The sequence below is a fragment of the Numenius arquata genome, chromosome 6 (genome assembly GCF_964106895.1).
Source record: "Numenius arquata chromosome 6, bNumArq3.hap1.1, whole genome shotgun sequence".
Taxonomy (NCBI): Eukaryota; Metazoa; Chordata; class Aves; order Charadriiformes; family Scolopacidae; genus Numenius; species Numenius arquata.
The window spans coordinates 42750449-42805990 of record NC_133581.1 but is presented as its reverse complement, the minus strand read 5'-3'; the positions used below and the strand labels follow the sequence as shown (position 1 = coordinate 42805990).

The 55542-nt window shown below is 39.7% G+C and overlaps 1 protein-coding gene across 1 annotated transcript; it reads right to left on the bottom strand.

The window, feature by feature from the left end:
* Positions 1 to 1867: 1867 nt before the first annotated feature.
* MGA (MAX dimerization protein MGA) lies at positions 1868 to 53025 on the bottom strand. Its single transcript, XM_074150084.1, has 24 exons — positions 51884 to 53025; positions 45357 to 46287; positions 44922 to 45009; positions 44689 to 44784; positions 40065 to 40193; positions 38535 to 38633; positions 37060 to 37697; positions 36070 to 36427; positions 34853 to 35076; positions 33814 to 33954; positions 33314 to 33386; positions 31404 to 31924; positions 29629 to 29926; positions 27280 to 27915; positions 26383 to 26685; positions 23247 to 24952; positions 15201 to 15325; positions 13768 to 13819; positions 11893 to 12078; positions 11077 to 11188; positions 9317 to 9550; positions 8052 to 8228; positions 7460 to 7612; positions 1868 to 6466 (listed from the first exon to the last, which is right to left on the bottom strand). The coding sequence occupies exons 1-24, from the start codon at positions 52945 to 52947 to the stop codon at positions 5169 to 5171; spliced, it is 9642 nt and encodes a 3213-aa protein (XP_074006185.1). The 5' UTR covers positions 52948 to 53025; the 3' UTR covers positions 1868 to 5168.
* Between the last annotated feature and the right edge of the window lie 2517 nt (positions 53026 to 55542).

The following is a 55542-nucleotide window of genomic DNA, read 5'->3' as shown; positions in this document are numbered from 1 at the left end:
AGAACCAGGGAACCCTGATGAGGCAAGACGAAGCAGGTCAGTGAACGCTGTTAAAGCAGGGAGAGGTTTCTCCTTCACTTGTGCTTTATATCACAGGAACCCTGGTGCCAGCAAGGGGCTGTCAGAGAGCAGCCTCACTGGACCAAGGGAAGGGCAGGGGCATCACGTACCCACCGATGCAGGTCGGACCCTCCAGGCTGGTGAGGTGGATGCGCAAGTGGATCATTGACAGACATAACCTCGGGTCCTGGAGGCCTCGCTGGAGCAGGGATGTGCTTACTCTGATGAGCACGATGGAGGTTGTGCCGCTGCAGACTCGGCGCAAAGGGCTTTCCAGTTGAAATACTGCACAGTCTGTTTGTGCTGGCAGCCTGCGAGGCCCAGGTGGGTGGCTGATGAGAAGGACAGGCTACGGCTTTCCTCTTCGTCAGAAAAGACTCTCAGACAAGTGGAGACTCCAAATCTTTCTAGGGGTAGAATTGTGTTAAGAGGAGGGATGTCCAAAAGAGCTGTCACCTGTCATGAGCCTCCAACTCCCAAGAGACCCAAGACAGACAACAGAAGCGCTGGCTGAGGCAACACAAAATTCAAACGCACAGGAACAACCAAGCAGACAATGGTGTAACAACACCTTCTGGGTCTGCAGCAGCAGTTAAAAGGGCAAACAGATGATGCATAGCGCTCACCGACAGCGCCACAATTCCCCCACTACCATGATCCTACATGACAGCAATTAATTTAATTCCCTTCATTGCTAATTATGGACAAACTACTCCTCTGCAGATTTTTAGGTTGCATTTATGGACTCAAATCTGGCCTTAAATCAGTTATTGCGAAAGCTCCTTGTAACTTTTCACAGTCAACCAGTCACCTGAGCTTATCGGTACCGTCATCCGTGTTTCCAAGAACACCATGAATATGCTGGAAAACACAGGTCCCCAGCACAGATCATCACGGGACTGCTGGCAAGTTCTTTCCATTGCAATTCTGACTGGATGCACCTTACGCTTACGTTTCCATTCTATTCCAAGAAGTAACTTTATGCCGTAACATAAGGGGTCATAGGATGAGGCCTTGCTGAAGGGTTTCATCAGAAGTTTTCAAAAATACATTACCTGACTGTAACGCCCATTTTTATTCATTCTCTCCTGTGAGAGCTGATCTTCCTCTTTAAAAAAAGAAAAAATAAATCTGCAACATCTCTTCTCCAGTCCATCACTTACCCTCACGCATAACTGTTCTCTTAATTTCCTTTTCTCAGCTCTGCTCATTTGTCAAACTCGCTCATTTGTAGACATTTAGTACTTTTTAAAAACCAAAAAAAACCCCATTTAGTAAGTGTGTTATCTGCCATTTAATGGATATGGAAGCGACAGATAGGGACTCATTACAGGCATTTTATCTATTTCTTCTAAAAAAGCATCTCCTCTGACACTTGGAGCCAGATCTTCCAGCTTGCTCCCATGAAGACACTTGTGTTGTAGAACTTCTCTAAAGGAAACAGATACAAAGGATTAACCTAAGCCTGGGGTTGGGGGAAGGAGCCCGGAGAATGATTTTATGTGGACTTAAATCTTCAACTGTTGGGTTTTCCAGCACCTTTTCTGCATCGAGCAAGGCAAAATCCCTTTTTACAACCACTAACATTTCCTGCAAACTGCTCAAGACCGAAGAGAGAAACCTCCGCACAGTTGTCCGATTACTTGAACCAAAACCCAGATGTTTTCGTTGCCAAAACTTCTGCCTCAGCGCATTCGTGTGTGTCATTTGCTCAGGTCCAGTGCCACGTGTCAACAACAGCACGCCACCACGGCATTTCTGCTCCCTCTCCCTCCCCGTAATAAACTTCCAAAGCCAGTTTCTAGTCGACCTTGATTGGTTTATTTTAGTTTTACACTTTGTCCCTCACATACAGTTATTTAAGAGTCCTGTACTGTTAGATTTCTACAAAAATATCCATTTTTCAAAAGCAGAAAAGAGGGAAAGATATATTTTAATATATAAAAGGAAAAAAGCTAAATCTGACATTTCATTATATTCTTAAAAACATTCCAGTCTATTTACAGATGTGTAAAAAAACAAAGAAAATTTCCAGGTCTCTTGGTCTAGTGAGAACGTGCGCCTTGCAGGGGTTTCCTTTGTTCTCCTGATTCTAAAATCTTTTCATTATGCGTCAGATTCTTGCATTATTGCCTCAAAAGACAGCATATATAATTTTTAAAAGGTTTGTTCCAAACCAGTGGGAGCTTGAGGGAAGAGCGAAAAAAAGAGTCAGCATTTAAATTCACAGCAAAATATTAAGCTGCAGACATGAGACCGTAGAACGAGGAGAGCAAAAATGTAGAGCATTTCGAACATGCTTCGTTGCCTGGTAGAACCCATCATAGATCCTTCCTGGAACTGCACCAATGACCGCTTTTTGCAGACAGATTTGGGGGCTGTTATTAGTTAATTTAGTAATCACGTTCAGGAACCAAAAATTTTTTGCTGTCATCTTTACACGGTATATTTTTATTGCAATAAAATTCCTTCCTGCCCAGTGCCAAACAGTAAATACATCCAGGCATTTTCCATTACCTTGATAATGGACAAAACATCTCCAAAAGTACAGCCTTTATTTTAGATAATATTTGAATGGATTTCATGTTACAGCTTTCTCTGTCCCACAGAAGTGTGCAAAGCACACATACTTTTAAAAAGTATCGAGATATGATTAGCACACAGTTCTGTAATTAAAATTAGCCACTCGGAACCATGAGAGGATGGGGTGCAGAAAGAAAGGTCAGATTAGGAATCTGAAAGGAATCACAGCACCGCTCTGGTTGCTGTTCCACACACAGGAAGAATGAAATCTATTGGCAAGACAAACTGCCATAGGTAAAAAAAATAAGCAACTTCAGCCTATTAGAAATGCTCAGAACCAGATTCCCAGATACATAAATTTTAAACTGATGGAGTGCTACTAATTTAGTTACTCCAGATTTTCACTGGTTTAAAATAAGATTAAAATCATTTAATAATTAGCAATGTATGTCTAAATACTTATTCATACTGTAAATTCCCTTTTCTAAGGCATTCAGTGACAACTGTACGACCTTGCATGACTCTCATGCTGACCTTTATTCTCTTTTCCAAATCACTTACAGAGGACTTGTATCAAATATTAAAATAGTAAATATGCAAAAGGCAATAGTTACATCTAACTGCTTTAAAACCCACCATTTAGAATGGCCAGGTGAAGAACCTTTTTTACGTAGGCTCTGGAGTAACTTTACGCACACCGAGCTTGAAGGGCTTCTCTCCTCTGCAGCATAATATAAAATCATAAAAAAAAGACAAGGGACCACCCGAGGTACATGTATCCCCCGGTGGATCTAACCTGGACACAGACCCGGGAGACGCAGATACGGAACAGGGCTGTGGTTCGCTGTGCACAAACGCTGCTCCCTAACTGCGGAGAACATCGCTCTCAGCGCTTGCACAGCCTCAGCACTGGAAAGACAAAGCTCCTGCGTTTCTGCATCACCAAAGATGGGGAATTTCAGGGGGGGAATTTCAGCTGCTGTTGCCGTAACAGTAAGACGGGGGATTACATTCCTAAACATAAAGCAAAATGCATCACCAAGTTCTGTATCATTTCCATGGCAAGGTTTTTTCACCTTTTCGGAGCAGTTAAGAAGCCCCTCAAGCGCACCGTAACTCTCATTTACAAACTTGATAGGAAAAGATTGTGTATACACTCATTAACAAATCATCTCTCCTAGGCTGAAAATTTAATTTGTCAAGAAAACTATGAAAACAAAAGTTGTGTACAAAAATATAAATATCTTTACAGTCTGTAGACCCTTCACATCCAACAGCTGAAGAGTGAAGAGTATCTACAGGTTATTGAGTAAGCAGTGGCAGAGAAGAATAAAAAATACATCTTGTGATTCAATACTGCCCTATTTCCCTGGTAATGAGCATTTTTGTTGACTGTTTTTTTTTTTGTTTTGTTTTGTTTTTTTGTTTTTTTGCTATACACAGCTTGTGCAAATGCAGTGAGAAACCTCTGAGTACCTTTCCTGAATTTATAAGGAAATGGAAGGTTTGGAAAGATATACACATATTTTCATATATACATTCACATATACACCTCGCTCGTTTATGCTAGGCTACAACAGTCCTGAAAGCATTCTGTGTTTTTATGAAGCGACACTTCTATTAACTTTCCTACCCACCAAATACATCTTGAAGAATGACAGGAGGAAAGAAAATAAGACCTGGGAAAACACTCAAGCTACTTCAGCAATGTATTTAAAGACACAGAAATTGGATGCCCAAATTTCTTTCTACTCTCTATTTTTTCCTTCCAGATGCCCTAAGCATCAAAGGAGGGCATTTGTATAGGGGCAGGAAGTGAAAGTGAGGAGTATTTTTAGTAGTTTTATTAAAGTTAACATACTGTCCTACTTCTAATTACACTGGGAAATAGAATTTTCTTCCCCATGTAGTGAGAGTTATAGATGTTTATTAAAATCTTGTGTGTATAAGCTCCTAAAAAATGAGTCTCTGCCAGAGAACTATCTAGCACCAAAGGACAAAAACTTTTCACTTCAGGCCTCTGCAGTGTCTCACGTTTCCCTTCCACTGCTCTAGGGAACCAGTTTGACAGTAACTGCCATCTAATTTCTGCACATTCATCATATCCTGCAAACATTAAAAACAGCAAATGTGAACGATTCCATTTCTGCATAGATAATTTGCCCGGTACAAAAACAAGTAATGAGATTTTTCCCCAACAAGACAGCTGCCTTCCTACTGGGGGGCTGGGGGAGGTGGGGAATTCTCTCTCAATAGCCAAGGTTTCTCAGTCCTTTGACGAACTATTTCTGTGAAGGACCCGATTTTGAAAGGATACCATGTGCCCAGCAATGGTTATAGATCATCTTCCTTGGTTTTTTGAAGGGGAAGGAGAACACCCAGAATACAACAGTGAGGTAAAAATACGTCAACGTGCTTAAAGTTTCATAGCACTTATTTCTTAATTTAGGGCCTGCCCTCAGATGAAGCGAGTGCTGATGCCATACAGAGAACGAGTGTTGCAGACAAGGGAGGCTGCCCAACTCCGACACTGGTTCACGCTGCTCCACATCTCCATTCCAGTCTCTGTTAAAAAATATATGCATTTATTTGCCTGCTGAATTTGAAGGCAAGGTCCCAGTAGTATTCAGTTTCGTAACCACAGGTGCCAACGTGGGCATCACTTTGTTATCCTGTCCTTCTTGAGCAGTTGCAGGTAATGAAGTTTTTACCCCACTGGGTGCCAGTTTTGCAACTATAGGTGCCAGTAAGGGCATCACTTTATTACTCTGCGCTTCCGAGTCCACTGGCAGACTTGCCACTTTTAAGCCAAGTGGTGCCAGCTTGGGCATGGGCCTCCACAAAGTGTCAGCATTACTAGCTTCTGGATTAGTTTTCATCTGCAAAACTGGTGGAGTCACATTAGTGGTCTCTGCCAAGGTTGTTACGGTTTTGCCATTCCCACCACTGGTTACGGACAGACTGGGAAGGGGATCCTTCATTTCAGCACCTATCACTATCTTTAAAACATCTGCTTCGGATGAAGGCTCCCCAGAATTCTTGTCCCCGTCAGTAAGGTCATCATCTTCCAGGTGCAGCAGGAGAGGGCTTATAGAACCACCCTCTGGAACTTCAGAAAGGTCTTTAAAACTGCCTCCCAAATGGCCAAACTGGAAGGAAGACCCATCGGCAGCAGTGAGATCACTGGCTGTTCCCCGACGGGCTTCTGCATGTTCATGAGAGAAATCCGAGTTCAGAGTGCCGGGCAGCTCCGACATAGCTGACGCATCATCGTTCAGCTGCTGATTGAGGAAGGCAATCTCATTGAGCAGTGAAGTGAGGGTTTCATCAGTGTCATCGCTCTCCTCAATGCTGCTCAGTAACTCACTTGCATCCAGTTCTGCTTCCTCCATCGCAGAAGCTACTTTCCTCAATTCCATTTCTATCCTGGAATCTTTGATCTGCAGCTTGCGGAATGACAATTCCTTTGATTTTAATCTCTCCCCTCCAGGATCACCATCTTTCCTCCTGGCTTGGCTTCCTACAAACTCACCAATGCAAAGCTTTTTGCTAAAGGACTCTGGAGGTTCCTTTGCACTCGATACATTCCGGAGCTGTGGAAATCCATCTTTATTTTCAAAGAAAACTTTTGTGGGACCTGTGGTATTTCTTCCATCTCCACCACTGTCTCCAGGACACGATTTGGCTTTTTCTTCTGAAAGGACACTATCACTCTTCCTACTTTCAATGGGTGCTACAACCAAGGATTTCTCAGAAGCCTGAGCACCTGCAGCTGCTGTTGTATTAGAACTTTTGTTTCTGTTTACGTTTAGACTCATGCTTCCCTCAGCAGCCAGTGATGTTACATTAACAATCTTTGGCATCATGAATGAATCTTCACTTTCTGTAAAACCAAACAAAGCAGCATCCGTCAGGATCCATCTAACTGCAAGGTAATTCCCAATTAAATATAATTTGCTCACTTTCAGGTATTCCTCAAGTAAGCTGCACTCAAAATTTAAACCGCTTACAGAGTTTTGGTCAAGTGAAGCCTAAAAGCACTAATAGCTTAACTTTCAACTTGCAGAAACAGAGCAAGCTCCACACCTACTCTCCCAGAACCGCTTGCCCGGTCCCTCCCTTCAGCAGGCTGCCACAAACACAAGCAACTGTAATGCTTACAATTCTGACGGTGACGCACAAGGGAAAAACAGTAACAATCTTCTCTCTTAGTGTTTTTTCACACTTTATTTTTATATTTTGCCATACTGGTTTTGTGCACAATACTACAGAGGCATTTCAGGGACTATGTTATTACTTATTTTTTGCCTCCAAGCAGTTTCCTATTAATAGCGCTCAGATTTTTCCGAGCCCTTTTTCATGATGACCAACTGACTACAATGAAGCAGAAAGCGCGTGGCTCGCTTTAAACACGACAGACAGCAGTACACTACTGGCAGGAACCACCCCGCACCTAAGCTCAATGTATGTACTCAGTCTCGCAAAGCATCTCTCCAAGTGGCACCGGAGCTGGCAGGGCGTGGGAGGGGGCTGGATGTCACAGGCAAAGATTTCCAACAGCCCCCACCACCACTTTGCACTGCAGCTTCCCCAGCAGGATGCATTACACCACAGACACGTGCCAGTCCCCGCTGATCCTGATTTTGCTGAGGGCAGGGAGGCTCGGCGAGGTGAAGGCAAGTTAAAAAGCTCTTTATCTATAATCCCCCAGAGGTCCCTCTAAACTGTTCAAAACATCTAACAGTGATTTTCTTTGAATACTCAGACAATAATACCCATCATTACTTCCTAGTGAGAAAACAATATACCTTTATTTTTTCAAGGATAACGTTCCCTGCATGCAAGCAAAAAGATCCATAAAAACCAAAGATCCTACCTGAACGGGGCTCTGTAGCTGATACTACTGTTGAGGGCACTGGGTTTCCAGCAACAGTTGACAGTGTAATGGGAATGGTGGAGTTAGTAAGGATTCCTTTTACTTGGACAGGAACTGTTGACCCTGGCAGCTGAATCATCACAGAAGCAATACCTTATCCAAGAAAAGGAGAAGGGGGGGGATGAGAAGGAAACAAGAGCCTTTCAGATACTCAGTCAAGCCTGGAAAAGTAAGAGCCTTGCGTTTCTAGGCAAGACTTTACACTGTAATACCGTATCTAGTGGTAAAAAAATAGAAATATCAATTGGTTAGATGATTAAGAAATCTTCCCTTTATTTCCCTGATTTGGGAGTTGCAAAAATTTAACAGATTTTACTTACCTGTTGATAAACTGATAGTCTGAGTTAATTAGATCAAATCTCTCTTATCAGAGTCAGGTTCTACCTCAGTCAGTTAAGTTGTAAAAAAAAAAAAAAACCACCCTCGAAAAATTAAAGCAAAAATTAAATAACATGTTACTTTGTAAACAGCTGTGCACATCTGTGAACAGCATTACCCTGCCTTTCATTAACCTGTTCTCCCACGACGGTACCTGGCTGTGCTGTCACAGCAGTACTGACAGCCCGAGGCTTTAATTCAGCTTGCAGTAGCGTGGAAGGAACGGCTGCCACCTGCCCTGGCACCAGTGGGCTCTTCAGTGTCAGCACCTGCCCCTGTGGAGTCATCACCAGGCTCGCAGCAGTTAGCGTAAGAGGGGATGAGGTGTCCTCTGTAAAAAAGAAGTACATAAATCAATAATTTATTCTGGCATAGCACCCTTGATGGCAAACAATATCCTGAGAGATCCAGCGGTAAGGAGAGTTGTGGAAGGAACCTCAGCTAGAAGGTTTATGAGCACTAGATCAGAAAGCCATTAGAAAAGCTGTGCAAGCTGCAGGAACCTCACCTACATGGCTAGAGCCAGTCTGCGCTATCTCTTCGTGCAGCACAACATAATCCTAACTCTCTGGAGGGGCATCCCCATCAAGTATCAGAGCAGTCTTGCTGAAATTACAAAGGGGAGTTGTTCAGTCCAAAGAAAGAAAGGAAGTAAGGTTTTTTTCCACCACATCCAAATTCTGATGTTAAACTTCCCCAGCACTGGACAAATACGAGGCTTGAGAAACCAGAATGATTGGTTGTTTATAAAAGCCCAAGACCACTTCAAGTAAGGTCTATTTATTATTACCAAAACAAGAGACATCACCAGACCCTTACAGAGCACTACAGTGGTACTACCATGAAAGTCTGGGACTTCTGCCATTCTTTTGTTCCTTCCTATGTGTATGATGGAGAAGTCCCCATTAATGCCAAATACTTCTCCGAAAGTTCTCGGCTCCAAAAAAAATTCTCAAGCATCTGACAATTCTGTCATTTAGTTCAAGAGCAAGTCTTCCACCTCCTGGAGAGCTAGCTTGTTTGGGGAGTGATGTTTTGAAAACAATCTATTCTAGCAACTCAGTATTCTGGGGGTTGAACTTCAGCTTTTGAAGCAGCAGAAAAAGAATTACCTTTGACTCTCAGAAATTACTGCAGCATTGCAGTGAAACCCCATGAGACCAAAGGGCAACTTAATAGGAATTTACTTCCCATCATTCCGAAACTCGAAAGTCACGTTCATTTGAAGACCTCAGCAGGGCTGGTCTCATCCTTACTGAAAACAAATGGTTTCCACACCTCTTAGGTGGACACATTCCTGGTCCTATGCTTCAAGAAAGAAGTTCCCCACAGAAGCAGGCTGGCATTTTGCCCTCCCACGGGGTGCTGCTTCAACGTCTGTCTCCCCTTTATGGGAAACGCGCATCGCTTTTAGCTCACCTGTGGCGCGGCTCCCTTTTCTGGCAAGTATCAATGGCTTGCCTCTTCTGTTTGTCATAGTAATCTGGGGCAGCTCTCTGGAGGGAGCAGAAGATCCTTCTTGCTGTGTGCTGGCAGTTGAAGTTACAACAGATTCCTCTGGCTCAGGTTGTTTCTTCTTTTTTTGTGCTTCTACTGCTTTTTGTTTGGCATATATATATTCCAGCTTCTTCAAGACAACCTCTTCTGTCTTCCCTACAGAAAAATTATCAGAGAGTCAACCTGTCTTCAAACTCTCTTTCCAGAACTAAAGGGCTGAAGACAGAACTAAAGAAATCTATTAAGCTGACACCATTCAACTACTATACAATAAATAACCACCACCTCCACCAAGTAAATAGCAAACTTATTAACAGAGGGAAGTGGAAGTAATTACCTATTTATACCAAGATAATTTTTTTTCCTTCAGAAACATCCATACCTTTCAGAATTTATCTACAACTTCAATGAGCAGAAAACAGCCTGGACAAGCATTTGAAAATACCCACAGCTATGAAAAACCTCACATCTCTCCTAATGATAAACGTATGACTTCCAGATAAAATGTTACCTTTACGTGGAATGAAATTTCTTGGACTAATGGACCCTGTTACTCAAATGACATTTAGAGGTAAACTCACATACACTTTACTATTGACATGAAAACTGTAACCTTGAACAAACCCAAACGCTTGATAAAGAATTTGTTTTCTACAGATGCACACAACGTAATATGTTGAAAGTTGAAATAACTATACTGCCTTGTTTCCTGGCATCATGGTCTATCTTGAGTAAACTAACTCTCCTGCAGGAGGATCTTTTCCTCGTCGGTTTTGAGGTACTTTACTAGGGATGCAAAAGATCAGAAAACTATTTTGTTACTTGCCCAAAATTATTTGCTCAAAGGACATATCATACATTTCTGGATTAAGATGAGAATTCACTAAAACACTTTTTGTATTTTTTTTTTTTTTTTTAAACCAAATACCTCAAATATACATGAACTGATTCACATAAATATACAAGATAAGTATCTTTAATTTTTACTTTACAGGTAGTGTCCTGTTTTTATTCCCAGACAATAAGAAGATTACAAGAACAATGTAAATGTTTTGTTTTTTCACACACATTTTGGCACTGGCTGAACATGTGTTACAGCTTTTCTACACCTCCAAATGAGATAGAAAGACACAATAAATACGACATGGTCTTGTCCTGAAATGCCTTGATGAGTAGCAGCTCAGAATATACTGCTGTTTTGTTATACGGACAGAGCTGCCGCCTTCCAGACACTACTGGCACTAGTTCTCAGAAAAGCAGTACAAGGCCAGTTATTTGCAAAGCTGACCAAAGGAGCCAGAGGTTTTGCTACTCATCAAAGACAGATGTGTGTTCTTGGGAAGCACTGAGCAGAAAAACCGTTTCAGGAAGTGACCAATAACAGAATAAAGTGGTGTCCCCCCCCGCCAAAGCATACCCAATGCACAGGAACCCAAGCCTGTGGCTTGCAGCAGGTGATCGTTCTACACTTCCTTTAGGCGTAAAGAAAGGTAAAAGCTGCTCTTATCAGCGTGATGAGTGTATCGCTGAGTCAGAGCTTAGCAGGTCTTCGTTTGGCGTCAAGAGTCTATATTTTATGTGAACTAATGACTCAGCCAGATCCACAGAGGATTACTCTGCTCACTACCACACTTAAAACCCTCATTATTCCAGCTAGTTTGTATCCAAAGAACCAGTCTCACCTGAAAGCGTGGATACTTTACGAATTAAAGAATCCTGTTTGCGTGTCAGTAAGTTCTTCTGTCCGATAAGTTTATCTGCCTGATCGGTCAATCCTTGGATTTCTTCATAGGCCTGGAAAAGTGTCAGGGAACTGATTTATAAACCATCAATACACAAAAGAAAGTAATTTTCCTTCCCAGAAACCTTTACAAAATTTATTCAGACATTTTCATCATCTTGAGAAACTAGGACTCAGAGAAAGCACGTGAAGTTTCACGTAATGCCGGCTCTCCCTAAACACAAGGTGAAAAGTGAAAAACATCTTGCTTGCCCTTCCTCCAAAGTTCAGCTATTTTAAAGAAGAAAACCAGCTTTTATCCCACAATTTCAAGGTACAGCTGATAAACATAATTATGTATCTACAGCTTATGTTTTGTTTCCTGTCATTTACATCTTTACCATTAAATTTTTAATGTCGGTATAATACTTAATGAAGTGCTATCTTCTCCTGCATTAAAAAATTCTTCAATGTATTTCAAAATTGCCTGATGTACACAGTAAACCACTAAGGAATTAAGCCATAACCTTCCATGGTTAAATTCACAAAGCATGCAAGAAGGAGAGGGCTAATCTGAAAACATGTATCTGTGCCATCAAGATTTAGCTTCTAGGAACACAGATTCTTTCAGATATTCTTCTATTCTAGAGAGTCCTGTAAAGGTAACAAGCTCTCTGTTCACAGTATGACTGGGACTCACTCAAAGAGCTCCTACTGGCTTAATTATTCTGTCCAGGTTAAATGATTCTCTTCCTCGCTTAAGCTTCAAAATACTTACTTGTTTGAGAATGTAGCATTTGGAGACCTTGGGAAGGTTGTGCAACCCCAGAGCTCTCTTCAACTTTTCAAAGAGATCTCTCATTTCATTCCGTCGCCGGCGTTCATTTGCTGTGTGTGTCTGGCGGTAATGAGCAAAGGCTTCTGCCTCAGTCTTCAGCTTTCTCTTCCAGAATTGAGGTTTCTGCTGGAGAAGTAACCGTATTGACCAGTTTAAATACAAAAGGTGATGCAGTGACAAACAGCGTTCAAAGGCATGCCTGATTTACAAGGCTTCTACAGACACCTGAAGATTTCATGCCATGTTATTTGGCTATTATGTCCTTCATGAAAGTTCAGTGTCAGAAGCACAGGCAGTAAGCATGATGTGCCGACCAACAAGAATGACTAACAATCACATCAACCCTGAAGGAAAAGATCATGAGTGGTCCTTGCTATTCACAAGCTTTCATTTTTCTGCAATACAAGGCTACTTAGATAAACCACAGGATTATAGCAAAATCACGCATGTCTGAGCCAAATTTTTTGTTGTTATTTGCTTCTCAAAAAAGTCTACTAATGGATGAAACAATCACATCAAACACAGGACACTTGAATTTTTCTCTGGAGTTAAATTAGTTTGATTTCGACTTTGCTTCATGGTTACGTATGGGTTGGGGCCAAGAGACACTGCAGGTAAGAATGTGAAAGACGGCATTGAAACTCATCCCCTCAGACATCTACCAAGAAACAGGAAGTGTCAAAGACAGGCTGATTTTGAATTTGCTTTCCAAAAAAGTTGACAGGCAATAAGAATGATTACTAATCTCTACAGATTTGAAGGTTTATTTCATTACTCTTAGAGGTTTTATACCATTATACTATTTATTTCATGATGAAGTAATACTTAAAAAGTAGTATTAAGACATTTTTTACATCATTTCAGGTCTGTTCCAAACCCCAGTGAATCAGTGGAAAGGCTCCTTACTTCTGAACCCGCTGGCCTGAGGAGGAACCTGACGACTGTCTCCTGAAACCTGGCTCTTTCATCCCCTTTGCTCTCACATGCAGAGTGAGCACAGGAACCCGCAAGTGCATCTGCTCTTGTGTTAGGCATGAGGTTCCTTTCAAGGACAGGCCTCGTGCCTAAACTTCAAGGGCAGAGAGAAGAACACGCGGAGAAGGGGAGGCAGGAAAAGCATCCTGGAACCCATCTCCATCTCGGGCAAAAGCACACACGCCAGTCTGACAAACACCAGGCTCACACCCCCCCTCAAACCCCCACCCCACCTGGTAGCTCTAGACCTGACATCAAGTACATCACAGGTAGTTATCATGGACAGGGAGTGAAACTGGCCTCAAAGTCACCCAAAAATACAGCATAAGCTTCAGAAGGATTGCAGTGAGGTTTGTTTTGAAAGGATTCTGTGTTATCTTTAACTTGCCGAAGTACATATTATTTAAACTACAGTTTTCAAAAATCCTCCGCCCAGAGCTGTGCCTGTATAATCCTACATAGACATGAATAATGTATAATCTTCAATCTGTGTATCTTCAACACATGAAAACATTTTTCACTTGTTCATTATTTCATGTGTGCTGTAAAAATTATTTATGCCAAGAACGTAAAACCTAAGCAAACATACTAATAAATAAAAGGCAGATATTCCTCCCATACATAAAGCTGAACCTGAAACCCACTGATGCCAGCAACAGTCCTTTTCCTTTAATGAGATTTGGACTGGGCCCCTTCCCCCCGCACACACATTTGGTTTCTCACATTTAATCAGTATGTATGGAAGGCAGATAAACCGCATTAAGAGTTGCGCTTGAGATGAAAGTTTATCTTTAAAATGAAGTTGTGATACCAAAAGGAAAGAGGAGAGCAAACATATACCTTCGTAGGTTTTTCTGATAATTTTTCATCCGAAGAATTACGAGCATGGTATCTGGAAGAAAGGTAAAAAGTTTTTCCCAACACTACTCATCTCATGCACTCGATCCTCATTAACTACATTCCAACAGCCTAGATTAGTTCATTTTTATCCCTTGAAATTAACTCTTCCTTGTATAACTACGTGAACACAGGTCACTGTTGAGCTTTCTCAAGAAAGTGAACTCTTATCTCCAATGCCATCATCCTGGAAAAAGCTCAGCTATTCTGAAAGCTGTAAAATTATCCCATAGTGCAAAAGACAAACTATTTCACTATATGCCAACGAGAATAAATTCAGCCCGTGACTGCTAGCTGCAGAAAGTATTGTTTTTAATTATGCTTTCGTTCTTTTTTTAAAAAGCATAGATTCAATACAGATGGCAGAACAATCCCTCCCCTCCCCGAGAACAAGCATCCAAAATCCTCACATTTATTACTATCCTAATATATAATAACAGCTTCCTCGTATCTCAGGAGCTTCAAGAAAACAAAGAACAATACACATTTGAAATAATTATTTTTTACAAAACATGACAGCTGTTTTTCTCTCTCACTGAAAGAACTTCACGATTTATAGCAAACTCACTATCTATGGATAACAGTTGAGCTGTATCTTTGAAGAAAAAAAAAAAAAAAAAAGGAACTATCTGGGAGGTATATAATATCACCAAATAGATTTTTCAAAGTTTCTACAAAAAAATTCTTCAAACAAAAAGAACTAAGGATGCAACATTCCCCATTTTCTTATTTGGTGCAACTGAGAAACAGCCATGACCATCTTTACATATCTCAACTAAGCCATGTTTCTACTTTGCGTTTTGTCATTATAAATGCAAACAATAACAAAAACAATAACAAAAACAAACAAAAAAAACCCAAAAGAGAACAACAACAACAAAAAAGCCAAGCTACCCAACCATGGCAGATATGTAAATAAGAAAATACTTTCTTTGCTGGGGCAATGGTCCCAAAGACAAAGCTTTCATTTACAGGCTCAGGGATTAAGTCAAGGACTGCTCCTACCTAAAAATAACAAGTCCACCAGGAAGAATAAACAGAGCTTGCAAAATCACATTTAAAACCAAGACGACCCTGCTCATATTCGGTTTGCAGGAAGGGAGGCGATTCACTCATAATTTTACATTACAAGATACACATCGCCATGAACAAATTAATTGGAGGGAAGGAAAAAACAAAAGGCTAAGACACCTCAAATCTACTCTTAATTCTGACAGCCCCGTCCTCACGGACACTGGGAAGCAGCAGTGCTGAGGAAGATCTGACACAAGCCTTGCTTTATCTTACCATCACATTAAACCTGTTGTTTAAGGGGTTCGTTCAACGCCAGCTCATCAATAAAATACAAAACTGTAGCGCTCTCCAAGGATGCTTACTTCTGTTTGGAAGGTCGGATATTAGCAGCTGTGGCCTTCAGACGGGCAATGTTAATCTTCTCTGAAAGCTCCTCCACGGTCTCAATGTCCACCTGCTCGTCATCCTCACTGTATTCACACGCATCCTGGAACAGTTTTTGTTTTGTTTTTTAAAATGAGTATCTACTCAGCAATAGAGCTCAGGCCAAAACAGTTTCACTTCAGTCTCAAAAGAGATTACACAGTAACATTAAGAAGCATTACAGACCCAGCATCTCCAGCTACACTGGCCAACACACAGTGCTAAGCAGGTGGTTATTTTAACTGTTACCTCATGGAATTCCTCCCACTAGCAACTCCACAAAATGCATTCTGGTAAGGGCAAAACCCATCTCTGTCATTTATGCTTTTACTATGGGTGAGATAAAAAGCTTTCACAGGGCACAGCTTTCCTGCCTCCATTTTCAAATAAGATTAAACTGCCTTTACAACCTACTACTGTAGGCTCTCGCTAACTAATGTTATTTTGGCACGAGTTGAGACAGTTATCACCTCAGTAATGGTCTCTCACACCTAAGATAGCAACAGTCAGAACATCACACAACCAGGCTTCTTTGGGTCGTACAGTAAACTGCTTACATGATGAAGAGTAGGATTCTAGCTCTTTCCAAAACACTGCCCAATAATTATTTTAAATATTTAGGATATTCTGAAGAGTACTTTTTCTCCATGCTTGCCTGACCAAGAAGACTTGCTACCATCTGTGAAGACAGCTGCAGTGCTGCAGCAGCTACAAGAGTTTAATATTAATCTTGTAGCCATTTGTAGTACCAGGTGATTAGCCCCCAACAAAACAAGCCTTAATCAAGCAAATTTTTGTATTAGATTTTTATTGAAGCTTTTTATATTATATTTGGTCTGCTTACAGATCGCAAAACTCTTTCTTCTCCTTAAGTAAGAAAAAGGAATTATACTTCTATTCTGGACTCTATTTCACCCTGTTCCCTGAACTAACCCAATCTTCTCCTCCTCCTATTCTTCTCTTCTGTCTTTCCTTCCTTCTCTTTGTCCTCCTTTTCTTTCTTTTTGAGGAGGTGCAATCTCCTTCTTCTCTGAACTGAACACTTACCTGAAATTGATGCAAACAGTTAATCACAAAAAAACACTAACTGCAGAACAGGGAAAAAAGGGCAATGTGTAATATCACATCAGTAAGTGGCCTCTAATAAATGCTCTTCATGGTACTGATTATTTAAAGTTATCTGTGACTTATGCTGCTGTTTTAAGAAACTCTGATTAGAAAAGAGAAAGTGTTGCACTTACTCAGCTGACCACAGATTAGGCTATATACAGCACTGTAACAAAAAACAAACAGAAGCAGCCTCAATTACCACACAAGCGTAACTAACCAGTGGTTAAGGATGCACATCTCCCATCATCAGTCATGAAATTTACACCTCTGAAATCTGCAGCTATGGTAGTTTAAAGGGACTCAATTTATAACCTGATAGTAAATCTTAGCTGATTATTTCCTTTTTGACAGAAAAGCAGGATCTCTAATAACCTAATGTTTGATATAGTATTTGGCTTCTTCATACTGAATAAACACAACCTTTTCTGAAGCCAAAAAAGAAGAAAAACACACCCCCAAAACCCACAGCTCTCAGGAGGGCTATCTAAAATTCAAAGAACACCATAAAAATTGCTCCCTTAGTTACTGGCACCACAGAGTGACCACTCTCATCACGGTGCCAGAGAATCATCTCCCATGGCTGTATGATTGAGGCTGCAGAAAACTGAGAACAGAATCAGTATGAAAAGTTAAGCATGTCTGCCCTGCTTTACTAAAGGCTACGCTGGGGATATAACCTTTGTAAAGTACAGCAATGTGTACTTTGTAGCAATATAGCCTTTAGTAAAGTATATAGTGAGTGTATGTGCATATATATACACAAAAAAGGGCATGTATTTAAAAGTGCGTCTATATAGAACATATCTTTTAGTGCCCTCACACACAATACTGCCTGTAGAATCTTTCAGTCTTTTAAGAAGAAAGAAACCATGCAGCATCCTCCTCTGTAAAACCAGTCTCAAATATTCCCAAGTCTTCCATCACCTTCCATTCACGTCACGAGGGGTCCTACAAAGTGTTGGCAGTACAGATTCTGTGTAGTAAGAGGTATAAACTTCTAAACTACTCACTTGCAGGGAGGCTGACACCTCTTCCTGTACTATGAAGTATCGAGATATTACTGCTGAAACAAAGAAAAGTGATGCTCAGGTTATCGGCTATAACTGCTAGATCTGAACAGAAAAGCATCCTTACTTCTACAAGTTGCTACACTCACTCCCATCTTACCTACTGTGCACGCTCCCGCGCTACCTACTATGTCTATGCTTGTAAAAAGTCATGTCTTTTGAAAAAGAGAAGAGTAGGGAGAGTGACCTTAGAAGAGAAATTACTAGCTTTATAGAACAATCTCACTCTTTCTTTCAAAGATATTTTTAACACGTGCTGACTTTAAAGACACCACTCTTCTCTGCCCAGGAAAGCAGCTCTGATCTCTGGTGAGTTCTACACTTGGAAAGGAGATAAATAAATTATACTGCTACTACTAACTTCTGGGGTTTCTTGCAGCTTTCCTTCAGAGCGGGGATGAACCTGTATTATGCCATGACAGTTCTTGTTATGAGTATAAAGAGCTGCTAGGAGGTAAAACAAATTCTGGATCTTACTTTGAAAGTATGGTACTGGCACCAGCAGAAACTTAAGGAAGTACTGGTTCTTTGGGTGCATGAAAGCCCATAAAATTCTTATTTGTTCCATCTTGCTAATACGCTCCCACAAAGCAAGATTTGTTAGCAATGGGACCAGATAGAGCAGAGAGAAAATGAACTGTCTTTTTACCAAGGAAGCTCTCCGCCATGTTGAACTCGACAGGCTCGCCAGGAGCTACATGTCACCACAGCTCCCCAAGAGAGCAGGAGAATGAAAGTCGGGAGACACCACATCCCTGGGGCTTTGGCGAGGTCTAACCAAACACTGTTTGCAGCCTAGATCCAGAACACATGTGCAGGGGCTACTGAAACTGTGACTGAGTTAAGACTACGTTGCATTTCAGCACAGGTATTTCAACAACTTTCAAACACTGCTTGTGAACGGTACACAGCTTCATTTCACGTCTCTTGAGTGGTTCTATATGCTTACAGAAAGTTAAGAAATCTTTAAGTTCTACTATATAAATTCTCTCTTGAAGAACATCACTTACTCAAACAGCCAGCATGTTTTCAGCAACTCCTCCTCACACTTGCTTTACTCATTACAGACTTTGTCAAGATGAACAGGAGCAACTTTTTGGATCTGTTTTTACCAAGTCATTTTGTTTTTAAGACAACAGATTAATCCAAGTTGCTTTTAAGTCAATTCTGTAGCTTCCCCGTTGAAAAGTAGAGACCGACCCATTTGCACAAAGTCACAGAAAGGCAGGAAAATCAAAAACACAACTGAACATTTCCAAATTTTCTAGAAGTCCTTAATTGCTATGCCAGGTTCATAGAGTGAACTAGAGGATGTACTACATGACCCAGAGTGCTGGAATTCCAAGAATTTCTCAGCCTAGAAGAACAAAAGCTTCTGGTAAGAGTGGAGGGATGGGAAAGCAAAAGAAAAGAAGCCAGAAGATATCAAAATTACACCATCTCCCCAGACACAGACCTTCTGTTGAGCTACAACAGGTGATGTGAACATGTAGCATAACTGCTTCCACAGCCCTTTTTTAATCCTCCCAAGGGCCTGATGAGAGCAGGAAAAGCATCACAAAGCCAGAAGAAAAATATACCGGCTGAACAAAAACTATTCAAACAGCGATATTATTTATATTACAGAATTACTGACTAGATACATGCCATTATGTTGAAAACATTACATGTGCGATAGGTACAGGTCAAATTTCAAATTTTGATAACTATAATAACATAGTTGTATTTCATTAACAAAGAGCAGTTCTCATTCTTGCCTGCTCTCCTGGGTCATCCCTAAAACCTCCTCGATGCTGGAAGCCTCCTAGTATTTTCTCTAGCTTTTCCATTTTATGCAGTACCATTGCTGTGATTCCACACGCAAGAGATGCATAACTGGTTTTCTTCAGTGGGCAGGACTACCTTGTCTGAGCTGCATTTGGACATCATTACACTGCAAGGAAGGGGGACATGCAGGGTAATTCAAAAGATGCTACAATCCACAGAGTCAGGGGAAAAAAAAACAACCAGGACATTAGTTTACTGTAGAAACACTATCATAGTAAAGCTTTCGAGTGCTGAGAAGTTACACTAGGCTAATCAAAGGGTTGATAATATGATCCAGCTAGAGCTGTTCTCATGCTGGAACTTTCTACATGCTATCATACTAGAAAACTGGTATTCCAAGCCCAAGATGTGGCATCTTTTTAAAAAAAAAAAAACAGGAAAAAAATTAGAAGTATGAGCTCTCCACTGCCCACTACGAACTTCATATTTTCAAGTTTAAAAATCCTGAATGTGGACATATATAAAACAAAAAACATTACTTCTTTCATTCTTATATCTAACAACAAAGGGGAAAAATGCCCCAGGGTGGTAAATCTTCCTTTCTACCTCTGATTTCCTAACATCAGGAAAAATATCACAATTATGAAAATAGCCAGAAGCCAGTCCACTGAAGTACTGCCGTAAGAACAGCTATTCCTATGGAAGTGGTGCCAACTTGTGATAGGCTGAACCCTATCCATAGCCCATCATGACTTCTTGTCAAAGTGCAAAAATTTTCAAACGCTTGTGGAAGTCCTACCTTTCTAGCATCAGTCTTTCCACAGATCCTGTAGCTACAAAACTTCTAAATGCCTTTGAGCTTAGAAGAGCAAAATACCTTAAAGGAATGGAAACACAAAAGGAGCCATCCAGCACCACAAGTGAAGTTCCAAAGTTGCTACAGAAATGCCAGTGCTTTTTCCTCTCTGCATGTCAATGCCTATTTCTAAGCTCTCTCTTCTTCTATCTGTCTGTTCCTGGCAGCCTGCACCCCTACGCCTGGTTCCTGAAGAGCAAACTGCCTCATGGCAAAGGGTCCTCAGTGACAGTGCTGAGAAAGAAAGAGGGTAGGTGGCATTACCCAAGCAAATGCCTTATTTCTGGATCTGCCTTCTATGCTACAACGTCTGCAGATTTCACACATGGTCTGTACCAAAAGCTCAGAACATGTGAGAGATGGTTAGAACTTCATTCATCCACAAAATATGGCACTTGCACTTTTTATTAAACTTCCAATGTTATAATAATTCGTAGTAGTTCCTTATCATTTTAATGTCTGCTCAAAAAAGAGTGATTGAGAAACACTTTTTAACAACATTTAAAATAAAATAACTTGCCAGACACAGAAGCTATGTTTAGACTAGTAAGTTAAAAGGGACCACGGGACTCCATCTGTAGCATTAGAATACCAGAACCACCCTGGTACGCTTTTGGCTTAAGCCAACAAGCACTTCCATGAACAATTCATTCACAGACACAGTCTGTGACTAAGCACAGGCCAAGCAGTCGTTCTCAACAGGAATTTTGTGTGCAATCACCATGCCTTGGAGATCAAGAGTTTAACATCATGTCCCAGACCATCACACTTGAATTTATTCAGACAACAGGTCCTGATAATGATTAGTTTGCTTATACAGATATTCTCAGAAGGTTTTATTCATATCACCAAACCCAAGATGATCAACCCTCCTAAGCTTCTCTCGATGTAATTCAGGGTAGGAAATGCAAAAGGGCAATGATACCATCTCAGGAACCTTCTCTCTTTTTGCTGAGTAGAGGAGTCTGCAAGAGTCTCCTAAGTCAAATACACAAAATTCACACAAGCCCAGAAGGCCGTCTGAAGAGCATCAATACGCAAACTTAAGAACAATGAAGTCATTACTGCAACGAGAATCAGTGTGGGGAAATGTATTAAAAAGAAATAGTAAGAGCTACTCCAGGTAAGCAGCAATCACCCTGACTCTCACTGGAGTTTTCTGGGGTTTTTAATGGCTATTTCCTGAGTAACTAAAATCAGTCCATATTCCAAATTAGTAGTGAAAAAAGCTGTCATTAGTACTTCCACTAAACAAAAGTATTAATGGATATGAGAGTACACTTTGCTTCAGTTTCCACTAGCTTAATGAAACAGATAAACATCCTCTAGTAGTCTGGTTATATGATCTGACTTCATCCGATGTGACAAACTTGTGCAGTGCAGCCTGTCCTGTAAGCACTCTGCTGATAGAAGAGTACATCCCAGTGACAGAGACTTTGACACTTAGATTTAAAACTAAATTCTCTATTAGGCATTGACGTGCTAACTTAACCTGCAGGCAGCAGACTAACAAACCAAGAGCTCACCCAAATCCCAGACATCTCATTCCAGAGATCTCAGTTCCTCAGCTTTACTCTCTAGAACCGAAGCTTGTTTATCCTCACGTCTGTGTGTGCTTATGGTGAAGACGTACACCCTTATACGGCTTACCAAACCCCATTAGTCAAAACCTGCACAGTAAGTTTCTTCCAAAACAAACATTTCTTATAATCCCTGATAATTATTTTTTCATTTCATCATCCTTTTGCAGGACAAAGAAAATACATCTTTAAAACATCAACCCTGGTAACAGCCTGCTCTGTGACCTAGACATCTGTAGGCTTACCAACAGATTTCCTCAGACTACCTTGTCTGGAAAGTTTAACCAGGCATCAGCCATGAAATTAAGCCTAGTTCTCAAAACTTGATCACTCTGCTGAAGTTATTGCAGGATACAGGAGTTCAACTGTCACCGTCTGACAAGACAGCAACAGCTCATTTCTCAGCCTGGAAAAACTTCTAAAAATTACATCTGCTTTCGGTTTCCTCACCTTCATGCAAGCTGAGATGCTATCACCTTGCCCAAGAACAGCGACCTGGCATACGAACTGATTAGTCAATGTTTCTGGAAGCTAAACACATTCTCTAAAATTCTAAAAGCTAAAATTTTAAAAATCTAAAGTTATTCTGGATACAGTCCAGAAAATGAAGTCTAATTTGGTTTTTAAGTGTGAGGGGGCTACATTTACACAGAAACGCTAAAAGAACTATATACTTTCTAATTCCTGAAGACACTAACATTATCTCTCCTATTGTTAATTTTGTTTCTTCTTCAGTTCTTCTCCCAGTTTAACCTTTCTTTTTCCACTTTTATCTCACCCCAAGAAACGGCTACCTTATTTCTTATGTCCATTTGAGTGACTCACAAAACCACAACTTCATAAATTTTAAGTAACAATGCACTGTTTCTTAAGTCATACATGATATATAAAAAGTACATGAAGAAGTTACACGTGGGATCATTTTCTTTTAATTTTGGGCAAAATTTGATGGAAATTCTACGAGCATTAAAATCTAAATATATTTTAGCTATACTAACCACAAAGTTTTACCCTTATTCCATGACTTCCGGAGCAATTAGGTTTTTTATCAAATATGGGATGACAGCTTTCACACACTACTTAGATGTATTACTACATTTCAAGAGGAATTTAAGGAGAGATTGAAACATTCCTTCCAGAAATAAATCTTAACTAAGGGCTACAAAAATTAAGTAAAAGGAAACAGCTTAAAATAACAGAAATACTAGATTGGCTACTATATTTTAGGATCATAGGTCATATTATAAGGAACCAATTGCTTGAGTTCCAACAAGGAAGAATTTTGCTTGAGAACCAATACTGGAGGAAGACAGCATGCAATGGTTCTACTCCAGCTCACTCAATGCAAGTCCTGTTATCTGGAAAATGGACAATTTCTAAAAGGCCACTACAATGCTACCTATAAAAAGGCATGCAACTAAGAAGAAATGAAAGACGTTTCCACTTGGAACCCCAATGTAGACTTTCTAAAAGAAGCTGAAGTCCAGAACACAAATATCACACTGTGTCTCCCAAATCCATGGGTTGTTTCATGTTAGTTGGTCAATTTTAAAAAACTTAAAAAATAAATTTAAAAAATCCCCTCATAAATAGCTAAATGCTTACCACTTTTTCAACATCTACTTCCTCTTCACTTGGGAAGTCGGAAGCACCATCCAGCATCTCATCGGCAGAATCATCAGTTTTTTCATCGTCTTCATCTTCATCATCATCTTCCTCTTCTTCCTCTTCCATGTCATCAGCAGTTATATCAATAGTGGGCACGTAGTCTTTTTTGTGATGCCTGGCTTCCTGTGCCTTCTGTTCTGGTGTCAGGAAGTCACTTTTCTCAGATGCATCAGCTTTGCTATCCGCATCACTTTTGTTTTCTAAAGCGGGTACAATGCTAGATATTTTGCTCCAAGAACTGTTGACATGCGTTACAATATCATGACCTGTTTTCATTTCTTCCTGAGAATCAAAAGTATCCTGTTCTTTGCTGTTACTGCTGTCCTGCCTGGCTATGTTTGCTTTGCCTTCCTCAGTACTGACTATATGCTCTTCTCCTGAAGCATTATCCTGCTCTTTTGCAGAACCGATTTCAGATTTACTTCCTTTTTTCTCTCTTACGCCTTCTGCTTCTGTAGAGCCCTTGCACTCATTCCTTTCCATATCTGGCTGCACGGCATCACCCTGGCATTCTTGTTTGTTCTGAGACAGTTCAGTCTCTCTCTGTTCCTTCGTGTTCTCCAGCTGCACATCTTGCTCTTGTTGACTCTGTGACTGCCCAGAACTTGCCTTACTGTTCTCCTTCCCCTGTGTCTGTGCCTCTCCTTCCTGCTCTTTTACTGCTTTCTCTTCCTCTTCTGCAGGTATCTGTCCCTTCCCATGATTCTTCAACTCTGCAGTCTCCTGATTCTCAAGACTCTGTGGATGTGCATTATCCAGAGGAGCAACTACAGACTGGGCTGATGACCCACAAACAGTTTCAGAATTAGCTGAAACAGCCTCCACTGCAGTTCCAGAACTGACAGAATCCTCTTTCTCCTCAGAAGCCCCTCTTTCCTCCTCATCGTTTGGCTTCTCACTGATGTACGAATGGTCAGATGATATGACATCTGCAGAAACATCATGCTGAGAAGAAGAGCTATCATCACAAGAACTCTCTAGCACCTGTGAGTCCTTCTCCACCATCTGTAATGTAGTGGAATTTCCATCAGGTGTGATTGTGCCAGATGCTGACTCTTCAACATTACTCAACTGGTTAACTGACAACTCATTTTCTTCTTGTTTCCTATCTGACAGTGTGACCTCGGACTCCGTAACTTCAATGTCATCTGAGTGTGAAGCCTTCCCATTCTCCTTCTGCTGAGCAGCATCCGAGTCCTCTTTTTTGCATATTTTCCTGTAATCCTTCTTCATCTGAAGAGATGCAAAATGGTGAAGAATGGAGTTTGGCACGGTCTTCTGTCCTGGGAGCTGAAGTAAAGCAAAACTACCAGACTGTAAAGGTATGAGATTAGCAGTGGTAGCTGGCAAACCACCTGAGCTGCAGGTTATTTTAGACTCGGAGGCTGTTTGATTTGTCCCGCTGCTGGCAGCAGGAGGAGAGATCCTCAGAGTCAGAGTGCCCGCCTGTGACACAAAACTTGTTACTGAAGGAAGAAGAGAAGATGCTTGAGTGACTAGGTTAGATGTAGGGGATAACTTGGGTACTGCCGTCTGTACAGCTGAATTTGTGGCAGGAGAAGTGGAAGACACAGAGGACGTGGGAGACACGGGTGACTCAGCAGGCTTGGAAGGTGCAGGCAACCGGATTCCTACAACAGATCCTGTGAGGAAAATAAAACATCAACTAACACTTCCTCAAAGTAGGTTTTTTTAACTTTTAGTTTTACTATTTGATGCTGTACCAGAAGTAGCCAGCATTCTCGAGCATGACACCGTAATCAGGTACTTGACCACAAGTTCTCAGTGAAAGAGCTGCTACTGCATAAAGACGTATAACCTGTTGAATTTTTATATGGAACGCTCCAATAAAATACATGAGGTAGCTACTCTAAAACTAACAGATTTAATGCAAGTTCCAGCACTAATCAAAAAAGGCATTGCCTTTAGTTAAAGTCCTCTGCATTTTATTTTCCCATTTATTGGAAAACAGGAAAGCAGAGATTTTTTCCAAAAAGAAAGTAAGGAGAGAATATTTAATTTAAAAATCCCCCCCCCCCCCCCCCCAATCAGAAAAAGACTTCTACAAAGAAAAAAATTATGACAAGATTAAATGATTATATGACTATACCATAATCTTTTTCAACTTAATTAACTCCTCTGTGGCGTTTCAGAACTCTGTGAAACAAGGAGGAAAACCACAACCACTGGCAAGTAGTTTTTCTTGTAGAGCTAAAGTCCCAAACCAGAAAAGAATTCAATGAACTTTTTGACGGACTCTTTCCTACACTTCAGGCTATCTCCTCCCCACAGTTTTGTCATCTACTGTGCTTGCTCTCGTCTCTCTTTTCAACACCACTCTGCCCCCCTCTCCTCAAGATGCTTCTTTATAAAGGGAGAACAGAAGAAAAATCATACTGGAAAATAAACATGCATTGAAAGTGTATTTTGTTTACAAATATGTAGAACAGTATGCTCAACAAGCACCTTATTTTCTGTCAGATATCTGCAATATCTAACTCTTCCAACCCTGTACTCAACTATGCACTAGAGAAACAGCTGAAAATAATATTTTTTTCTTTTCACACTCTAAAGAAAAAAAAAAGCCAGCAATTTTGTACTGTAACATAACATTTGATACGAGTATCTACTGTAAAAGCATTAACAAACCTGCAAACCAAACAAAAACAGAGCAGCACATCCAATGAGATGCAGGTAATGGCTCATTCTTTATAAGAGAATCTCCAACGAATTATTTTGAATCACCAGATCAACACAATTTCTTTTACGTTATGACAGTAAAATGGACATGGCTCCATTGCCATACACACAGAGATCCTTTTACTTGCTGCACAGAAGTCTCAAATTTGGGTGACTTAGCTATTAACTGCACTTTCTGTATTTTAGACACATGGTAACTAAGTTGCATTACATCTGAACAATTACACTGTGTTCTCCAACTACTCACGAAGGACCAAATTAGACTATTCAATTACTTGCAGCAGGGGAAAGGAGAATTACAGAGACATTTATTCTATTGTTCATTTCTGGGTAACCCATCGGTCAGTCAAGAAAGAAACACTGGACTCTGTACCTGGATTGCGGAACATCACTGGCTGCACACTGGGCTGGGCACCTGCAGCTCGAAACTGATGCAGAGGGACAAGCTGAATGATCTGCCCATTGGGATGTCTGAACAGGTTCACACCACCAGGGCTCCTGAGAGGCTGAAGGACCATCCTCTGCCTCTGCGCAAGCTGTGTGTTGTTGTTTAGTGGTCGCAAAGCAGGAGATGTTTGATGCACTGGAATCAGCAACAATCGAGGTCCTACACGTTTCTCTGTTCCAGGAGACATCTTCTGGGGAGTCGTACTTGTAGCTTGTGGAGCAGCATCTTCTGAAACATTTTAAAAGTCAAATAAAAATCAGTTTGAGAGCGGCTTACAACTCAGGCATTATTCTTAACGAAAATAAGTACAAATATTTTGGAAAAACTGGATCTCTTTAAATTTGTTAGAAAGCATTTTTTTTTCTTTTTATTCACAGAACACACTTAGAACCAACCAGGCCAGAACAGTCTTTTTCATACAGTTCCATCGAGGTTTCTTAACCATGACTCAGAAGACTTCCATGTTAACAACAAGAGAGTAATTTCATACCTACTTCTTGGACTCTATGCCAACTGTGAAATTCTAGCAGTTCTAATTGTGCTAAACATTTCTACAGGCCAAGAAGTGATGTGAGACTTCCAGCTCAATCCATAGCACTCACTGACCAGGCAGCTACATTTTTTTCTTCCTCTACCAGCTCAGGCTGGAATAAAGCAATTTAAGAGATTATATCTCTTACCCTATTTTGGAAAGAAGGGTGAGAGAAGTGAATCTATATTAAATTGGGTTCTGCAGTTGCAGACTGTATTCCAGCTATGAAGGAGGCAGAATGAAAAAAAAAGAAGCATTTGCAATAATCTCCCAAAGGGCCTAAGCCTTACCTCTTTTTGGAGTCACTGAAGGACTTGAATTAACCCCTGATACCATAATCGGAACAGAGGCAGCAGAGGAAGTTGGTGTGGTCACCACAGATGTAGCTGTTGCAGTTGTTGTTAGCACAACTGTAGAAGTGGATGTTGTGACAACAGGACAAGTAACAGTTGGTGGTGTTATTACAGTTTTAGCGAATGACGTGGTTGCTACTGGTGCAACAATCCCTGTTGCTTTTGTTACATTCACAGTGGCAGTAGGAGTGGTGGATGAGGGAGTAGTACAGGTGTTGATTCCAGGTGTTGCAGGAGCAGCTGTGACTGTAATTGCAGGAGGAGAGCAGACAGGTTCACTAGCTCTTGTATGGCTAGGAGTGGTCACAGTAGATGCTGCCACACTGGTACTTTCCACAGTAACTGGAGAAGTCGTGGTAGCTGTAGTGACCCCAGGAGAGACTGTGCATTGAGGTGGAGATGGCCTTGAGGGAACCACAGGAGCAACAACCATTATCGGCATAGGCTTGAGACTGAACTTCTGTGGCCCTGACACAGGCTGGCGTGTGCTTGCTCCAGGAATCTTCTGCTGTAGAGCTCCAGCTTTATTCATCACAAACTGTGTGAACACACCACCAGGTGAGGGTCGGGCAGCTGCAAATAAAAACTTGCAGGTCAAAATTTTAATAGATTTCCTCTTTGCCTTTCATGATGTGCTACAATTGTAATTTCAGCATGAATTTGAGCCTCCATTTTCTTTGAACCTTGTAATTAAACTGAAACCTTTACGGCAGTCCTGAACATGCCTTACATATTAAAAATGTCTGCTTTATTCCACTTCTACGGCTTTTTGGTTGCATTTCTTGCCACACAAAAGAATCGGGTCTTGAGGGGTTGTTCTTTATCATGAAACTGTGAACTGACAATTCTAATTACAGTACAGGAAAACAAACACCTAAATGAAATACTGGGCTCAAACTATTTTCTAAACCTCAAATTCTTCCTATAGCAACTTGTGTGATCTTCCTCTCTTCACCACTTCTTGGTTTTCATCCCCCTTCTACTGTACCCACATCTTACACAGCCATGGGGGAATGAGGGAGAGTTCACCATGTCCCCTTCTCATTGCAGTGACGTTTGTGCAACTGAGGACTGGATGGGACAAATTTAACCAATGGGAAGTAATGAATATTGGGAAGATCCTTTCCCTCATCCCTTGCTCTCCAAGGGATCAGAATACTAAACATCTACATCACTCCAGATGACTACAGATAAGAACAGCAGCAGCATAGAGATTATGAAGCAAGTCCAATGTAAATATTGTAGTTATTTATGCTTATAGCATTTTTTACCTAGAATATGACAGAACACTTAAATCATATATGCAACAATCACTTCATCCATCAATGAAATGCAGCCAGCTCTTTAATATTGCATAAACACACAAAACAACAAGTTTTATTACAGGACATGAAAAACAACATACCCATTTACATGGCAATGAAAATTTAGGCAGAAAGAAACAAAATAATCGGTCAGAAATTAAAGTTTTGCCAGGACACAGGTAACATCCTTTTCTCTTGCAAAGCTTCTTCAGATCGCTAAATAACATGTGGGAATATGTGGATGGGCACTAGGTATTTTAATTTTATCTTATTTTCTTAAACTCATGCAAAATATAGTTAAAGGCAACTTCCTCTCTTGCCACGCTGGAGTAACCATTTCAGTACCAACTCAGACCAAGCACCACATGCTTCTTCCAATACTCTCTCTTTTTCACTCAAAGTGCTGACTGAGTCCAGCCCTGTTTAGCTTGTGAAGTCCAATGAGATTAGAGGCCGGTGTGGTTATTGGCTGCACACCTGTTGGTTCGCTAATCCACATCTGGACCATCTTGTCTTTCACTGCTGCTTCGCGCATCTTGGTGGTCACAGGAATTCCAATTATAAGTGCAACATCATCAGAAAAACTAACCGCGAAGAACCACAGATTTGAGTGATCCTTTACTCATTTTAAGTTAGATCCGTGCTTGATGAAAAGCAATTAAAAAAATCATAGTAAGGAAACTCTCGGAACAAAAATCCAAGCTTAACATTCAGCATGTCTCCATCCACTCTTCCTTGTCTCTTGAAAATATGATATGCTCTAGTAGCATTAATAAAATAATAGTCAACATCTGTAACCTTATTCTGAAGTCAAAATAAAACTTTCTGCTTTAAAGAGGTTACTTATTGCAGCGGCAGTTTAGGTAGGCAATGCAGCCAAAGGCAGCATGCACTGTTGCACAGGAATCAACACCAATGCTGTACACTCACTTTTTACTTCAGCTTCACGCAATTTAAAACACAGTAATAAGTTCCAACCTACCTATCTGTCTCTGTGCTGGGACATGGGTTTTCAGAGTCGTCACAGTGGGGGTTGAAGTAGTGCTGGTGGAAGATGTAGTTTTGGGAGTTGATGTTGTGGGCACCTGGACTGATGGTGTCCCAGAAGCAGCTGCTTTAGCATTGGACGCTACCTTGGAGATGACAGTACTGAGGGCTGAGACACCGAGTACTGTGGGTCGCAGCCTGCCTGTGATATAAGCTGCTAGCCGATTGGCAGGATGTAATGCCCCCATCTGTCCCAAAAGCAGTTTGGCCTGAGGAAACCTTTTATCATTAACCTGAAAAAAGTGGAAAAGGGAAATTTTGTGAAAAGAATGCTAATTCACCACCTCTGGAGAGGCGTTTCATTCCATGGGACTTCAAAGTGCCCTTTTCAAAAAAACCATTGCAATTCAGAATGGGAATTCCTAATTTCCTTACTGCCCAGGAAAACTTCAAACAACTCTGTTATATCTTCATAATACAGATTTTTAGATACTACTCAAGACTCTTACATAGAATCACAGGGTCCAAAGGAGCATGTGGAATCACCAAAATTAGACAGAGTGAAGCTAGCACTTGATTTTTCTTGTCCCTTACTTATGCTACAGTCCTGAATAAAAATGGGTTCCCAAATCCAAGGACAATTTTGGACAAAATTCTCAAACCTAATTAACACCTAGCATCACAGAAGAAAGAATACTCATGTCATATACATTGGGACAAAACTCTAAAGATCTTGTAAAAGCTTTGTCAGCTTTTTTCTTATCCGTACTGTCATTTGACTCTGTAATTAAGGTATGATGAATTGACTAACTTCAAATTCAGAGTTGTAGTGGTAACTGACTGCATGGGAGAGAAGAAAGAGAACACCTTTCTGAACGTCAGACTTTATGCCTACTGGCCAACAGGAAGTTTTGGTAGTGTTGCATTTTATTTTCAGGTTGTAGTACCTTCTAAAAGCCAAAATACATTCAACAAACTACTAAATAAGGTCTTCATTCTTTTTATTGATCAACTGTTATTAAAAAGAAGAAATCTCCCCCTACATTTTTTCTCTCCGCTAGCTTCTCTTTGTGAGGGTGCCATATCTGCAAAGCATCATGAAAATAAATTTTACTCTTATTTTCAAATTCATATGCCTTCTCTGAAAGCAGCGTTACTATAACCACTTTGATTGAAAAAGACCTTCATCCTACCCCTACAGTTCCTACCACCAATCCATAATACCAAGTTGGCAGCATGAATCTGCAGGGAAAGGACTCGCTTTGAACTTAGGTTTATGAAGTCTCTTGATGGACAACATATATTCTACTCACAGGCTATTAGTGAAGATTAACAGTAAGCTGGAGCAAAAAGCAATTTAATGTTCACAATTCCATTTTAAAGTTTTGTCCCAGCGTACACTTCCTCAGAAAAATATTCTTTTTGTGGCCTCTAACAGCTATTCATTTAGAAGTATTCTCTCTCAAATGTATCTGCAGGGATTTTTCCAAAGGACCAAAAAGATCTTGAAGGAGATTCTGTGCTTGGGCCACCAAGTCCCAAATGGCCAAAAGGACAAGCTAAACCATCAGATTTCAGACTTCCAATCAGATTTCCTGTTATTGAGTCAATCCTGAATGGGACAAGCTTATGCCACCAGATACTAAGAATCCTTGTCTGGACAAGCAAAAGACTAGGTAGACAAATTAAAGAGTGTTCTCTCCTTCAAGGAGTTCTGGGACACTGGATGAAACTGAATCTAATCTTCACAGTAAAGGCAGAGGGACCCACCTGAATCAAGCCTGAGGGTCTCATATTAGCTTTGCGTTTGTAGACGACCAGCTTTCCTGCAGGAGAAATCCCTGCATAAAAAGGCAAGCCTTTGCCCCCATGCAACTTCTCCTGCAGTTTGTCCAATGTGTCTGCCCGCAAGTACTTTAGATTTTCTGGGGTTTTGTGTGATGGCACTCCGCTATCAGGAGTCTCCAAGACAGGTATCTCAGGCTTCTCGTCCTTGTCCTGGTAGGACGGCACTGAAATTTTCACTCTGGAGGAGTAGACAGGAGGGTGGTTCTCATCCTGGGCCTTGTGTTCCGAAGCCAATTCAATAATGAAGCTACCGACTTTGAGGCAGTGTGGCGCGTTACTGTTGATATGCTGTGATAAGATGGTCAAAATCTTATTGTGATCTTCCTCCCAGTTGCAGTCAGAGATAATCTCGATAAGTTTGGTTGGTCCACCTGGAGTGGTGTGATGAACATAGGAGGTGGAGGAGGAGTCCCCCTCACTACGGGAAGACCACCAGCTTTTCTCTGAGAAAGAATTGAAATAGGTTTCTGCAATACTATGGCATTTTAATCACCTGGATATTAAAACAGTTTTACTCTGCCCACACCTCCACCCTTGTCTCAGCTGCAGGGCAACAATAAGTAGAAGAACTGTTCAAAGCATCACTTCCCTTTGCAGAGCTTCATAAGCAAAAACTCACTGCAAAACTAAAGTGACTTTCTCACAGTTCATTCCCTGCAGCCACACCATCTCGGGTTGTATCCCATTGCATCACAAGCTAAACAAAGCTGGGTTGTTTCAGTACACAGATGAGAGATCTCCAAGCAACACCAACATGCAGTAGAAAGCATCGCTGGTTATTCAAGAGATGGCACTTTTCTCTTGGAGCCAGAAAAGGACCAGTGTCCTCTAACAGTATGCCACTAGCAGAACTGTCTTTTGCAGAAGATGTATAAACAGAAGCATGACCTTTTGTTGTCATTAGAGATCCAATGTCACTTTTTGCAAAACCGTAAGGATGTTGAGCCCTGTGTCCTGGCCATTTTAATTTCACCTACCAATTCATCAGCATTTTCAACTACTTGTATTTTTCCATTCCCATCCTTAAATGTAAAGTGCGCTGCTGTATGTATTAAACCATGACAAAATTCAGCTCAAAAAGACAGCTATATTTCATTAGTGGATGACACAATGCCTTTAGTATTTGTCTCATTTTAAAGTTCGTAACATTATTTGGGCTGCTTCAGGCTGAATGAGAACACAGATGTCTAGCCTACTTCTTTATGAACTAGAAACTCAAACCCAGTATATATTATGTAGCAAAACTTCAATTCAACCTTTCAACTTGAACTAAAAGAATTCAACATCAAACAACTCCAAAGAAAGTATTGGCACTTCCTTGTCCCATACAGTTCTAAGTGGAGAACATGAGGATCCCACCCTCACAGGATCTCATCCTCCCACTTGGACATTTACTAATTCTTCAGTTACTACAAAGTTATAGTAAGGAAAAAAGGAGGAAAAAAAAACCCAGACAAACCATGAAGAGTGATCTCCATTCCTTCCCAAGTATCTAAATTATTGCTCTTGAAGACAAGTCTGCTGTACAGTATAATCTTTTCTTGCTAAACAAGCTACTGTAATACTGGTCATTTCAACCTTAGAGCAACAGCAAGTAATGGATATTTAGCCTGCTGTATCTCCCATGTGACACACACATAAACGCTTAAGAAAACAGGAAAGTGTAAGCACATGATAAGATTTTTATTGACAACTATAATAACTTCCCCAGCAAATGGACTTTTGTTTCATCATTAGCTGCAACTTTTTTAAAAAATAAAAGCAACGCAAAAACCCCCACAAAAAGGTGGAACTACCAAGAGACCGAACTATACTAAAGACTTGGCTCTTACCTCCTGATTTATCACTGTCTTTGTCTATCTCACAGGTTGCTTTCTCAGCAGACTGAAGCTCTGGTTCACGCTCCTGCAGGAGGAAAGAAATGCAGGAAAAAAATTCATTCCTGTGTACCTCTCCTCCACACTAAAAACCACATCACAAAATAAATTAGTTCATCATACTGTCACTCTGAATCATAACACATATGCTAACTTTGACAACAGTTTTCACGTTAGAACAGCTCTTTTAACAATGAACATTTAAGCCTTACATGACAATGCACTTGGCAGCCAGGAATTTCCACAGACAAGACAATCTCTATCTATCATAGTAAAAAGGTAAATCTACCAGTACTACCAAGTGATTTAGGCTCCGGGCTCCACAGCCCTATCACCATCAAATATAACTCAAGCCCTCATGTCACATAGGAGTTTCTGGTGAAAAGATTACTTCAACATTTTCAAAATTTCTGCCTATGCTATGATACCTGATAGTTAACAGTGTGACTTCTTACCTTTACACTAGAACTTTGCGAATCACTTTTGTCTTTCTGTTGCTTTTTCTCCTCTCTCCTGTGTTCATATGCTCGGACCCTTGCACAAGTCATCATACTTTCAAAGTACAAGTAGACAGGATCCTTGTCCTCCTCTCGAATCTACCAAAAAAAAGAAGGAAAAAAAAGAAAAAAGAAAACCTCTCCATTTTAGATGCACACTAGGTTCATGAAAGAGTTTTGCTTTCTAACAATACTTCAACACTAATGCTTCAACAGTAAACGTCAAAAGAAAGGCCTAGCATTTAAAGCTGAATCTGCCCTCTTAGTATCACATAGCTCAGTCTACAGCTTGCTTCCAAATTACATATTCAGAGTGGGGCAGAAACAGGTCATTACCATCCCCAAAAACTCAAACCCACTCAGATAATCTTCCAAATGCCATGCATTGTTTAGCATTCTCTGGTATATATTAAATACCATCTCTGGTATGTTTGTTCTTCAGACATAACTAGACTCAACTCTACTGCTGTTGTTAGATGCTAAGGTGCGGGAAGAGGCTAATGCAGATTCTTCCAACATTAGCAGTGAAACCTCAAAACAAGAACAAAAAAAGAGACTCCAGAACTACACTGAACACTGTATGTCTGTATCCCTTTTTTTTTTTTTTTTGCAAGTAGTTCATTAATCAGAGAGGCTTCATTATACAGCTAACAACTTATACAAACATTACAGAACTGGCAAATCATTTTACCAGAAATAGCATATATTACTGCATTTTTAAAATGAAGCTATTAGTGAATCATAATCACCTTTCACCACCTGCATATTGCTACAGTAAATTCTCAACAGAAGATGGACACAGTTCAAGATTTATACACACTCAACTGCTCCTAACTTGCCAACATATTTATGGGTTGTCATCTCAGGCTTTCATCTCAAATTTCATCTAAAATGGCCTAGCACAGAATCTTTTGGCAGTGTTTGTTTCATTTTCAATATAAAGAAAAACAAATTTTCAAAACGAAGCAAAACAAGTGTATCTCTTTTTCTTTCTTACCACTGGATTGGGTTTAGGAGTATACACTCTGCCTGGTTTCGTTCCACTGGAAGATCTATGCTTACTAGAAAGCGAGACTTCAGGGTTGGGCAGTACCGCAGATTTAACTGGTTCAATAACAGACGGTGTTGGGATATAAATTGGCTCTGGATCTATTTCACCTTCTACTTTCACCCACAATGGGCAATTCCTAATAGGCTGTTCTGGCTCCGAGTCACAGATCGCTGAAAAAAGAGGAAAAAACCACCACAAGTTACTTATAAATGAAACACCACCTAACACAGCAGTAACAGAAATTTTTGTTTGAGCCTGAGGTCTAGCCACGCAGCAATCACTAGTCCATACTGTCAGAAAACACTACTGGTTCTTTTTCTTGTCTCAAATTCTAGCCAAAACTGACTGGGACTTGTCCACAAGAAACAGGAAATTAAAATAAAAATGATTCTACACTAATTATTGTTTCTCAGTTGTACTGAAATAGCATATACAGAAAAACAGTGAAGAATTAGTGATCTACATTATAGTGTGATCTACATTACAAATAATGATGCTGTACACGTAAAAATTATAAACATCCCCCAAAGCCTTTGTAACACACCTGTATGGAAAAATTCACTTATTCCAGTGGAATGCCAGATAACACCATGTTTGTTTTTAGCTATTGCTAAAAGTACTACTAGCAAGAAAGTGAAAGTATAAATTCATGGTCAATTTCTACAAATTTGGCTTTCTAAGCATAGTTGAGGCCAGATCTGAAACTACTGTAAATCATTGTATTTCCACTGAAGTCAATGACCTATGCAGCTATATACAGCAACTGATAATACAGCTCTAGATAGTCACTTGGTAAGCGGGAACGAAAACAGCACTATGTAAGTGAAGATTACCAGCAACGATAGCAGTAATTATATCATTAGTCTTTAAAGATATCTGGAGAGTTAAGCAAGAGTACCAAAAAGAAACTCCAGCTATTTGATGACAATAAACAACAAAGTAGTGCCCAAAATGCTGATCAGATAAGAGCTAAAAAAAAGGGAAAAGGTGTTACTCTCTGCTGGTCAGCGATACAAAAGCAGATGCTGCAGGCCTCTCTTTGAACTGACTCCCAACTTCTGGGTTTAGAAATATCATCCCTACTACGTCCTAATAAAAATGCCCATCAAGATAGGTGGTTTCTCCCAAGCTGCAAGTAATCACTTTTGACCAGCAATACTCACTGTATTCTACCCTTTTTCTCTTCTTCTTTTCTTTCTGCTTCAGCTCATCTTCCTCCCCATCACCCTCTTCTTCCACATCTTCATCCTCTTGCTGATCTTCTTGTGTTCCATAGAACACAAGATTTCCACGTACAGCCTTTTTCATTATTTTCTTATGTTTTGATCCTCCCTTCACCAGCAACACCTTTCTCTTCAAGCAAGTACAACCAAACATACAGTCTGGCCTGCGGCAGTGGGTAGGCTGACGTTTCTCCAGTGCTAGACTGGCACATATGCAACCCAGTCGACAGAAATCGTTATTGCAAGGAGGTGCTCGCCGTCTTATTATTTTGTGGATAGGTTTGTTTTTGAGAGAAGCCTAAAAAAAGTTTTAAAGAAGTAAACACTTCAAATTTTAGTAAGAGAAAATTTTAGTAAGGTTAAATCAAGCATATGCAGAATTTCTATTCAAAGTTCATTTGGAGTAACTCCTTCTGCTACACGATTTACATATAAAAATTTGTCACCTATATTGAAAAAAAGCAGAAGAGAGAAGAGTTTGCATTTGAAGTCTTCTGAGAAGCAATTTGAGACAACTGAACCATCTTGGAAATAAGCAGGATGTGAAGAAAGCAGAAGAGATTATCATGTCACAACCAAGTTACATGACCAGGAATTTTTTGCAGTTAGTTCAAAAAAAAAAAAAGTGACAAATAGTAAGGAAATGCAGTTGTATTAACCAGAATTTTTAATGGTGAAAATTTGAGATAACTCAATAATATTATTAATTATTCATATCAACACACTATCATCACAATTAGTTTTTTCACATAATGCTAAGTCAGCACTTCTCAACTTTCACTGCAAAGACCACACCACAAAGGAACATCATACTTCGTCATGGTCCTTAGCAGCTTCACTCTTATTTTCTGCATCTATATGCAACATCAGTAAGTGCACAGATTTGGCAAAGCAATAGCACAGAAAGGAAGGAAACTATTAGAGATCTACCTGAGCTGTAAGCAGAGTCGCCAGAGAGATATCTGCTCGTTCTTCTGTAATATAGGTCCGTGGTTTGCCATCCCAGAGAGCGCAGTCTTCCAAGTCCATTAACTTCACTTGAGATTTAGACAAACCTGGTGGACGAGCCGATTGGTGCTGATGTGGTGCTTGACGCAAACTAATCTGTTTTGGAAGTACGTTTTCATCCAGAGCCGGCACCACGAAACTATCTGCTTGGTTAGTCAAACCGCTATTGGAGACAGACTTAGCAGCCTTTTCCCCTGATGAAGAGTTCTGTTTCTGCTTTGCAGGAAAAGGTGAAGGCAGTATAGGCTTGTAGGATGATTTTGCTCTAGAAGACTGTCTGGTTTGAGTCTTTGTCTTCCTAGAGGTAGATGACAGAGGAACAGGCTTGAACGTATAAGATGTTGATGGAATTATGGTGGACTGCTTCTTTAAGACGCTGTCGAGCGTTCGCACGTAGCTAGTGCTCTTAGTAGGAAGCTGATACACCACAGGAGAAGTGGGAGTGCTAGAAGAGAATCCCATACTCGTTTCCATCAACTTCCCTTCATTTTCCAGGTACTCATCCAGCTTGTCACTACAGAAAGCTGAGCGATTCTTCAAGGAACCTTCTGAACTGCCACCTAAACAAATAAAGAGCACTTTAACTAGCTCCTGGGAAATCATACTGACAAATCTTAGAATAATTAAACAATATAGAAGTGATAAATACCTCTCTAAAAATATATACACAATTCTTTTAGAAAAGTACAACACAGGCACTCCACATATAATCCACACTGAAACACAACCAGCTGTCTGAACAACTGTTTTTGTAGAGATTTTACACGTGTATTCATTCAGAAAAAGAGTAAGCCCTGAACAGGCAACGCTTCCAAGCATCTACTTTCTCTGTCCTGAACATCTAGCCTACCTGGTACATCACAATACATCTGGAATCCGCCAATACAACACTGTATGAAAGGGCAGAAGGCACAATATAAATATTCGATCTAAATATTAAGTAAAAACTGGCAAATTGCCAAACATCCATTTCTCCTTAGGCAAGGCAAAGTAATCAAGTACGTAAGGAATATCTACTCTAACTGGAATTAAAAATACACCAGTATAAATGAAAATTACTTGAGTTCATTAGGGTCCCTGAGGCAACAGAATTCTGAAGTTACCATACTTCCAAGTAAACTCAAAACTGACAAACAAAACCAAAACTATTGCACCATTGATCTTCGCTCAAGCCTTCTGTGTAAAAAAGATACGTGTATTTTTATCTTCGTCAGAGTAAGTTTCTCTCTTCCCTCATAAATTCCTATTCTGACCATGGAATCAATATAAGAAATTCTTCATTCATGACCGTTTCAATATGAAAAAAAAGTATCTCTCATTAAGACACACACAACTACCACATTGCAAGACCTATCGAAGGTCTTTTTCTTTTCTTTTGACCTTTTTTTTTTTTTTACCTTCATTTCTAGAAGCACCATGAAGCTTCCCTCGCCAGCCTTTGATTTTTGTGAAATCATTTGTCTTTCCTGTCCTGGAAACAAAAGGAAATCCGGCATCTGGAAAAGAAGAAAGCTAGCCTCAATTTATGAGCCAAGCTTGATTTTATCAATGTCCTAGCAAACTCTGCTTATTTTTTTTCAGGGGTAGATGAACAGCAGTAAATCAAAAGGCTGAATAGAGAGACTTGAATCTTTACTTTTTTTTTCTTTTTTTTTTTTTTTTTAACACAAATTAACAGAATACTTAAAGCCAAACTTCCTGTAGAGTTCTGCTGTACGGCCATGCATCCGCTACCCCATACAAAAGATGTCCTCTCCTGTATTTTCAGTTTTAGTCTCCTTGGCAATGGTGCAAGCAGTTGATTCCAAAATTCAAAACTGGCAAATCAGCAATTCAGTAGGCTAAAATGGAATAGGCAGGTTTTGAGCTACAATCTCTCTCAGCGAGGAAAGTGATTTGAGTCTCTCCCCTCAATTGAGCCAATGACTTTTGTAAGACCTATAGAAACTTTTGATGTTTGCTGTTCTGTCAAATTCAGCTGAGTAGCAACTAGGGGTAGAAACGTGGAAGAATCACAAAAGGCAAACAGCTACATCTCTGTCAAGTTACCCAGGTGCTCTGGGAGCTAAGTTACAATGTAAAAATACTAATAGGGGTCTGTGTGGCTGTTTTACATAATGCTAGGCTAGAAATAATTGCATTTGACGCTGAGCTGATTGAGATCTTCTGAATTGAATCGGCTTCTTTTGCAGCGTAAACAAACCCGAGATAACAATATCTGCCTCTTTACCAGTTCCCAAAAGCAGCAGATTAAGAAAGACACAGTAATCAGAATATTAAAGTAGGACGAAGTAAATAGGAGAAAGATAAGCACCCCTATACTTCGTCCAACCAGTTTATTATTAAAAACAGTATCTACCAACAGCATTAGAATCATAATCACATTATAATGAGAATGCACTTCTTTGGATACCAAATAGAAGTTTAAAAAAGCACTTTTGTAATAAATAATTATCATGACGTTACAGGTTAGCCTTCAAGTGGCACCTCAGGTTCTTCTGGAAAGTTCTGATAGTCAGCTCTGTGAAAGACAACTTTTTCTGTTTTGCATGTGAGCAACGTAAGAGAAATGTAGATTGCTTAGACTTCTTCTGAGCCATTTGAGAGTAGTTAATGTGTGTATTCGTGTTTAGAAAATACAGCTTAAATAAACAAAACATGCCCATATAAAATAAACTGGACAGATACTATTATATGGTATCACAATCACCACAAAATAAAAAGCTAAAGACAATCTGGCCAGAACCACGCAGGACTCCTCGGCTGGTAAGCACATCATAATTAAGGAAGTTCTCACATTTTGTCATTTTAATACTGATTTAATCTCTTTAAGATATCAAGTTCAACTAAATGGCCATTCCCTCCTTCTGTTCATTGATACTAAGAAGGTAATACTTGACATTTCAGCAAATTTGTATTCCACCCACCTGGAGAATTGGGATTGGCTCCTGGGTAGCTCCACAAGGAGTAATTTGAGTATGAAAGGGGAAGCTGCACGCCCAAATATTTCAAGTCAATGCTCATCGTTGGGTCCACAGAATTCAACTTCAGTCCCACTACAAGAGGTAAGTATCAGTAAATGTCTTAATGCAGCAAGGTGTTAGGAAAAAGAAAGTCAAGATATTTACTAAATAATAAACCAATAAGCTACAGGCTTTTCTAGCATTCAACCACCATTTTAAGAGACCTGAAAAAGAGCACTAGTGACTATAACTGTTACTTGTACTGGATTTACAACAGGTATGAATTAAAGAGCATTTTAGGGAATGTGAAATCAAGAAAAAAAAATGGAATTACTTTTCAGAGTTTTCTTGATTACTACCAAAGTTTCCACAGAAATTTATTAACCAAAGTGTTGGTGTTGTAATAATTCTTGCAATACAAGTTTTTGCTTGTGCATTTTTTGAAGAAGTTAGCACCGCTGACATCCTTGAAGGCTAGAGTTACTGCCTGAACCACCCCAGCTGACTATTTGACATTTCATATGACTACATATATTATCAATCCTGACAAGTAGTACTTATACATCCCCTTCTCTAATAAAACCTATTCTTGTGCAAGAACATACACCACACACACTTCAGTTTCAACCAGCAATAAGAGACAAGAGCAAACCACATTTTAGTTCTGAAGAAGTGTGTGTGCACGTCAGGAAGTTACGATACAAAGTTGTATTCAGACAGCACTCTCAGGACTAGTTCATCAAATGATCCAGATCTCAGTAGGTTATTTTTTTCCCAGGCTTGGCAGTTTGCAAAAAAACACTTTTTTGAGGTTTTTTTGAAGCAGGAGGAAAAAACGGCTATAAACTAAATCCATGTTGTTGATACCACCACAAATGCCTACAACATCTTCTTTCATTAACTCCTCCAAAAATACTCAAATTGAAAGACTTTACTTGGTCACAAAAGGCATCTTTGTCCACAGCAAAAAATACAGATACAGAAATGCTGATAAAAAAGAAGTTAGCAAGTTTGACTTAGTACCTATTTCAGAAAATATTGTTACACTGCATTCGAGAAGTGACTTGTCAATCAAATTCAGCTGACATCTGGAGTTGAGATCTGTTCGGGTTCTAGCTATAGAAACCTACAAATGTTGCTCCTGTTGCCCACAGGTCTGAAATTCACATATTAAATATGTGAGTTTTGAAATTGAAAATGTACAACTTGACATGGCTCAGGACACACAAAGTAATATTTGCACATACAGTAGAAACCTTGCACTGGTGGTACACATTTATGTTCATAAGTGGAAACACAGCTACCTGATTACTGGCAGCCCAAAAACAATCAAGATGGAACAAATCTCAGGCATGATAGTTTAAACAGATACCATTATCAAAGACAGTCTAGTGAGATTTAATTTCCAAAGTCTACATAGGGAAAATGAGCAGCAAGCAAGTCAATCCAGCATTTTGTATAAAAACATGTCAACTGCCAAATGTCAAGATGTCATCCATTTCTTTTCAAACTCAATTTAAAATAAAATACAAAGACTACACAATTTATTTCTCTTGACACTCCATTTGAATTATTTTGTCATCTTCAAAAACAAGCCTAGCTTTGTTTAACACTCAAACAAAAATAAGAACATCACTCATACCAGAACTGACTATTTCAGTTTAAGATTGTGATGCAGAGAGCACCCAGAGAAAAAACAGGATGACTCTAAGAAGCGCAACATGGAATGAACGCAGGCAGCCTGGAGAGAATAAATGGTAATTAAGTATATGTCAGTACAGACATCGCCATACAGGACACATGTGAACTACCATTTTTATTCATTTTGATCATCCCCAGCACTGCTAAACTTCAGTTGCTGTAATCAAATAGTAGCAAATGAAGAACCATCTCCTTCAGAACTTTCTCCTCTCCATCAGATGCAGCTACTAAATCTGAAATACAATGCTTGACAACAGTGCCTTTGATTTTCAGGAATACAATAAGGGATTCAAATTAGCTCCCATAGAAGAGGCATCCCATAGCATTCCAGTACTCCAGCAGGAGCTTTTCTTCTAACATGCTCAAGCTAAATTTCCTTCTTATGCATCTTCTTCCTTCAGTCCTGGTGTCTCTAAGATCTAGATAGCCTCAATCACCATTTACTTAACTTCACAAATCAACAACAACTGTGAAGTTCAGGTACAGGTCCAACACATCATCAGTGAATCTCAAAAAGAAACTTAAGCTTCTCAGCTACACTGTCTAAAACCAAAAGCAGAATTAAGCAAATTGCTATATCCATTTCCCAACTGCAGTGAGGACAAGAAAGCCAGTAGCCTTCTGCAAAATAGCTGAAAGCACATTTAGAAACATAAGGGAACCATGCCTCTTTCCCTGTTCTGTAGTACATGACAATATCTGTAGTACATGACAATGTGGTCAAGAAATTTTGGAGAGTAAGTATTGGAACCAAGAAGGCTAATGAGGCTGCACTAAACTCCAAGACATTATTTAGAATCTGTACGTCTGGAAAAAGATACAGCCCTTAAGTCTGGCCTTAGAGTCACCCCTCAGCCGCCTTCTTATGTCTTACTGATGATATTGGGGAGGGAGAGGGGAATAAAGACTGATTCCATTTTACATGCAGCAGCTGAAGTCCAACAACTGAAATATATGTACTGTAATTTTACAGCCTGATCAAATTACATATGTATCTGTCTGTAGTAATGCTCTCGCTGCAAATAGTCTTCACATAATTTCTCTTCCCTCTAAAAATTAGACAGGTGAGGATCATTCTCTTCATGGCTGACTCACAGTTTCATTTATCAGGCTCAGCAGATTACCATTCAACACTGGAAACGATGGTCACAAGCATTCAAGAAAGTCAAAATTCTTCCATCTTTCTTTCTTAGCCTGATGTTTGACTTTTCCTGTCCATTTTGTAGGATCTGTGTACTGCTCAACACACTTCAGAAAGCACCACACACTTCATCACCACTCACTTAGAAGCCAGAGGAAAAGCACATGCGTTTTACATGTTCCCAATTTTCATGAGTAAAATACTCGTCACTAGTGTTTGTGGTTGCCAACATAGCATAATTTTATTATACTTTTCTTGGGTAAAGATGACATCTAGGAGGGCCATAATATAATCCCGAAAAGCCTTAACATTGCTGTAACATTTGCTTAGAGCTGTATCTAACATTGCCAGCAGCTGACAACAAAAGGGATTTTACCACCATTCTTGAAATATGACAACACATACAGATCGGTGAGAGCAGGTTGGCCAGTGAGGTCATTAGAAAATAGGGCCAACTACTTCTGGAATCAAGGCAGGGGAAACTGCATTTAGACATCCATGGTACAACTGTCAGCACTGATGCTACACCACTGAGGTACAACCTAGCTGGGGATAGGTTATCTTGTTTCATTCCCTCTACATCCAAGATGGAGCTTTAAGAGCTCTCTACTACCCTTTGCAAAGGCAGTCTAAGAAGGTGGAAGACAGGAATGTCAGCTCAACACTAGTAAGACGCAAAGGCATCCCTTTAAATGTTTGCTAGTTCTCCTCATACCCCATGGATAAACCATTCAAGATAATCCAGGGTTCTTCACAGTAAAAAGCTCTGTGAGGACCCAAACCGACTAGTATCAGAGTCAAGATGAGCATTTCCAATCTCAATCCCTACAGCATTACAGTTATATGATTGGAAAATTGAGGGCCAGAACCTCAAGAGCATGAGATACGATGCTTCCACTTGGATCAATTTCTTCATCATCTGCTCCGATGTCTTCTTTAACACCATTGGTCTCAGGACTACTATTGCTGAAGATTCTCAACAGCATCAGTAGAGAGAACATTAAGTTCCGCTGTGTTGATCCTTGACTTTCTTCCATCTGACCTCACGATAATATTGTATGTAAATGGAAGATCACAAACTAGAAATACCTTGCTTGGCCCTCTCATGTGGCTAGTGAACCTGGACCTACAGTGACTCAAAGCAATACAGACTCAAACACCACAAATGTAGTCTTAGTTAAGCGTTTCTGGATCTCCAGCTCCTCTACTACCAGGAACTGGCTATTTTCTATGGAAGAGTAAAATCAACTCCATCTGCTCTCTGCAATGATTAGCTCATTACAAAACAGGAATGGCCTCAAGTCTGAAGGCTCAGCATCTTCTGCAAGAGGCATACAATGACATGCAGCCTCTTGCTTTGCTGTTGGAGATTCAGGATTCATCTTTTGCCTCCTCTACCTCTTCTAGTTTGCAACATGAATGTGTGAAAATGAAAACATCTTTATTGGCTGGCTGAAACAACTCTTGAAGCCTCTAAGAAACTGAGTCAGATGCCACAGATTCTCCCTCAATGCCGCAAGCGTCAAGAAGGAAACTGACAGTTTCACACAAATTTCCTTTCATACTCTCACATTTGTACATACACACCTGTATGCTTTCCTCCCTTTGAAAAAAAAATAAATAACCAAAATCAGATCCCAGCTGTGTTGGGCATGCACAGCACTACATCCAGTAGGAAATTATCAATTCAGTAAGATTAAGGATAATATACAACCAGGTGCAAGAACATGTACACTGCCGGCTTACCCTCCTGAAGGCTAGGATGTATTACTTGCTTATGCCTCAAGGTCTTCAGCTCTTCCATCAATTCCTTTTCCAGTACTTGTATTCTTGCTTGACAATCTACTCAAAAAATAAAAAAGACAGAACATATAAAAAACATTCACCATGCAAGAAATTGACCTAAATGATTAATTTCCCAGTGTTTTTCCAAACTCCCTTATTGCAGGGAATCGCTTACAAAAAATACAAAAACGTACCTGGATCATTTGTGGTCAATAAGGGCGCTTGAAGATTTTGTGACTCTTCTCCTCCAGCTCTATCAACAGTGTGAATGTCAAGAGCTTCCTACATACATAAAGAGCCTTGAATAAGATACCTTAAAACACTTAGATGTAAACTAGGCCACATCAAAGTATCACTGAAATATTCAAAGCATGACTTTGTTTAATAAATAAGTAAGTATGTATACTTTTAAACAGAACTCTAGATCCCACTATTTCTCCCCAAGTTGCTAAGAAGTAAAAAATTGTTACAATTAACATAGGTACAAAACAACAACAGATTTGCAAAGAGGCCATAAATCTCAAAACTCAGTTTAAAAGAAAATATACCTTCCGCTTGTAAGTGCAAAGGGCTTAAAAATGAGACATTGGAAAAGGTTTTTAATTTTACTCAAAACAGTTAAGTTTTACCTTTGATGCAAAGGACACAAAGAGGACTCCATCAACATCTTCAAGGTCTGGCTTAACATCTGGAAGGATATTCCCAGGCCCCACAGAGGTGTTCTTGCTTGTTATTACAGTTTTCCCTATTCCTTTAGGTGGTCGACCAGCCTTGGAAATTTTCAGTTTCCGTGGCCTTCCTCTTTTAGTTGTAACTGATGACAAGGTGTTTTGATTGGTACCAGAGCTTTTCAGGGACATAGGATTCTTCAGTATGCCAGGCCTTTTTCTTCCACAGATCTCTTTAGCTGAGAAGTGACAACCCACTGAGCCCCTGAGACTAAAATTAGATGATTTAGATAGAGCCCACTGGGCCTCTCCGATTGAAGAGTATTTCTGTGACATTTTACTCCCAGGAGATTGTTTTTTCATAATTAACTCCTCAGTTACAGTGGCTGTGCCTGAGCAAGAGCCTTTATGATTTTCAAAACACACAGGCAATGAATCCAGTATTGCACTCAAAGGGGATTTTTCCTTCTTGCAGGAGGAGAGCATGGTCTGCGGCAGCTCAGATATCTTCACCGTGCTCTTTGTGACTGCACAAGGTTCCAAATAGACCACAGGCATCTTCCCACTATCCAGTTTTAACATTTTTGCTTTGGCAACACCCGAAGGACTGGTTAGCACACGCTTCCTAGACCTCAATTCTCCATCAATTCCATCTGTTTCACTGCGTCTCATCAGGTGTTTTTGTAGGACAGGATCATCATCATCAGTGTTGGAATACTCATCAGTTTCTTCATCTGTGTCTTCCTGTTTCACACTTATTCCTTGTGTGCAAATACTTGACTCGTAGTCGTAGTCATCTACTGGTTCCTCTTTAATGACTACATTAAAGTGTCCATTTGGGTCCAGTGGGGATGCCACACGGGAACTGCTTTCATAACTGCTAGCAATGGGACTGGAGTGAGAGGGAGGGAACAAAAACAAAATACAACACAAGATCTTTATCAAATCTCTTCCTTTACTGAAATTCCATCATCTCCCATAATCCTTGGTTACACATTATAAAAAAAGTTCCAAAATGCCCCGAGACATGAGTCTCCTAAATTAGCTGTTATTTACAAGCTTACATTTTTAGAAGTAAGCACTCAAAAAAAAAAAAAAAAAATTGCCATCATTAAAAACAATCCAACTTCTTATCTGAAGGCAGCAGCACAATTTCCTTCCCTAGTCTAACAGCAGGGTGACATTTGCACTTTTTCCTATTTGAGACTCAGCATGAACTCACACCAAGCTATCGTGTTTTAAATGCTCAGAAGTGGCCTCAGTTTGTGTGTTATCTCATTAAGTCACCTTACTAAAGCCATTGTGCTTGCAAATAAATAGCCAAGTAAGTGCCTAATGCACTTCAATTTACATGATTTAACTAACGTTTTAGTTAATTCATCCTGACGCCACGTACAGACAATTCCTATATTTAACTGTTGTTCTAACGCTTACAGAATGTTAATATCCTATTGAATTATGCACCATCTTCCATTAAGTCTGAGTATTAACCTAACCAGAATTTGACATATCGTGCATTAGATACTGAAGACTAACAGTGCAGCCAGTTACACGCCGATGATGGGCTTCTTTGAGGGACAGACACATCAGTCAAAAAATTGCAGTCAGCAGTTTTGTTAAGCACATCAGAAGCTGGCTCCTTGTCATAGAATGAAACAACTAAAACATGAAACCAGAAACTCACACCCACGATGAACCTTAGAAAATAAGTCAGAACTTATTTACTAAATATATCAGATCGTATTCCAATATTACCTTAATATATATTTTGTAAGATACTATATACCATTTTAGTTATGTTAAATTATTATTCAAATTCTGTTAAACTCATGTTATTAAAATGTTCTTAAAAACCCCAATATTTGTTAATGTTAGTTAACGCTAATATAATTTCAAATATAACTTAATTTTAATAACAATCTATTATACATAAAGGCAATATCGCTTTATATATTGTGCATATATGCACATGCATTTTAGTATTATTATCCATCCACCCACCCACCCACCCCCATAGCCTTTAAAGAATGACCATGCTCAGTTGAACCCTGTGCTGGGAGTGAGGGAGGGGAAGATGCGGAGGAAGAGGTTGCTTCCGCCTCATTTAGACAGCAGATGTACTTGAGGGAGAAAAGCTTGGACACACAAGAGTCACAACATGGAGTTGGGAGTCTCCACCTCATGGAGAGAGACTGCAGTGTTAAAACAGGGAGCAGAGAGTGAAAATACAGATTTATATATTTACATATAAAATTCCTAAGAACAAGACACAACCTATCTAGAAAACCTGCTGCAATTCAGAAGGACAATAAGTAACCAGAATTAAACCTCAAGTAAAAACCTGCCTTCTGAGTGAACAGCAGGCAGCAGGAGAGTGGGATACCAGTCCTGCTTAATCTACTGTCTTCTCCAGACAATGAGTCTCCTATTAGAAAGTTTCTAGCTTTCATTTAATTAAGAACGTCAAATGTAAGATTAAAAAGACTTTCTTCTTCAGTGAGTTTACCATGAAAGAAGTTATAAGACAATCCACTTACAGGTTATGGGCAATTCAAAATCCTGTCACATTACAGCTACAGGTTGATTCAGTACAGCAGATCCACAATTAAAGTGAATGCTATTAAGAAGATCTGAGTCATCTGCTCCTCTATCTTAAATTTCTCAAAAATAAAGAGACAAAAAAACGTAATAAATTTGCTGGCCAGGAATAAATTTCTCATCTGAGTTCTACTGTTTCCAGTTGGAAGCCCAACAGGATTACCTTTCTACTAGGGATCCAGACAGTATTCAAAAACAAAGAAGCCCTGCTGTAAAAATGAAATTTCTAGAAACGAATGTTATTTTATTCTGCATATCACAACCATAAGCCAGATGGTGTCAAAAGCGAGGTATCACCCATCTATGTGTATGTATGAGAAGATCAAGTATTTGCACCAAACGGTGAGCAGCATTTTTCTAGATTTTTAAATTCAGATGCAATTATCAACTTTTCAAACAATAAAAAGTTGCTTTTTAGCACGGAAGTAACTTCACAAACTAAGGGCCAAATGAAATTATGTGCAACATAGGCAGTCACAGAAACTTCTCTTCCTATATCCTATCGCAAATTTGTCCTCTCAAAATTCTCAGCTTAATCCAATACTGGGTAAAAACAGTGAAATAATGTCTTAACTAGTGCCTTCTTTGCCTGATATGCAACAATGCTCATATTCAAGCAAACTTCTTTAAACCCCAAGTAATGTATTCGGTACAAACAAAATAAAACAGCAAAAGCAGAGAAATCATTTTCTTGCATTTTGTCTAATTAAAAACCATTTATTGAAAGTACTGAGATATATGGGTTTGATTTTTTTTTTAATGTAGATAATTTTTAAATACACTGGGGGGCAGGGGGAGACACAGGACAGGACCACACACAAAAACCCCACAACTGATTTCTTCTGGAATTAGTCTAGCAATCTGTGGCTGAGGTGTGAAGGATGATCACTTGCCTTCCTCTTCCAAAAAGAAGGCAAAGAGAGAAGAAAATTAAACTGTCAGACTAAACACAAGACAACTGAATTAGAAAAACATGGCTACTGGAGCATTAAAAAAATATCACAATTGTATTTTTGAAGCAGGAAATTCAAAAGACATTAAAAGGGAGAAAGGGTACATTAGCCTGTAAGACTTAAGAATCAGTAAAGTTTTCTCATGTTTCCCTCCATGCCCCCAGTATCTGGGTGGTTCCAGACATTCCTGTAGTAGTGTCCACAACTCAAATTAAACATTTATTTTCTTTACAATACACCTGATGAAACTAAGCATACTATAAGCCCATAGGGAAAAGAAAAACAAACAAACAAAAAAAACCCACAAAAAAACCCCAAACATATCACCTTGTTTAAAGAAAACAGTCCTTTATTTCCAAAGTGCACTAGTAACTCAAGATTAAAATTATTCTGATGCATATGCAACATTTTACACAGTTCCATTCTCAAAAATGTCAGAAAAATTGAGTGTTGTGGGAAATATCACACACTACAGCACTTGGAACTCCACTTCCTTTGGAGAGCATTATCTGAGAGACAGCAATTCCCATTTTCTGACTCTCACTCAAATCTAAACTCAACAGAAATCACTACCTTGCATAAAAGCAAGATAGCGCCTATCAGCTGCTAGTAATAGCTGGCCTATGACAAAAGAAATGCCCAATCTTCATTAATATGCAAATATTAATGTATCTAGTTTGATAAAGAAAAATGCCACTTGCTCACACTGTCCCTGAAAGGCTGGCGCATTTATGAATGGATCTCAACTGCAAGGCACGAAAATATTTTCAACAGATCTGAATGAAAAAGGAGAACTAGTGTTCTGAAAAACTCCCAACACATAAAAAGACAGCTCTGCCATTTCTTGGATGAGATCCATTTTTCTCTTTCCAAGTACAAAACCTGACTTTTTGACATAGATTACAGAAACATAAAACAAAAATCTGGAGAATGCTTGAGGGTTTTTTCTAGGACTGTGGTAACATTTTTTCCTCAAATGATAAATGTTTCCTAGACCAGAACAGAGAAAAACCCTCTACTCTTTCCCTGTCTGTGCAGCTTTTAGCACATTTCAGAGATAAGTTGTCTTGGAGGTAAAGCCAGGAAAGGCATCTAACATGCTTTGGACCAAAAGAAATTAAGTCCACCAATCTGCATCATCTGTTCTTAAGGAAGGTCCTTGAGTCCTAAAAAAAATGGGGTTTGTTCCTCAGGAAAAAAGTGAACAAAACCACCCCAAGCTTTCCAATTCAAACAGTTTTCCAAATAATCTGCTTCAATGACCCCTTCAGGCAAACAAAGTGATAAAAATTTAACTTTTTCAACTGCAGCTGACCCCAAGGAGAAAAAAATATCACCTTGAAGACAAAATAAACCTTTCAGTAATTATTTTCAGAGTTTTACTGTTTTACTTCCAATATGCAGTTATCTAAACACTTCTCCATGCTGTATTCTTAGGAACTAAAGAAAGCTCAAGACATGCTTCTCTAGAATTTACAACATTTTTGGAGAATATAAGACGGCTAGAAGTTACGTTTCTTCCTAATACATTGACACCGGAAAACACTGCAAGAGAAAGGTTAGGACACTAGATCCAAAAAGCAATTCTAGTACTCTTAAGAATTACTACAACTAAACCTAATGAAGTCTCAAAGAATGGAGAGCTTTGTAATTTGAAGTTTTTCAGTTACTCAAAAGGCAAGGAGATACTTTCTGCAAGGAAAAAAGAACCAACCCAAAAAAACAATCAAGCAGAACTCTGTCCTCTCTGAAACACAATGAAGTAGGACAGTAATACAGCCTTTGAAACAAGCTGTATAATTATATCACAAATACAACTTTTTTTTCTTCTAAGAACTGGCCTCTAATTACACCATTATCATCATCCTGATATCCTGCAGCTAAATAATTTCTTGGTGTACTGATGTACTGATCTACATATTGGCTGCTTTTGTCACTAAATCTTTTTTCTTTTTTTTTTTTTTTTTTTTTTTAAAATCACTTCTTCAGGTTCGAAGTATTTCCTCAAACCAGGACACATCTTTTGACACAGATTCACTCTTTGCTAAAGCTGCTCTATTCTATTGCTTAATATTTGGAAACTAAGTGAAACTCCAGTAAAATAGTAGTTTTTGCCAGGCTTGGTTTACCAACACAAATGCTTACTGGTTAGCATGTTCATTATTTCGGGTTGGCTCTCCCATATACACTACGCTGCTTTACTACGGTTTGTGTGATATGCATAGAACGGTTCAAAAAGTCAATGCCGGTTACGTAGGTAGACATAAAATTACCATGGAGCAAATTAAGGTCTGAACAGGGTAAGAGTTATTCTGAAGGACTTCCCCAGGTGCAGATTCTCTTACCTCACAGCAAATATGAGGCAACTGACTACCAACAGGCAGGCTACCTCATACTACTTTGTGGAATAAAAGAATTCACACAAGCAGCTATTGAGAAAACAGTAGCATGCTGCCAGTTACAACTGCCCTGTAGCAACCCCTACACATACCCAACCTAAATACCCATACACACCCCACACCCCTCCGCTAATGAAAACTGAAGATACAGAGACAGCACGTCGCTGTGGTAAGCAACCCTAAAAAGAAAGGTGATGTTCTGATGACTGCAACGTCCTCTGTTTAAAACTCTGACAAATTAAATTCAGCGTTCTAAAATGCTAAGAGGGCTAGGAGAAACCCTCCAACACTCCTTTAGAAAGGGAGTTAAAGAAACATAGGCAAAAATACTGAACTCTTACACTCCTCAGACATGTTAGAAAGTCCAGACTGATAGATGACTGGTTAAGTAAAGAAAAGCTTTAATAATAAGTGTTCTACCATTTTGGGTCAGGCAAACTTTAGCTGTAAATCTGTACACTGAACACTGTATTATTTAAACTTTTACCAAATACCCCACTCAATCAGTATTTGTTCCAGAAATAGAGTGTTAACCCACCTTTCAGAGACTTCTTGTTTTAGCTTTGGCATATCACCCAAAGACAGGTCAGTGTCCAGGAAACGCAGGAAGTCCCTTTCTGCATTAAAGGACTCTTTTTCCAGATCAATGTCTGATGGATTTTGAGCAATGAATGAAGAATCTAAACCTCTCTGATGCAAATCCAATGCATCAACTTCAGCAGGGCGACCACGAATGCTAGCAGTGCTAAGAACATCACCTCCTTCCAATTCTAAGTTACTGTTTTGTTTAACATCACGCTGAGGTCGACTATTCAACCCATCATCTCTGAATCCTTTAGCAAAAGGATTGTAATCTATTTTCAGCTGGGTAATCTGGATGTTCTGGTAGGCTGTAACTGCAAAGAACTCTGTCTGTGGAAAGGTAAATGTATGGACATCTGGGCCGTTGAGCTGAATGACTTCTGTGGCTTTGTCTGCAGGCACCAAGTGAAGTCGCGGCAGATAACGGTGCATAGAATGCAAGATTATATGACCCTCCTGGTCCAGGGTATTGTTGGTAAGTTTGAGTTTGTAGAAGGATACCGGCTGGTGCATCCAGTACTGGCCAGTGGAAGGGGATTCTGGATGAATAAACACTCGACCGAGAACATGTGGTTCTGCCTTCCCACTGGGCTCCCACCAACGGCCATTCCATTTGTATCGGTGATTGTCCACAGGGGATATGTCCATCACTAGGATGTACTTCTGACTGGCATCCAGACCTGTAATCCAGTATCGGCAGTACGGGAACATGCGCCTCCCCTGCTTCGTCAGAATCATCTCTGTGTTGCGATGGTAGAATTCATTCCACATACTGTTGTTATCCAGGGTGACGGTAATGCCCCCTGAGACACAGTCAGCTGGGAGGCAAGTCTTGACTTTGGATTTTATTGGAGTTGATACGCTGCTGGCGAGGGCACAGGCATCACGGTTTGCTACTAGGATTCCTTGGTCAGCTTTACCGTTTCCCTGCTGTTGTTTCAAGATGACAAAAAAAGCAGGTGCTGCACCAGACACAGTCCCACCATCCCGGCTACCCAAGACAATCTGCTGTTTCTCCATGATGAGCACTCTTACAGTTTCTCGAATCAAATGCAAATTCTACACAGTGCTGAAAATCCTCTATGTGCGTTCACCATTCTGGAAAAAAGGAAAACCCAGTTAAAATTATTCAAATACAGCCTAAGAAAATAATTGAGTCTCAAGAGAAATCCTTTTTGTAACAGTTCTCCACATTAAAAACTTCAAAGATAATCAGTACTATAAAATCAAGTACTATAAAATTAGGATATATCAAATCAAGGTTGGCTGTGTATATATAATTTAGGCCTAAGAGACAAGGGGGCTATGACACCTTTAAAATGTGTTTTCATTTAATGCTTTGCCACAACAGGACTCCTTGCTTCACTTGATACTTCAAAGTGCTCTTTGTTCTGATATTGCCTCAACTCTTCAAATCGTTTGCTTAACAAAGAGCATTTGGCTAAACGTGCAGAAGTTTTATGGAGAGCAAATGGCACATCTCTAACACAAAAGCAGAAGTCACCTGCTCTTGCCAGAAAGAGTTCTCAGAGGTCCAAAACTTCCCAAAATTGAAAACGAGGAAAGAAAGGAAAAAAAAAAAACCAACCACAAAAAACTGAACATTAAAAATATTTCCCCCAAGTTTCTTTATTTATTGAAAAAGACTAAGTTTGTGTGGTTGGAATTTCTTTGCTCCCACCCACCCCAACCCCAAGAACTTTTAAACATCTGTCCAAGGCAAAGACAAAGAATAGAAGGGAAAAAAATTGTTCAAACAGATAACCTTTGGGGAGAAACAGACAAACTAACCTCTTAAAAGCCCATGCAGTTAAGATTAAATAGATGAATGTGAAGCACCGGGCAACCTTAGCTACCTCTATCTTCTAAATTACGGAAATAATTTACATCAAATTGTACTGTTACGATTAGCCTAATCACTGCTTAGGGAACTAAAAAAGTTGCCTTTTTCTGCATATACACAATTCCACTTATGTGTGTCTACCTCACAGGCTAAATATTATGTCAACACTCTAACAAAAGATCATGAACAACTTCACTTTTCAAACAGCCTGTACATTTCTCAATGTGAAAATTTAAAGTGTGTGCTTCTGGTAACTCACAAGAATGCCATTCCCATATTCCAATGTTTGTATTTGGATCCTTATTATACACGGAATACAACACTGACAAAAAATAACTGATTCTTCTATCAGTTGTCTAGTTGGTGGGAACCAGAATAAAGAGGGAAATACCATCACTAGCGGTTAGCTGCTTGAAAACAATCATATTTCTTTCCAAAGAACTAACTCAAATTCACAAATTTTAAGTGAACTGGGTATTCAATAAGACACATTTATTTTGTTAGGACTGGGGTAGTGTAGGAGCAAAGACTCCTCTGTGCAAACCAGCTGCCACATGCATGTGGGAAATGACCTCAAAGCTCAGGAGGCAGGCAATTTATACTCCATGATAAATGTTCTTGACACCTACAAAATACGAGAGATCTACTTCTACCCTTTAAACTCTGCACTTCAAAACTTCATGTAAAAATTAAACTGGAGGAAAAAAAAACCAAAACTGCTCTGCACAGGTTTTGAGACCTGTGAAGTTACAAGATTAGTTTTCAGTTCTACTCTGAGGAGGAAACACTTCCCCACAAACATACCCACAATCATCCACCCACCCAGGACTATTTAATAGAGTCTGGAACACAAGATGAATTTAGCTGTTCAAAATAAGCTTCTATTTTAAGAACGTTGCCCAGCTTCTTCAATAGCGCACATCTTAAGTCCCAGCAACACAAGAAGTTATCCCCAAGAAAAGCTTTTTCATGTTCATCTATAAAAACACAACAGAAATATAAATTCATATTAAAAATCAGATACATTGAATGGGGAGAAAGAAATCGCATCTTAAGTTACGTGTGATTTTCCACCAACTCACCCTCTCTACATACACCTACAGCATGTTTCTATGTATAGTGAACATACATCCATAAAGTGTGTTCACAATAATACTGTGCAATATACTTCAAAACTCAGCTCAGGAACAAAATACACCGTCAAAGCAATTTCAAATCTCGTTTAATACATGCAGAAAGCCTGCAACTTTAAATTTACCTGAGGTACAACCTACACAGAAATAAATTCAAAAAAGCTCAACAATCATGCACTCAGCAAAAATCCTATGCATACAAAGAGCTACTGTGTCACAGTCTCTGTTTCCTAACATTTAAAGTTCTTGCAATGCACTGTTGTAGTTACTGCTACTATAAGCACCGCTCACAGTATCAAGCCAAAGATGTGTGTGGTTACAATACGATTATGTGCAATTACAGTAGCCAAAAGCTACATTATTTCAGTACTAAGATGGTCTATTACAAGAACAATTTCACACATTTTATTACACTTGGTCATACACAACTAGCCTGTTTTATTCCAAGCACGGAGTTTCAATGCCAGTATTTCAAGCAAAACGTATTTGTGGAAGTTGAAGTTCTAATCAGCTTCAGACACTTCACCTCTTTACCCAATAGAGAAGTCTTTAAGGTTCTATATATAGGCCTTATATTTGAGGAGCAACACCTAACTAGACAGCAGCGGCCAAAAAATACTCAAAGCTGCACTGAGATGT

What these genes read in the sequence shown, in the direction of transcription:
- MGA (XM_074150084.1), bottom strand. Translation starts at nt 52,947, where the DNA reads ATGGAGAAACAGCAGATTGTCTTGGGTAGCCGGGATGGTGGGACTGTG. An exon ending in ACATCCTAGCCTTCAGGAGG is followed by an intron (nt 40,194 to 44,688) that starts GTAAGCCGGCAG and finishes TACCTCTTGTAG; the next exon opens with TGGGACTGAAGTTGAATTCT. An exon ending in TAAAGTATCCACGCTTTCAG is followed by an intron (nt 9,551 to 11,076) that starts GTGAGACTGGTT and finishes ATTTTTCTGTAG; the next exon opens with GGAAGACAGAAGAGGTTGTC.